Genomic DNA, 72089 nt, shown 5'->3' with positions numbered 1-72089 from the left:
AGTACATATAGATCTTAAAAATGGTTACAAAGAAAATAAAGATTGAAAATAGAAATAATGGTACCAAGTGACAGCTTAATCTTTAAAGAGCTCTTAAGTGTACACTTAAGACAAAGGACACATACAGGTACAATTTTTACCCCCTTCTGTGCCTCTTGACTCCAGCAGGTCAGGCCAGGGACGGTCCCTCAATTCCTCGGAAAGACGAATACGGATATGGAACCTTATGAGGTCAAACACCTAATCCGTCCAGCAGGTAGATGGCAGATCGACACTCAGAGTGTGTGTGCTTCTGGACCCATCTTTATACCCCTAGGGGCTCATATCCTCTTTCTTATCTAAGATGCCAAATTGTACTGGTCCGTTTTTGTGGTGCCAGTTCTTACAAGGGAGTTTCAAATAATTTACACTTGTAAGAGAGGGAGAACTAAATTAGGAGTACTGGACATTCTTTGCTGGGCGAGAGATTCCTGCGCCCCGGACGAGTGTGTGATCATATCAATATGGGTTTCAGTCAAAGGCACTCGGCAGCCTCTTGATCAGTGATTAGTTTGACCACCCTCTTATCTCTACTTACAGTTGTCCAGGGTCACTTGGTGAGCTGGCATATCTGGGCCTTCCTGTAATGGCTTTCAAAGATTATGATGATTTTTACTGCTCTGTGTGCCCTGTATGCTTCCAGGCAAGCAAAGATGGATGTTTCAGGGGGGTTCATGTCTGGCTACGGATGTTACAGTCCATGTCTGACCTAATGTAGTGCTTTTAACCCATCTTTACTTACAAGTAATGAATAAGTATAACCGTATTCTAGGGGATTTAAACTATTTCATAGAATCATAGAACATTAGAACTGGAAGGGACCTCAAGAGGTCATCGAGTCCAGTCCCCTGACCTTACAGCAGGACCCAGTACTGTCTAGACCATCCCTGATAGATGTCTATCTAACCTGCTCTTAAATATCTTCAGAGATGGAGATTCCACAACCTCCCTAGGCAACTTATTCCAAGCTACGTCTACACTCGTGGCTTCTTGCGCAAGTATGGCTGTTCTTGTGCAAGAATCTGCAGAGTGTCCACACTGCCCGCCCACTCTTGCGCAAGAGGATTTACAGTACGGCATGGTAAGAGAGGGCGTCTTGCGCAAGAGCTATGCTCTTTTTTAATAGGTGTAAGCCCTCCTGTGCAGGAGCTCTAGCACAAGAGGGCAGTGTGGATGCTGGGCAGAGTATTCTTGCGCAAGGAAGCCCTTTGGCTAAAATGGCCATCAGAGGTTTCTTGCGCAAGAGAGCGTCCACACTACCGTGGGCGCTCTTGCGCAAAAGCACAACTCGTACATGGCAGTGTGGACATTTTCTTGCGCGAGACGTCTTGCACAAGAACCCTTGCGCAAGATGTTCTTGCGCAAGAAGCTGCCAGTGTAGACATAGCCCCAGTGTTTAACCACCCTGACCGTTAGGAAGTTTTTCCTAATGTCCAACCTAAACCTCCCTTGCTGCAGTTTAAGCCCATTGCCTATCCTCAGAGGCTAAGGAGAACAATTTTTCTTCCTCCTCCTTGTGACGTCCTTCATGTCTGTGGGTGTTTGTCCTCTAGATAGTTAAACTATTTTTAAGGACAATAACTTGAACAAGAAGTGGTGCTAGTATAATAACATTTAGTAATCAAATATTAATGTGTTTCTAAATGTTTAGTGTGTTAAGTTGAATGATTTCTCTGCATGGGAAAAACAAACAACTTCTGTTCTGCAAAGGAAATGGCATTAAAAATCTACAGCTGGACATTTTGCAATAGTATCATAGACGTCTCTTTCCACCTAATTTTCTACCAGCTGAAAATTAATTCACAGTAAAATAACAAAGTTTTAGGCACATAACAAGAATCAGAGAAAATGGACTAGCAATGACAAGGAGTGTTATGCGTTCCAATTATGTAATTATCAGAGTTCAGAATGCACAAATTATATCTTGGGATGGTGTTTAACTTGCTTTACTAACCTTTCATTTATACAAAAGCTTCATTAATTATCACTGTGAGTGACAGTTTTCACTTTGGAAGACTATGTTTAACATCCCGCATTAAAATTCTAAAATCTTTCATCCTACACACACTATGTTCAATTAATTCACCTAAATTAAAAGGCCTTGTATCACGCGCCTGGCAAATTCCTCTTAACAAGTTATGGCAACTCAGTGTAGCACTGGATTTCCTTTTGTTTGCAGGTTATGCCCTTTGCTGGCTTCTAGGTGTTAAATGCTAATGCTGTGATTTCATATGAAAGGATTTCTTGTTAAGAAGTTATTTTTTCTTTTCCTTTCCAGAATACATTTTTCCTGTCTTTTGTTATTTTTTAAAGTTAATTTAAGGTGCCAGATTTGACAGCACAGAAGATAGAATTCTACTGTTTATCAACAGAGCAGCTAAAGAATGGTACAAGCTTTTCTCTCTGCTGACCTGCTAATGTGTACTAAATTAATTCTGAAGGAGGGATGGCATATAAGAATAAGTGGGGGCAGTTCAACTAATTTCTAATATTGGTCCTTCTATGGAGATTGCTAGGGTCCAATGCTGCTTTTAATAGAGCTGGTCAGGAATTTTCCTTGGAAAATGCCAGTTTGTCAGAAAAGAAAATTGGAAATGTATCTGTCTTAACACCGTTTTTGTTAGGAAGTTTTCTCAGTTCCCTAACTGAATTTTCAGCCAATGAGAGAAATCAGGTTCTTACATCCCTGTTGGCCTGATGGTAAGAAGACTCACCTGGGATGTAGAAGAGCTAGGATTAAGTCCTTGCTCCAGGCTTCCACATGCCAGATAAGTATACTAACCACTGGGATATACGGCATTCTGAGGGGTGGGTTTCTTTTGCTCTCCTGCCATGCCTACAGAGCCGAGGAGGTTGACATTTCAGAAAGGTCTCATTCCATTTCAATCTGGAACAAAAACACACATTGAAACCTTGATAGTTTACATGAAATAAATTTTATTTATTTGTTTGTTTTCTTAGCAGCCCTACCTTTAGCAAGATTAGTGAAGGAACAGCTGTATTTTCCATTTGTTTTATGCAGGGATTGATTTTTTCCTTGACGTTCCCGGGGTTTTTTTAATCTGTCAAATCACCTGATTGATAGAATTTCAGCTGCCTCTCCTTCCTCTTGTAGAGCTCTGAAGCTTATCAGAAGAGATGGTTCCTCCCCCATGCCCTCAAGGAACTCTTCTATCATTTGTCTTCTCCCGGCAGAACTCATGAGCACTGCAAAAGAGCAAGAGGCTCTGCCATCCTCCTCTCTCCACCTACCTCTTCCATAGAAAGCAATTAGATAAGCAGAATTCTCTAGACCGAGTAGGAGCAGAGCTCCTCCCACTCATCTGCTTCCATGGAATTTGGGAAATGTCTCCTGTGCAATTCTTGAGCTCTGCAAGGAGGAAGGAGAGGCAAGAAAGCTCTGTAAAGCCAGAATGTTTTGGAAGAGTTCAAACAGGAGCGCTATTTCAGATTTTGGTTTGGGGAGGTGCGACCTATGCATGCCATGATGTGGGGGGAGAGTGAGAGCATAAGGGAGCAAACTGAGGACAATGCTTCAGCAGTGTTACTGAGCATGCTCAGTACAAGCCAGGCACCAAATGGGAAGGGGAAGAACCAACCCCATCTGCCTCACCCTCTCTCTCTCACACACACACACACACACACACACACACATCATCATCTCTCTCCAATGGCTACCACGGTACTGACAAGCTCTACTTTTTTGGCAGACAACTTAACAGTTAGCTGACAGCAGCACTGTATCTAATTCCTATATAAAAGAAAGAAACTTAAATAAATATTAGAGTCACTCAGCTCTAACACTAAGGGTATGTCTACACTACAAAGTTAATTCAAACTAACAGACGTTAGTTCGAATTAACTTTGATAGGCGCTACACACGCGAACCGCTAGTTCGAACTTAATTCGAACAAGCGGAGCGCTTAATTCGAACTAGGTAAACCTCATTCTACGAGGACTAACACTTAGTTCGAATTAAGTAGTTCGAATTAAGGGCTGTGTAGCCACTTAATTCGAACTAGTGGGAGGCTAGCTCCCCAGCTTTCCCTGGTGGCCACTCTGGGCACCACCAGGGAAACTCTTCTGCCCCCCTCCCGGCCCCGGAGCCCTTAAAGGGGCACGGGCTGGCTATGGTGCCCATGCCAGGTGCAAGCCTGCCAGCACCCAGCCAGCAGACCCTGCACCTGGGACGGTTTGAGCCAGCCACCCGCTGCCACCCAGCCCTCCGCCTCTTCCTGGGACCAGGCTGGCGGCTCCCGGGAGCCTGCCTGGGTCCACAAGAGGCGGACGCCCGCCTGGTCTAGTGCAGACATTGTGGACCTCATCCACGACCTCCGCACTAGGCACAGGAAAGTGGCCATCTAGGGCAGGATAGCTGCCAGCCTGGCCACCCAGGAGCAGGTGTGCATGAAAATCAAGGTGGTCCAGTGAGACCCCCGACCCTGAGCCCTGAGCTTAGAATGGCCGTCCTGGGTCAGACCAAAGGTCCATCTAGCCCAGTAGCCTGTCTGCCGACAGCGGCCAACACTAGGTACCCTGGAGGGAATGGACCAAAGACAATGAGCAAGCCATTTGTCTCGTGCCATCCATCTCCAGCCTTCCACAAACAGAGGCCAGGGACACCGTTTCTACCCCCTGGCTAATAGCACTCCATGGACCCAGCCTCCATGACTTTATCTCACTTCTCTTTAAACTCTGTTCTAGTTGTAGCCTTCACAGCCTCCTGCAGCAAGGAGTTCCACAGGTTGACTCTTTGCTTTGTGAAGAACGACTTTATGTTACTAGTTCGAAGCCTGCTACCCATTCCTTTCCTTTGGTGTCCTCTAGTCCTTCTATTATGGGAAATAATGAAGAACTTTTCTTTATGCACCCTCTCCACACCACTCATGCTTTTATAGACCTTTATCATATCCCCCCTCATTCTCCTTTTTTCTAAGCTGAGAAGTCCCAGTCTCTTTAGCCTCTCTTCATATGGGACCTGTTCCCAACCCCTGATCATTTTAGTTGCCCTCCCCTCTACCACCTCCTTTTCCCAGTCTCCCTGAGTTTTGTTCAAAAAAGAGAGTTTCCTTTATTTTGTACATCAGGAAGGGGGGTTAGGGAGGGGTAAGTGGAAGGAGATGAGGGAGGAATGGGGTACAAGCCCCCGATTGGGAGGACTGGGGTGGCTCTGCGGGCTCCTCGGGGTGGAAGCTCTCCTGCAGCCCCCCGATTCACCCCCCCTCTCCGGATGGCAGCCTGTGGCAAGTGCAGCCGGGCTGATGGCCGAGTGCTGTGATGTGCCAAGTGTGGGCACTCAGGGCACTCCAAGCCAGGACTGCTTTGCTGTCCCTCATTGAGTTAGACGAGCAAGCAGGGAACACTGAGAACTGTCTGTCCGGGGTGGGGGTCGGGTCCCTTTAAGCACAGCCCTTGGCTAGCCTGAGACAGCAGCTCCACGCTCTAAGTCCTAATCTGATGCCCTGCCGGCACTGCTTCCGGCCATCCTTAACCTCGGTTCAGGGTCCACTCAATGTGGACATGCTAGTTTGAATTAGCAAAACGCTAATTTGAACTAGTTTTTAGGTCTAGATGCACTAGTTCGAATTAGCTTAGTTCGAATTAACTAATTTGAATTAAGTTAGTTCGAATTAGTGCTGTAGTGTAGACATACCCTAACATATTCTGACATCTTGTGGCAAGGCACTTAAGGGACACTGGTTAGCCTTCAAATTTTAATGCATATTCTTGCTTTGTTACTAACTCTGTGGAGAGAGACCGACCTTGTCAGGACTCCTGGGCTCTACCTCAGCTCTGGAAGGAGAGTGGGGTCTCGTGGGTTACCGCAGGGGCAGATACATTTCGACTCTATATAAGAACATCAGAATGACCATACTGGGTCAGACCAAACATCTTTCTAGCCCTGTATCCTGTCTACTGACAGTGACCAATACCAAGTACTTCAGAAGAAATAAACAGAAGAGACAATCATCAAATGATCCATCCTCTGTAGCCATTTACAGCTTCTGGAATGTAGCCATTGATGGACCTATCGTCCTTGAACTTACTTTGTTTTTATTCCAACCCTGTTATGGTTTGGGCCTTTCCACCATCTCTTGGCAAAGAATTTCACAAGTTGATTGCAAAACAAAAATAATACTTTAATTTGTTTATTTTAAATCTGTTGCCTATACATTTCATTGGGTCAGTTTCTTGTGTTAGGTTAGTGAAGGAATAAATAACATTTCCTTATTCTATTTTTCCATACCATTCATGATTTTCTAGATATCTAATATATCCCCCTACCCTTTAGTCATTTCTTTTCTAAACTGAGAAGTCCCAGTCTTGTTAATCTCTCCTCATATGGAAGCTGTTCCTTACCCTAGTCATTTCTATTGCCCTTTTTGTACCTTTTCCAAATGCAATATATCTTTTTTTAGACGGGGTGACCAAATCTGCATGCCGTTTTCAAGATATAGGCATACAATGACTTTATGTAGAGACACTGCACATTGAACAGATGTTTTCAGGGAACTATCCATAATGATTCCAAGATCTCTTTTTTGAGTGGTAACAACTATTTTGTATGTATAGCTGGGATTATATTTTTCCATGTGCATTACTTTGCACTTATCAACACTGAATTCCATCTGCCTTTGTGTTACCAAATCACCCAATTTTGTGAACTCCTTTTGTAACTCTTTGCAGTCAAATTTGGGTTAGTCCCTGTTCCCTACCTTTTCATTAGAAGCTTAACACAGTAATCCAAATGCAAAACCCAGCAGCACAACACTCATTCCTACTCTTTCCCCCCCTATCCTTTACGTGGTATATCCGGCAATATTTTCATGCTGATCTAATGAACCTTCAATTATTTGAATGCCCAGCCTTTTGTCATTCTTAATTACCTGCCTCTCTCTTTTTATAATAAACTCCCTGCCCCAAAGGTAAAGCTACAAGCAGCTAAACTCTGTGGCATTTAAGAACTACCTCTGGAGTCAAGGCATGCAGCTTTAAGTATACCTCAAGCATGAAACCCATGGGTTCCAATTTTGGGGGGGCTATTGCCCACCTACCACCCCATAAAAGGTACCCTGGACTTGAAAAGTCATGTTTGTGTTGGATGGATCCTCTCAACAGCCAATGATGACATAAAGGTTTTGTGCCTCTTCGTAACTCAGTCTTATGCCTGCTCCTGCCCAAGCAACACCTATTTAAGTGGCTTTAAAAAAGTAGAATGGCATCATCCTCTGTGGAGAGAAATTAGTTCACTCTTTAATTTGGTATTTGACCTACCAGGGCAATGATCTCCTTTGTTTTACAAGGGAGGAAATTCATTACATTTTATGAATTGCATTTTCTTAAATTATCAGTTAAAATTGCATTAAATTTTATAATTAACCTTCACAGACAATAACATGTCTTAGAGGGAAAAATCAAGGAGCTCTATTCTTTCGTTCTTCATTCTGTCTTGAAAGAAAGAAGGAATCTCTTCCTCGAAATTTGTCATTATGCTCACAATTGTAAGGCAGGATAATCTCTTGCTTCTATTTTTAACCATTTTGATACCAAAAACATTAATTGTTACTTTTGTGGAAGCTTCCTAAAGCCAAGGCTTTGGCTAAGTGACCTGACCATACAATCTGCTCCCTCTGCTTTGCTGTTCACTCTGTCATTGTACTGGGAATGGAATTTCTATATGCTTGGTATCCCGGCCATCTAATCCAGCACTGTACATGGGGAAAATGGACCTTGTACCTCGTGCACCCTGCTCCTGCAGGCAAGAAAAGCAGCCTTACATGCAGAAACATGTGGGGTCACTTTTTAAAGGACAGATATAGGAGAGTCAGGGCCTGATCTACAGACTGAATGGGAGTCTTCCCAGTGCCTTCGTTGGACTTTGAACGTATCTCACTGACTTTGAGTGACTGTAGTGGACCAAAGATTCCTAATTCCCCCTGAAGGTCCTGTATTCCCACCAACACCAGGAAAGACATAGGACATAACTAGATGGTGCACAAATAACAGCTGAACACATTTACCTTCAGTTGCTTGCCATCTGGACAGACACAGAGCCACTGTGGTTGCCAAGGATCCTTGAACTCCGTGTACCTTTGTGACTCCATACCACTCAGCCCCTTAGTTAAATGCTCCAGATAAACATGCCCCACTCACTGTAGCCTGCTGCCAAGAGCAGACTCCTGCTAGTCCGATTTCCCCAGACAAGCTGCTACTCCCAGCACATCTTCCCAGGTAACCTGCTGTTTGATCTCAATTTCCTAATCTGGGTTACATACTCTTCTCTGTAGGGTCTGCTTGAGGCAAACTCCTCACTTCTGAAATCCAGTCTCTGCTCCCTGCTCTTCCATTAATCATAGAATCATAGAATCATAGAATAATAGGACTGGAAGGGACCTCGAGAGGTCATCGAGTCCAGCCCCCCGCCCTCAAGGCAGGATCAAGCTCCGTCTACACCATCCCTGACAGATGTCTATCTAACCTGTTCTTAAATATCTCCAGAGAGGGAGATTCCACCACCTCCCTTGGCAATTTATTCCAATAAATCCAGTGGGTGACCACTGACAAATCATTGCATTCCTCTCTGCCTCAGTTTCACCATTTGTAAAATGAGAATAATATCAGAGGTATCTGAAATCATGAGGTCAGAACATACTACCTAGCAATTTCCAATTTGTCCAGCCTCTCTCGAGCCATTCCTACCTACAGCCCAGTCACTGTGTAGGAGTGTAAGCTTACTGCAATACTTGCCTCCTTTATAAAGCACTGTGAGGTCCATAGACAAAAAAATTCTACCTATATTATATTATATTTGTCCTAAGAATAGATAAGAAATACTTCTGTTAGAACAGGTACTGCAGGTGCAGCATGCCAATAAAATAATAGTAATAATAATGAATAATAATAGCTCTGATGGGAATGTTGATACTACTATGTATGCACTTGTCATAATGCATTTCAATAAATTGTTTGACAATAAGGATAAAACACGGATTTCTAAAAATTCTCACCCTTAGCCTAAGAGCTTGATTCTGAATAGTCAACATCTCATTTAGTCCTGCTTTTTAAAATGGGCAATTAAAACAACGATCCTACATTCCTAGCTGCTTTCCTAACTGCCATTGATGTTAAATATTTATGTTTCTCTATATCTTTGTGCCACGAATCATCCCAAATGCCCCTTTATTATGAGAACTTTGAAATGCTTTGTAAAAGCATTAAGAGCTTGGTGGTTGTGCCATATTTGTGTAAATCCTCTTCTTGTTATGTTTATAAAAACCACATGGGATCTTTTTCAGGGGATGAGGCAATACACCACATGGAGATTACAATGCAAAAATCAGTGTATGGCTTTAGATATACATACACAAATCAAATGAACACACAGAGTCCTGCTGACATTTTTATAGTTACCAGTCTGTAGCTTGGATCAATCTAATAGCTACTTAGATTGGCCCAAGTGGAGGAGCTGGGTTTTGTCAGTTGCGATCTGATGCTCTGAGGCTTTGCAGGCTGGAACCCAAAGAACCATGGAAAAACACGGTCCTTTATAGTGGTTCTTCTCCGTTCCAGTCTACGCATTTTGCACCATCATGTTTCAATCCGTTATTCCTTATTGAGTGTTTATCTCAAGATTGTTTTCATTGTCGTCCTTCATCAGCACCTTAAATAACTGAATCTGGGAGTTGCCACATTCTGGTTTTAGTGTGATGGTATCTCGACCTTGTGGAATGCTTGCCTTAGCTTCAGGATCATCAATCTGCTCTCATCACAGTGGGTGTATTCAAGTAATCTGCTGGTGTCTCTGAAATCCGGCTCCTCCCTAGTACATCTGGGCCTAGTGGTGGCCTTTATACTTACCTAGTTAGCAGATACATTCTTCATTCACACAGCAAAACAGAATTCAAAGCTTCTTTGTTATGCAGAAAAGGCACAGAAATTACACCAGGCAAACATCTATCCCCTATTTCACAGCATTTATCCTTATCCTAACAAAGATAACTTATCAATCACAAGGGCTATTCTGATCTTTCTCTGCCATAACATCAGGCACCGGCACAGGCAGTCTCTCTGGTGCATCTCTACCAGCTGCACTAGGCTGTTCCTCTCTGTTATCCAGAAAGGGAGGCTGGAAGGGTACAAGAAAAAGAATAACATATTATTAATTCACATTTGTGTATTATCTTCTAACTCTAAATTATGAATCACTAAAACACTACATTCTAATTCAAAACAACACAGTCAGTAATTAATGGGAATATACAAGGGAATCATGCACTGATAGCTAAGCCAGTGTTTAAAAAGCAACTTACTTGATTGTTCTTCCATCTCTCTGTCCCTCTCTCATATTTTCTCCCACATTGGACAACTATTACTTCAAAAATTCATTCCTGCTACTGGTTTGTATGGGGTATGAGGGGAGCTGCCTTCCAAATTGTCCATTTTTCATCTCCAGTCCTGTTGAAAAATCATTTAAAGGAAAGTTGTTTGAAATTTGTTATTCCCCTTGCCCTGAATCCTGAAAGAGCTGCCCATACCAATGACAATAATCAGAAGAATCGTGTTTTTCAATGGAGCTGCAATAAACTGTCCACCAAAGATTTAAGTCCTGGAGAGCAAACCCTGTAAGCTTTTGTCCCATTGATTGTCACTGCTGGAAAATGGCACTGGATGCACTTGAACTTTCTCAGAAGAGGGAAGAGAAGTGTGAGAACCTAAGCACAATTGGATGCCAGTGCCATTTAGGCTCCTTAACAGCCAAAGTCACATTTGAAACTAAGGTGTAGTCTCCTAGTCATTTAGGTTTGGGAGGGGATTGGTAAATTACTGTAGGCCTTACTTACATTTCAGCAGTTTATCTTGTTTTGAACCACAGAGAATGAAAACACTTTATGGTATTAAAAGTTACTGATATTAACAAACAAAAAGCACTTTGGTGAGAAATGTTCCCTTCATAGTAGATGCATCCCTGAGCAGGAAACTTACTAGCACTTCTAGAAAATTGCTATGCTTAATGGGATCTGTAGTTCTTTTTTTCCCTTTAACCCTCTGAAGCAAGGCATGTAGAAACCCAGCTATGCATGCAAGATTAATACATTGCAGCACCAAACAGAATCTACCTTATAACTCATCTCATAATAAAAGGCGGAAGGGTGCACAATCAAATTAAATGATTTCTCCATTTCCATATAGCAAGTGTTTGAATTATGGATCACAATTAAGTACTAATTGGCCATAATGTAAGCCACTTCCAAATGGACATGGTAAATATTGAAATAAATGAGCTGTTATTTTTCAGACCTGAATACTAGTCATTTAAAATGAAAAGCTAATTTCAGCCTGGGAAAGCAAGCTCTATATTTTAATCAAGTGTGACAGATCGAGAACAATAAATGGGCACTTTAGGTGAGGGGGCGTTTATTTCCCTGCAGTGAGTTTATTTGTGATAAGCTGTACTGCCCAATGCAAAATGAAATAAAATGGCAGCTTTGATCCAGTGTATACAGAGGTCTCTGCAGAAAGTCTGAATAAAGAGAGCAAGGTTTCTGCAACGTACAGTGATACTGCTTTTTAAGTAAAATAAACTACACTCCATTAGCAAAGGCTTTGTTGATCTTTTATATTATGCTCTTCTCCTGTTAAAGTGGTTTTTGTGTACTATAAAGTATTTAATTAAGAAAAGACTTAGCTAAGAATGATGAAGAGATGGGGTTTTACATCATGGTTGCACTTTGCTGTACATCTCTCCTGCAGGGCATGTTCAAAATCCAAATATTGGCGCAATATCAATAAATGATTTTATGAAGTTCTTTATTGCATCAATAAACTTCTCATTATGACCTTTCATTCAAGGTGCATCTTCAGTAAATGTAATTGTTTTCTTTAAAAGGGGGGATATATTTACAGTTCATGGGACAAGACACATATTTTTCTTATTTTTTAAGCGTTAAGCTGGAATTCCAATATTGTTTTTCCTATGCATGGAGCTAACGTCAGTTTAAAGGGAAGAAGAGGTAAAAACTGAAATTAAGCATTTGCAGGGATAAAGTAAGCTGAGATAGAGGTTTTCTACCAAATTAAACTTCTTGAATCAAGCATTGTATATAATTTATATATGTAATGTTCTGAAGAAATCTTATCTTCTCTGTCTCAGTCTTTATATCAATAATTTATACATTTTAATATTTCAGTACAGCCAGTAGGGCTGATGTTGTTTTGAACATTTTTTCTATGCCCAGCAACAAAATCAGCCTGAAACATATTTACTTTATTAAATTCAACATATTGGAGGGTTCTTCTGGTTGTACATAATATGAGAATGTGTTATATAAAATAAAAACATTTTCAGGCAGTAGTATCCCCAAATGAGACTTTCTGGCCAACTCTTCACAAGATTATACCTTACACAATAAACACCTAAGTATTTGAAGCTAGAAGAACAAAGTCCAGTAATGCATTAGTACACAGTATAGCTAATATAGCTATTCCTCACTGAATCTGTACATATTTTCCATACATTAATTCTGCATACATTAATTTACTATATTTACTATATTTATAATTTACATGGTGTTTACTATAGATTTTGATAATCTGAGTTTAGATTATATCTTCTGTGCACTGTTTTTATCCAATTTCTGATAAGCACTACTGAAAGGAGAGAAAATTTTGAACATGGTTCTCCTACCAATGAATCACATTGCTGAAGATGAAGTGCACATATATAGTGTAGCGCTCCCTCCCTCTCAGAAGGCAGACTATAAGTATCTGTCTGTAGGGGAAACTCCAGTCCTCTGACTGGGGCCAAGCCACCTGCACTCTTTAGCCTCCTCCCCCGCCCCCACACACATACCCAGCCTCCTGCCCTGACTCCTGCCTCCCCACATTTCGGCCCCTAGCCCACCACACCCTCTCCTATCCTCTGCCCTAAGCCACTCCACTTCCCAGCCTCCTGCCCTGACTCTGCTCTGACTGATGCAGTGAAAGAGGGCTAGGGTAGTCCTCTCTCCCAAGGGCAGCCTGCATACTGAACAACCCCTTTAGGCAATTTATTCTAGTGTTTAACCATGCTGACCGTCAGGAAGCTTTTCCTAATGTCCAACCTAAACCTCTCTTGCCGCAATTTAAGCCCATTGCTTCTTGTCCTGTCCATAGAGGCCAAGGAGAACAATTTTTCTCCCTCCTCCTTATAACACCCTTTTAGATACTTGTAGCTAGTAGACCTCCAATTCTCTATCAGAACTTATTTTTGATGGAAAATTGGGGGAGAAGGCTTAAAGTGTCTGCTGTTATCAAATATTTGTAAGTTTTTCATCAGAAAACAAAACCTGAATATTTTTGGTTGAAAACTGCATTTTTTTTAATTTTTAGCGGTTAAAGAAATTAATTTTCCTCCCAATTTTTGGCAAGAAATTTTCAGTTTTTAATTGCTGAAAACTCAAAACAAAATAAGTTTTTGTTTTCTTAATGAAAAGTCTAAATTTTCAGAGGAAAAAAAAACCCCTCATCTCAGCTACAGAGTTAATACCCCAGTAGGTGCCCATATATGCTGCGGGTTCCACCCTACATTCAAAAACATAACAAAAGGACAATGATAAACTTCTTTCTGTGAGGAAGAAGCCTTTTTCTGAAAGCGCTCTTTCAGAAAAAGGCATATGGGGATGGGGAAGAGGGAATTCTTTCGAAAGAAGAGGAAAGTGGAAAAAGCACAAGTGCCCTGGTGGACACTTCATCCATTGCAATCACAGCTGAAATGAGAAATAGCGTCCATTCAGTGTGGATGCTATCTTTCGAAAAAGAAGATCGCTTTTTCAATGCACTTTGGCAGTGTGAATATTCTCTTTCGGAAGAAGCTTTTTTGGAACATCTCTTCTGGAAAAGCTTCTTCTAAAAAAAGTCTGCAGTCTAAAAGTAGCCTAACTCTTTACAGAAACCATTGGTTGTAGCCAGTCCAGATTATTAATTTAATGCAGTGTTTCCCAAATGGTGTTCCACGGAACCCCAGGGTTCTGTGAAGTGAAAATAAGGGTTCCACAAGAAAATTCCATTACAATAACATTTTATGATTAAAAAAAATAATATTTAAGCATTTATGAATTTTATTGAAAACAATTTTCATTTGTGTTTGCCATGAAAAGTGTCCTTGTGTAATGCCAGCTTAGCCAGAGACTGGGGATGATGATGTCACTACTCAGCGGTGATGTCCATATATTAGACTGTTATTAGGGATTCTGCAAAATTCTTTTGAGTTTAAAAAGGTTCTGTGGCCAAATAAAATTGGGAAACACTGATTTAGTGCATTGAATAAAGACTGCCAGTTTGGGCTGTATATAATTTTCCAAAAACATGAGGTGTTTCTATAGCAGAGTTAATGAAATGCTTTGGGTGTTTTAAAACTTTTTCAGTGACTGTGCTTTGTTGCCAACAAATAGAGAGATGCATTGATTTTTCTGCACAACATCTAGTACAGTGACATTGTAATGCCAATTGAGGCTTCTAAATGCTATGACAATACAAATACCACAGTTAGTCAGGGTAAAATAGCTATATTCATTTTGTGATAGAGGACTGGGAACCAACACCTGAGCCAGCACACTGATCACTTAAATACCAATAAACTGTCCCTGGAGTATACCTGATTGCAGCAACCTAGATGATTAGAACAAGGATTCTTGGGAGGATTAAAGAGTTAATTAGACCTTTAACATAGAGGGTTAAAGAAGGCAAAGAAAGGAAGTGCTGGGGAGAGAGGCAGACTAGGAAAGCCAGAACCAGCAAGGATATCTGGCTGGAAAGAGCTCTTCTCTCTTCTTAGCAGGTGGATGCTATAAATGGTGAGTGTATGGTTTCATAAGTGGTGGGAAGATCAATGTAAATTAACTATCCAGTCATGCTTACCAACTGACAGTCTCTTAATAGTCTGTGCATACAGAACAGGGGGGGGGGAGAACCTCACAGTATCTGAATTCATATGAAGCACATAAGAAAAGTGTTCCCCCATTTAGTTCTCGACACCAGCAGCACAACATCCAGTAGATCTGGAGATTTTATGATTCATAGACTCCAGATCCATAGCTTTTCACTGCCTCTTCATCAATAAGGCCACCTATCAGCAGGAATGAAGTGCCCTTTGTGAGCAAAGATGCTTTTTATCACACACCTCAGAAGCCAGCACTCGACAGATGGAAGTTAAAAAAGAAACGTGTTGGCTGCCTGAGGCACATTTTAATTTGTCGTTCAGCTTGGTTTGTTTCACTTTAATGGTTCACTTCGCTGAACTTGTGACTAAAAATTAACACTGGAAAAAGTAAAACACTGGAAAAAGTAATATAAAAGTTTTAATCCAACGGGCCTCCTGAGCCAGCACACCACCATGTTACAGCAGCCAGCCACCAAGATTATGTGTTTCTTCTTGATAGCTCTTTGTGGGTGACTAGGAGCTGACAAACTTGTTTAAGTGTATAGCTACCTTTTTATGGGCAAGGGGCTAAGTTGTGGTTGTACTAGCTGCACTGCATAAGGGCCAACGTGACTACATTGCTGCAGAAGCAGAGCAGGGACTGAATCGTAAGCAGTTGCAGTTTGGTCTCTGCTTTCCCCTTGCTCCGTGGGAAAATGAAGATATATCGCTGCTGCAGAATGTTTCCCCTCTCCCCCATGCCATCTCACCTCTGCTTAGCCCATTTGTTTATTTGGTTGGAGTCCCAGCCTGGGTTCCACCTATTTTCCATGCTTCCTGCTCACTTGCAGAGGAGGGGTAAGAGCCATCTGGTTGTGGCTCTTCTTCCTCCCCAGCTGTCCTGTCCTGCTACCTGAACACTGAGGAATACAGGGGGCACTGAAGTCCCTTCCCAAGTATCCCAACCTGGGTCAGAATGTTTAAGAGAAGCAGATAATCAAGGGCCTGTCCAGGCCTGCAGATGGGGGGGAGAGCAGAGGGACAAAAGGGGTAGTTCAAGGGACCCGAGGCTCCATGTGCTCTAGCAATCTTTGAGGGCTGTGGGGGAGGGGGCGCACCAAGCTCTGAGTTTTGCAGAAAGAGCTGGCTGTCACTGTCATATGTGGGTCCTGCAGTTTAGTGGGCCTGGGGTGGAAGTTTCCATCCCTTCTGTAACAAGCTTAGCATAGCCTAGGACCCTGCAAGCCCAAAGAGCAGCTGAGCTTTATCAGCTCTAAGCTACGCTTTGAGCTGTGAAACTACTGAGCAGTAAACACGTTTGACCTTGGACTTAGCACATAAGTGTGATAAGAATGGCATTAAGCCAGGTACGTGCACACCCGATAAACAGCTAGGCTGTGTCGACACTGGCATGAATTTCCGGAAATGCTTAAAATGGAATACTATTTCGTTTTCAGTTTTTCCGGAAAAGGAGCGTCTACATTGGCAGGCTGCTTTTCCGGAAAAGCCCTTTTCCCGGAAAAGCGTCTGTGGCCAATGTAGACGCGCTTTTCCGGAAAAGAGCCCCGATCACTATTTTCGCGATCGGGGCTTTTTTCCGGAAAAGACTACTGGGCTGTCTACACTGGCCCTTTTCTGGAACAGTGTTCCGGAATAAGGACTTATGCCCAAGCAGGAGCAGAATAGTTTTTCCGGAATAGAGGCTGATTTTGTACAGTAGAGCATCGTTGCTTTTCCAGAAATTCAAGGGCCAGTGTAGACAGCTCACAGCTTATTCCGGAAAAGCGGCTGATTTTCTGGAATAAGTGGCCCAGTGTAGACACAGCCCCCAAGTACAAAACCTGCCAGGGGTCCCACCCCTTTGGGAGTTCCACCAGAGACCTTCTCCCTCAGAAGGTGCCCTGGGTCCCGCAGCTGGAGCCATGTCCACTGTGGCCTGGTGCGAGGTGACCAGAACGGAACTCCCCGCAGACCTGAAGGGGCATAAACATTTCCAAGTGACTGTTGCTCATTTATATGTATTGCTTTGCCTATGCTAATTATTTGGATTAGTTTGCAGTAGTTGTGTATTAAGCCTGTAATGGTAGTGATGTAGTGAGATTTGTGTTTTGTAGTAGCTGTGTAATCATTTGGCAGTATTAAGATGTTTTTGTAGTGAGATTAATAAAAGCAACTATCTATCCCTAATCGACACAGTCTTGAAGCAAATCCACAATCCTGTTAAGCACAATGCCCCTTTACTCGACAGTCCCCAGCCCTGTCTCTTCCTCCTGAGGCTCTTCCTCTTCTTCCTGAGGCTCCATTCCTTCCAGGAGCCCAGACGGCCCCTTCTGCACCTTGCCCTGGAGCCTGCAGAGGCTGTTGGCTCCCCCAGGCATGTCTGCATTTCAATCATGAGGTGACTGCAGCATGTGTAGACCTACCCAGTACCAGAGCAGTAAAGCTATGGCGTCAGCATGGACTAGTTGTCTGAATTACACAGTGATCTCGTACAGCCTGTTCTGAAGACCACACTGCTGTGGTTTCACTGCTCTAGTAATCAGAGCAAGCTAGTGTAAAGCTAGCTTGGCTATGTTGCCGTCAAACTCCTGATTGCAGTGTCTACATGCTCTAACAGCGAGCGCAAGAGAAAAAACAAAATTGAGAGAATGAATGAGAAAAGCAACAGAATTGAAATGAAATAAAACCTATTAGTATGGAATAAAGATAAGAGTTGGGGAATATATCTACCTCAGGCTGCCCTGTTTTTTGCATGCTGACTTATGTAGTGGTAATTCATTGCATGTTCCAAACTGGCCTCCAGTATTGTCATGTGCTAATCAAATAGCTGGGTATTCACCTGCAATATTCATCTGCTATACACCATTTTTTACTCAAAGTCAGAAGCCATGACTGCTAATTTGGTATAATGTCTGCTTCATGATAAGGAGATCTATGTGGATATGGAATAGTCTCCCAAAATAAATGATGGAAGCTCTGTCACCCTTGTATATATTTTTAAAATTGGTCTGAGCAAATTAGAAAAAATATATATTTTCTGGAACAAAGTTGTGCTATTAGAGAATACAATTAAGGATACATCTACACAGCAGGCTTCTTGCACAAGAAGCCTTTTGTGCAAGAGTTTTTGCTCAAAAACTTCTTGTGCAAGAGCATGTCCACACCTCAAAGCGTATCACAAAAGTGATGTACTTTTGTGCAAGAGATCATCCACACTGCATGGACGCTCTTGCGCAAGAAAACTCTGATGGCCATTCACAGAATGGCCATCAGAGCACTTGTGCGTCCACAATTGCCTTTTTGTGCAATAGCTATAGCACAAAAGGGAGTTATGCCTCGTAGAAGGAGGTTTACCTACACTGGCAAAAGCCCTCTGTTCTGCCATTTTACTGTGGATTTACTTGTGCAAAACCGCATTTGAGGTGTGGACGCTCCACAGGTTTTTGCGCAAAAACCTTGCAGTGTAGACGTAGCCTAAGTATTCCTGTAGGTTACTTCTATGATGTGATTTATGATTCACTTGTAAAGACAGATTGGTGCCATATTTGCATCAATCAAGAGTTATTTAATTCTCTTGTTTCCTATGCCCTGCTAATTTTGCCTGTGTGGAAAGAGAATATTTGCATGAGTATTCACACTGCAGAGGAGTTATTTTGAGAAATCTATGTGAGTCTGGAAGTCATTCAATTAAATAGCAAAAACAATAGCACGTGATGTAGAGTGACCAATCACAAAGAACAACTAGTGTATGCTTAAACTCATAGCCACCATGGCAAATTCATGGGCTGAAATATATTTGCAGAAATTCTTTATTAAATAATTCTGAAGAGTGAACAAAATAATATAAACCAAAGTCTGCTTGTGGATAATTTCTGAAAAGAAAAGGGGGCTACATTAACCCAATACATTATTCGTCCAGCTTTAGTCTCCACATTCTACTGCTCTATTTTAAGCTTTTTCTTCAATTCACTATGAAGCATAAACCTTACAGGTCTCTCTATTCTCTCTTTTTCCAGTTGGTGTCTAGTATGGCCGTTTTTTGGAAAAAAACTTCACTTACATCCACACTGCAATCGCATTCTTTCAAAAAACATTGAAAGAACAGAGGGATTTTTTCCGACATTGATAGACCTTTTTCTACAAGGAAGAAGCCTTTTTCTGAAAGAGCTCTTTTCGAAAAAAGGCGTGTGTGGACGGGGAAGAGGGAGTTCTTTCAAAAGAAGAGGAAAGAGGAAAAAGCACAAATGCCCTGGTGGCTGCTCCATCCAGAGAAATCACAGCTGAAATGCGAGATAGTGTCCATTCAGCCTTTCGAAAAGGCAGATCACTTTTTCAATGCCATTTGGCAGTGTTGTTCATAAGAAGTTTTTTCAGATGATCTCTTCCAGAAAACCTTCTTCCAAAAGAGGCCTGCAGTCTAGATGTAGCCTTACTGAGGTACGTTATAAATATATCTGTTATTATCCTTCTGCATATTGATTATATTAAGGGCCAATTATGTGTAGCCTGGGAAGAATTTTTAGTGAAATTTATGTGGGTAAGGCTCACTAGTCTGATCAGAGAGTCTAAGTTTGTCCTCCCCATCCCAGGTTACAGGCTGCGAGAACAGTACAGTTCCACCTCTGGAGGGTCAGGGTCCAGAACAACAGTCACACTTACAATCAGGATACCTAATTAAAACAAGTTTTATTATTATAGGTATTAAGGCAGCAATCACAACAAAGAATGCAGCCCTGAGTATATAGATTAACTGAATCTCCTCCGTGGATAACATTAACAAATCTGTGTTATAATTTGGATTTATCTAAGTATACAGATTTAATCAGCCAACAGGATTTCATACTCACAAAATTTTTCCAAAGGCCGAATGTGGAAAGACCAGCCTCCCTTTGCCTGAGAGACCGTGGTGTAGGTGGAGTATGGAAACCTTAGAAGCAAGACTTAGGGTATGTCTACACTAACTCCCTAGATCGATCTAGGGAGGCTAGTGAGGGCAACCGAAATTGCAAATGAAGCATGGGATTTAAATATCCTGCGCTTTATTTGCATGTTCCCGGCTGGTCGCCATTTTAGAAATTGACTAGCCCAAAGTAACTGCCCACATCTACATGCGGCAGTGAAACAGGGTTCCAAAATAAAGCCCTAAGTTGAATTAGCGGGTAAACCTCATTGCAGGAGGAATACCAGCTAGATCGATCTAGGGGGCTAGTGTAGACATACCCTTAGACAGAATAAATGAAGCAAGACAAAAATATAGAGCTTGTTCTCTGACCTCAAGAGAGAACTGTGGGCATTCCAGAGTGGGCTTTAGTGGCAGCAGCTACAGCAGCCCTGACTTCCTTAATTTCTAAGCCTTTATCCTCTTTCTGGTACCAGGATGTCCAGCCTCCTAACCAAAGTTGGACATTGCACCCTGAGATTTCTGTGGGTACCTGCAGCTGATTGGAGAAGATATCGGGGGGAGAGGGAAGGTCTATGAATATGTATAGGAGAACCACTTGACATCTCCTTGGACTGTTTCCCAAAACAAGGAAAAGGTAGGAAATCTTGTGCTTCAAGATACCAGGAAATCTGTTCTCTTGAGTTTTGCGGTGTTCTGCAGATTTGGACTTATCTATACTCACTCAATAGAATAACAGAATCACAAAACACTAGAACTGGAAAGGACCTCGAGAGATCATCAAGTGCAGTCCCCTGCCCTCGTGACAAGACCAAGCAAGGTCTATATCATCTCTGACAGATGTCTGTCTAACCTATTCTTGAATACCTACAGTGATGGAGATTCCACAACTCCCCTAGGCAATTTATTCTAGTGTTTAACTACCCTGAAAGTTAGCAAGTTTTTCCTAATGTTCAACCTAAACCTCCCTTGCTGCAGTTTAAGCTTGTCCTATCCTCAGAGAACAAGGAGAACAATTTTTCTCCCTTCTCCTTGTGATACCGTTTTAGATACCTGAAAACCACTATCATATCCTCTCTCTGTCTTCTCTTTTCCAGAGAACATTGAGTCATAGCCCATCTGTGTCCAAAGGCCAAACTGAAAGTTTCACCACAAAAGTCTTTCATAATTCTTACACAATACATATATCAAAAATAACAAGAAAAATTGAAAAACGATTTAACCCTATACTTTATCACAATGCTATTGCTAAAGTTAATTTATACAGGATAAATTAAGTCCTGTAGACCTAGCATTACTGGCATGCTATTAAAATATATCAAGAAAGAGATAGGATAGGAAAGATATACCTTAGCAGACTACCTCTGTATCACTACAATCAATGAAAGACTTGTTGCTATCAAAACTGTTCTCAGAACTGAGAAAGGGACAAACCATTCAGTTGGTCTGTGCTGTCACTTTATTTGCTTATGCTTAACTGGGAGGATATTTAGTTGCAGTCCCTCAGTTTCATAAGTCCTGCTTTCCTGAATTCATTTCCAAGACAGCATTCAAATAAGAATTCCTTGGTATATTTTGCATTCCTCCCCAAAATCAAAAATATTTGTGCAGCTTCCATTAGCACAGACTGTGTACTCTCTTGGGTCTTTCCAGTCTAATGCTGTTTCAAGCTATAGCTCATAGAAGTTCCTCAACTTCAAGCTTAGTTCTCATGCTTGGCTCGTGTCCTAGGACCAGCACCAGAATACCCTTTAAACATGAAGCTGTTTAGAACTCAATACAGCAGAAGAGTCTGTCTTGTCCCGGGGTCTCTCTTTCTGCCCCACGTCCCCCACAAACTGGATACAATTTTGTGGTGACCTTGAGGCTTTTTTTCGCCGCCTCCGTCTCCGAGAATATTTCCAAACCACCACTGAACATCAATCTGACCTACCAGATCCCCCCTACCAACACCAAAGGAAAAATAATTCTATGTGGACTCCCCCTGACGGTCGGAATTACAATCTGGATTTCTATATACACAGCTTCCGCAACAACGCACAGACTGACATTATTCGCAAACGACAACAAGCGACACACAATCTTAGCCGCGCTGAACACCATGCCATCCAGAGTCTCAAAAACAACCTGGACATTGTAATCAAACCAGCTGACAAAGGGGGTGCTGTGGTCATTATGAATAAGGCCGACTATAACCAGGAGGCAACCAGACAACTCTCGAACACCACATTTTACAAACCTCTCCCCTCTGATCCCACCTTGGACTACCAAAAGAAACTACACTGTCTCCTTAAAAGCCTCCCCACAGCTACTCGGGAACAAATCCTCACAGAATCACCTTCTGACCCCCGACCAGGATTGTTCTATCTACTTCCCAAGATCCATAAACCTGGGCACCCCGGACGTCCCATCATCTCTGGTGTTGGCACGCTCACTACTGGTCTATCCAGCTATGTAGACACTCTTCTCAAACCCTTCGTAACCAATACCCCCAGCTATCTCCGAGACACCACTGACTTCCTAAGGAAACTACAAAACATCGATAAGCTCCCCAATAATACCATCCTTGCCACCATGGATGTAGAAGCTCTATATACCAACATCCCACATGAAGACGGATTACAAGCAATTAGAAACACTATCCCAGAGGACACTACTGCCAACCTGATAGCAGACCTATGTAACTTTGTTCTCACCCACAATTATTTCCGGTTTGAGAACAACTTATACCTCCAGATCAGCGGCACAGCCATGGGTACACGCATGGCCCCACAGTATGCTAACATCTTTATGGCTGACCTAGAACAACGTTTCCTCAACTCCCGTCCCCTTTCACCCCTCCTCTACCTACGGTACATCGATGACATCTTTATGATCTGGACACATGGCCAAGAAACACTGGAGATATTCCACAGAGATTTCAACAACCTACACCCCACCATCAACCTCAGCCTGGACCATTCTACACGAGAGATCCACTTCCTGGACACCACCGTACAAATCAACAATGGAAAATTAGACACCACTCTCTACAGAAAACCCACTGACTCATACAGTTACCTACATGCATCCAGCTCCCATCCAGAACACACCACACGATCCATCGTCTATAGCCAAGCCCTTCGATACAACCGCATCTGCTCTAACCCCACTGACAGAGACCAGAAGCTTCAGGATCTCTACCAAGCATTTATAAATCTCAACTACCCACCCAGAGAAACAAAAAAGCAAATTGAAAGAGCCAGACGAATACCTAGAAACCATCTACTTCAAGACAGACCCAAGAAAACCAACAATAGAACACCACTTGTCATCACCTACAACCCCCAACTAAAACCTGTCCAACACATTATCAATAAACTACAGCCAATATTGGAACAGGATACCATACTCAAAGAGGCTCTGGGAGACAGACCCATAATCTCCTATAGACAACCACCTAACCTCAAGATGATTCTTACCAACAACCACAGGACATACCACACTAATACCAACCCTGGTACCTTCCCTTGCAACAAACCCCGTTGCCAGCTTTGTCCACATATTCATTCTGCTGATACCATTATTGGACCTAACCAAGTGAGTTATAAGATCAAGAACACATATTCCTGCGCATCCAGAAATATAATCTACGCTATCATGTGCCGAAAGTGTCCGTCTGCTATGTACATTGGACAAACATCTCAGACACTTCGCCAAAGGATTAATGCCCACAAAACAGATATCAGACAAGATCACAAAGAGAAAACAGTTTCTTGCCACTTTAACCAGAAAGGACACTCTCTAAATGACTTAGCCACCTGCATTCTGCTACAAAGACCTTTTACATCTGCACTTGAAAGGGAATCCTCTGAACTGTCATTCATGTTAAAATTCGACACTTACCACCAGGGACTTAACAAGACTTTGAACTTTCTCACCCATTACCAAGACAGTTTCCCCAATTATCACCTGTAATACCATTAACTCACAAACATCCCACTCTCCCTACCTTTAATATCAGCAATTCACAGACACTTACCTTCCTTCCTCCCCCTTCCCACCCCCCCGCATCCTCCTTCTGTTCTGCAATGTGATTTGTCCTTTTCATATTTGTTCATTTTTTTAATTGTATCCTTTGGTATATATGGTTGTGACTATTTTCTTCCACTATTTGATCTGAGGAAGTGGGTCTGACCCACGAAAGCTCATCATCTAATAAACCATCTTGTTAGTCTTTAAAGTGCTACATTGTCCTGCATTTTGCTTCAACTACCCCAGACTAACACGGCTACATCTCTATCACTATGTAAGGAAGAAACTCTGCAGTACCTGAAGAAACATCTCCCCTTCCTTCACTTTGGTAAGGCTACTACCTGCATCGATATAGATAAACAATCAAAATTCCCCATGATCCAGTTTCTGGCTTCCATAAGCAGGTTGAGCTTTCCTAGCTTTAGGCTAGTTTGTGCCTAAGGTACTGTTAAGCTTGTTAGATAAAGCAGAGGAGGGCTAATCAGCAGCTAAACCCACTGGCTGTATGTACGTTGAAAAAGATGTGGCGTGTTCTCCTGCCCTGCCTACTCAACTCCACTGATCGCTAAAGATGGGAAAAGGGAACAGAGCCATGGCCCACTCCTCCCTGCCTTCCTTAAGGCACATAGCAGTCAGTGAGTTGCTAAGAAGAAACACTAATGAAATTTCCACTAGACTCTGAAAAGGGGACAAAAAGCAGGGAAGTCCTTTGTACCTTCCTCCATTACTTGTGCACACTCACCATACTGAACACAACTTAGCCCTACACAATTATTTTCTGATTCACTGTCCCTGATAATCTGTAGCACAATAAAAATGCTGGACATTCAGCTCATTCATTGCCCTTAATTTTTCTCATGCTGTCTCTGTTGTACAGGCAAAAATATTTATATGCAGCTGAATTATCCAAAAAAAATATTGCCACCTCTCTCCCATCTTTTGCTTGATTTAAATATCTCTGAATCACTGGCACATTACATTTTCAGCAACAGCAACAAAAGTTATGGTACATTACCTTTCTTCTTGTCTTTCTTATTTGTAATACTTTATGTTAAATTAAGCATTCAAAATGTGCCCTATATATTGAGCCTGCAAACAATGACACACACCTCTTTACATTTGTATTTACTCTGTGCTAATTTAAGGATGTGTCACTTCAGTGTTAAGTCAAGCTTGGAATGCAGCAGTGACATGAATTTGGTGTTCTGTGAACCTAATCAAAACTTTAAAATGATCCCTCATGCATGGTCTTGACTTTCATGAAAAAGCTGTGGCTTTATACATATTGCAAAGAAACCTATGCCCCATGTGCATAAACAATACTTTCAAAAACACAACATATGCCTTTTTCTTTAGCATAAGGATAATTTACTTTGTGGAATTGCTCTAGCCAGTTGTGATTGATATATGAAACAAAACATCCCTGCTGATTGCATGGGGAGTACACACAGTGGTAGGCTGTCAGTGCTGTTTTCGGTTGTGATACTGTCTTTCAGACTTATCATAGGTCCACATAGGGAAGTAGAATCAGGAGCCTTTTTACCTCTGGGTTGCCAGTTCAAATCTAGCTTGGGCTGTTAGATGTTGGTTGGTAGGCCAATGGGTCTGCAGTTTGGCTTTGATTTTGCACAACTTTGTCAGATAGGTTATGTTTTTTGTAATAGCAAAATACAGGGTGATTTGTATCCAGTTCCCATATTACCTACAGTACCACAATTTGAGAGGGGGCACATGTTCAAAAAAAGATTGTTGGTTTTGGCAGAGGCTATAGGTTACAAGTAAGGAAATGAGCTGCTGGTTTTAGTCCAGCTTCTAATAGATAAATGTCCTCATCACAAAACTACCACCATACCTGAGCCAAGGATTCAACAGACAAAGAAGCTAAATTACCCTCACACCTGCATATGGTCCTTTCAGAATTGAGACGTGCTGTGGACTGAAGGAGACATTTGAAGGATAAATAGATGACTTTGCTCTCCATTTCTCAGTGGGGTACTTTCCATGACCACTAATTGCACAATTCTAAAAAGACAACATATAATGGGTAGGATCTTCTATGTTGTCATTCCATACTAGATGCTTGAGAAGTAAATACAATAAATGGACTCATATTTGCATATGCTCCTGGACAGTGGCACGTAATTGGGTATTCTGATGATTCCAGGAGATTTTGTTGCAAAATTCTTCATGAACCATCAAAAAGTTGGGAAGGAGGTGTCTCAAAACAGGGAAAAGAGTTTTCAAAAGAGAGCTTTCAGTCCTGTGAATATTCTAATTTGAAGAGTAAATACAGAATATGTAATGATGCAAAATAGGAGTTCCATGCTTGCTGGAAATTGACAGATTGTGAGAAAATAAGAATGGCCACATCAGGTCACACCAGCAATGGGCAACCTAGACTAATGAGTGGGCCATGCAAGGGATCCTCCTTCATCTCAGTGGGTTGTACAATTGTTATAACCAAGATGATCTCCTGGGATAATTGCACTAGTGTACCTTGGATTTGCCAGTGCACCGATTGAATGATAACAGCACTTTGGTTGGATGCAGTGGGAGCACACGGCTCTCACAGTCAATGAGATGCCTGCTGATTACACACAACGTTTCATGTGCCCCTGTCTTACGTGTGTGTCATTTTAGTAACACTGGTAGGAAAAAACCTATATAGATTGAAACCAGCAGAATCCAGCAACCATGAGCATGGGTTTAGTGAGTTGGCTTGGCTTCCCGCTCACCCTGAAGGGGAAATATTCCCACAGCTCCCCTGGTGGGTAGTGCCAGAGCAACCCAGGCCCACCCACAGGATACAGAAAGGTGGGGCCAGAAGTATAAAAGGAAGGGCTCAGACCTCAGTGGGAGCCCAGCAGCTGTGCTATCCAGACACTCCATCTGAGGTCCTAAGGAGGAAGGCCCAGTTGCCCCGCCTGAGGAGGGAGAACTGGCCAGGGCCACCAGGGCCATTTCTGGGCCCAGAAGACTGGGTTGGGTCACCTGGCATGTTGCCAGGCCTAGAAAACTGGCCAAGGCTGCCACAATCATTGCCAGGCCCTGAAGACTGGCCTGGATGGCCAGGGCTTCTGGTGGGCCCGCGAGACTGTGCTGTGCTGCCAGGACCACTATATGACCCAGACCCAGAGCCCATGGACACTCTGCCAGCACCATTATCCCTGGTGGACCCCAAGGAGCAGAGATTGACCTAGGTAGACCCCCCCCCCCCCCCCAGGGGAACTGGGTAGTGGCCAGGGATAGCTGACACAGAGTTGGCTGAAGAAATGGAGGTCTACTGGGTAGCACATTGCGGTCAGGATCCCCGTTGACTCAGTGGAAGCCTGAACTGCTACTGTTAGGGCCCTGGCTGGGACCCAGAGGAGCAGCTTGGCCTGACTCCCCCGTGCCACTCCTCACCTTGGGTGGCAGGTTCCTCTGTTGGGGTAAACCCCCTGCACTTGTTGGCTCTCCGTCAGCAAGGAGACCTGACCACCACTCAGGCCGCAGCCAGGTCTGAGCCCTAGAACTGATTGCCTGATTTGCCTGTTGCCCTACCCTGACCAAGGACGTGGCTGTATAAACTGTTCCTCAGCCTTCCACCAGGCCTGAGCCCTTAAACTGCTGAGATGCTTACACACTAGTTGCCTGTTTCCCTGCTCTGACCCAGGGTGTTGCTCTGTAATCTGCTGCTCAGCACACAGCCAGGCACGAGCCCCTACCTGTTTGTTTTCTGCCCTGACCAGTGCAAGTGCTGGGTCTCTGAACTGTCACTTGGTCTGACCCTAATTTGTACCTTGTTGTTTGTCCCACCCTGAGCAAGAGCTGGACCTGTGAACTGCAACTCAGCCTGCACATTGGTCTAGCCCTTGGGACTTTAATAACTTTGCACTGAGCAGGGCCTGGACTCTAGGGGTATGTCTAGACTACATGCCTCTGTCATCAGAGGCATGTAGTTTAGGCTACCCGGCATAGGAAAATGAAGCTGCAATTTAAATAATCAGCTGTTTGTCGGCAGATTGGGGCAGTCTAGACGTGCTGCGGTCAACAAGGAAGCCTTTATCAACCAGCGCAGGTACGTCTCGTGAAACCAGGTTTGCCTGCGCCAGTCAACAAAGGCTTCCTTGTCGACCGCAGCGCATCTAGACTGCTCTGATCTGCCTACAAACAGCGGATCATCAGCTGGTCGACAGAGCATGGCAGCCATTTTAATTTAAATGAAGCCGTGATTTAAATAATAATTCCCTATGCCGGGTAGCCTAATTTACAGGCCTCTGATGACAGAGGCATATAGTCTAGACATACCCTAGGACTACTGTGTAGTCAGTATTTGGCCCGAGCTCTTAGACTGTGGCAACGCTCGAGAGGCCTCGTAACTGGTTATTAAGCAGGGTAGTGAAGTAGCTTAGCCTCCCTCCAGCCAGAGACCACTACAATGGGCAATGGTAAACAAAATGTCTCACGGGCCACACACAGAACTCCGCTGGGCCACATTTGCCCACCAGTGGGTGAAACCAATGCCCCATCTAGCCCAGAGTCCTGTTTCTGATAGCGGCCAGCACCAGATGCTTGAAAAAGAATGAGCAGAACAGGGGTATCTCATCCAGTGCCAGCATTTGGCAATCAGAGGTTTAGAGACATCCAAAGCATGGGTCCCGGGATATTGGCCTATTGGATGTCTACACTGGAAGGTAGAGAACCAAGTTAATGGTCTTTCTGTGGAAGAGTGTTTTATTTCACTGAGCTGGATTGTGACCGTGTTGTGAGAAGTAGATTCTGTGTTCTCTTTTCCCAGGGTGTGTCTAGACTACAGGGCTTTTTTCGAAAATAGTGGCCTTTTTTCGAAAAAACTTCCCCTGTGTCTAGACTGTTGCTGCATTCTTTCAAAAATAAATCAAAAGAAAGTGGCAGTTTTTCAACCGCAGAAAACCTCATTTTATGAGGAAGAATGCCTTTTTTCGAAAGTGCTCTTTCGAAAAAAGGCGCTATGTAATGCAAACTGTGCTTTTTCTAAAGAGAGCATCCAGACGGCCTCAGTGCTCTCTTTTGAAAAAGCAACTTGCTTTTTCGAAAGTACTGGTTGTAGTCTAGATACTCTTTTTCAAAAGAGGCTTTTTCAAAAGTATCTTTCGAAAAAGCCTCTTTCGAAAGAGGCTGGCAGTTTAGACGTAGCCCTAATGAGATTCTTCTTCTTCCGCACACATACTCTGTGCACAGAACTGAGAAGTATTGCTTGTTAAGGATGCCAGGGAAGGAATCTAGTGATCCCAAAAATTCTATAGGGGTGCAGGGCTCAAACCAGTGGTGTTTGTTAGTTTTATAAGGGAGGCCGAGCTTTTGGAACCCAGCCTTGTTACTGCTGAAAACATCTGGCAGAAGGGTAACAGACACATTGGTCAAACTATGCTCCTAAGTAGAAATGTAATGAAAAGATTATAAAGTCCCCTAGGTCCCTGTAGTCATAACCACAACAATAATTATATTTGCATCTATAGCCTATGTTTGTTGTTAAACTATATTCAGTGTGTTCCCTTTCCAGCTGATCCTGGACCCTTCTAATTCTGCAATTGAAGCCTTTGGGGAAATGTCTGTGACACACAAGTACAGAATATTGCCTCTAAGTTGGGTTGTGTAGCCGATGACAGCTCAATAAAAGACAGCTCTGATGATTTTATTGGAGTGTGTAAGTTAAAGGAATTTAATTCACCTCAGTGACCAAATTTTAAAATCTGCATCATTGAAATTATATTTGCGATTCAGGGAAATAATTAAAAAAGATATTCTCCTCTCCTCATTCTATTTATGATTAACAAAATAAATGAAAATCCCAGCCTTTTATCTCACATCAAATGCTATTGTATTTCTCAGCTAAATTGAGCATTCATCTTTTGCAGATGGGGTTTTTGAAGCTTGTACATTCCTGTCTTACCCCCCCTCCTTTTTGAATACCGGTAAATTAAAAATGACTAGAAACTGGAAATGCTTTCATAAAATATTCTGAAATACACAGAAGAGAGAGAGAGAGAGAGAGAGAGAGAGAGAGAGAGAGAGAATACATGTTCTCTTCTCTTATATTAGCATCATGTTAAGCAATTATTTGTAATATTTTATACATATTCCACAAGTCTTTTTTCCAATCTGTTTTAAATAATTTCTTTTATAGTAGATACAATTACAAAATATTATTCAGCATCATTGTTCCTTTTCCCTCCTTCCATGGTTTTAGAAAACAACTTAACCAGCAAATAACTGATCTGACAGAATCCTTCATAAAGATCTCTAATCTATAAATTTAGACTCACTACATATTCATTAAACTAGTGTGCATATATTGCGGGAGGTCTAAATAAAGGAAAAGTGAGTAAGCTACTAAAATTTAAGGAAGGTCTGAAGTTTAAGTGTCTTAGCATGAGAATTAATGGAAAGATAGAAGTCTACGTTAGCATCTACACCTACGAATAGAGCCCTGTATGGATAGCATCCACATCCGGATCTGCAAATATGAACTGCAGATATCTGCATCCATATCTATGGATGCAGATATCTGTGGATATATCTGCAAATTTGCAGAGTTCTGGATACAAAATGTGTATTTGCATCCACATCCGTATCTGAAGAAGTGAGCCACAGATTCACTCCACATTTACCAATGCAGGTTACCCAGAGACATAAAGTAGGTATCTGTGGATTTGTAGGGCTCTACTTATGTACATTTATAATTGCCAGTACAAAAGAGAAGAAAATGTTATCCCACTGTCTCTCTATGACAAATCATTATGGGTCAAACCCTGTCCTTGATGCACATGCATGCAAAATTCTCCCATGAATTCAGTGGAGAGCTTGGCATACAAAATTAACAGCAGGACATGGTCTATAAGAACTTAGACAGGTGAGCAAGAAAAGGAGACATGACTCACTGGATATGCATGCCATTACCTGATGTAATCCACAGATCGGATTTTCGCAGCACTGATTGTTTGCAATCCTGATTTGGCATTCTTTTATTTTCTGACTGACAACCAAAATAAAACCAGCAAAATCATGCTTTTGGTACTTTGTACATGTCAGCTGTTTGACAGCAACATTTTCCTTGTAATTTAGCAACACTCACCTTTGAGAAATCAGCTGAAAGCATATTACAGTAATCCATCTTGTTCTAAAAAGCATGAATTAAATCTCTACAGACACCTGGTCAAGATAAGGGTAAATCTAAGCAATTCTCCAGTAACTTAGCTAGTACTAAAATGTGTGGTTTTGTTGCAGTGTATTACTGATTGTGACTAGAGAATAAAACTGGCAATAACAATGGCTGTGAGGTTACTAAACAAAAAGATCAGTTCTTTTTCCAAAAGCCAGACAATCTCTGCTCAGTCAAGTTCCCGATGAAAGATGTGGGAGATAACCTGAGTGAAAGTGGCGAGGAGTCCTGTGGCACCTCATAGACTAACTGAAGTGTTGGAGCATAAGCTTTCGTGGGCAAAGACCTACTTCGTCAGATGCATGTCATATGCATCTGACGATGTGGGTCTTTGCCCACGAAAGTTTATGTTCCAACACTTCAGTTTAGTCTATAAGGGTACGTCTAGACTACAGGCTTTTGTCGACAGAAGTTTTGTCGACAGATACTGTCGACAAAACTTCTGTCGACAAAGAGCGTCTACACTACATTCAGTTCTGTCGACAAAGCAAGCTGCTTTGTCGACATGGTAGTGTAGACGCAAAGGACAGTTTACATGCAATAACACCTTCTGTCGACAGAAACTCTGTCGACAGAAGATGTTATGCCTCGTAAAATGAGATTTACCAGCGTCGACAAAACTACTGAGTTCTGTCGACGTTATGTCGACAGAACTCAGCGGTAGTGTAGACGCAGGTATAGTTTTGTCGACAAAAGTCCACTTTTGTTGACAAAACTCTGTAGTCTAGACACACCCTAAGGTGCCACAGGACTCCTCGCCACTTTTGCAGATTCAGACTAACACGGCTATCCCTCTGATACTTGACAACCTGAGTGAAGACTACAGCTAAAGAGTCCCACATACTTTCCTCCACTCGATCCATACAGGGAAAGACATAATAGTCATTTCATAATAGTCAGTCACAACAGTGGAAATGTATTGGAGGACTTTCATTAATATCTCCTGGATCTGACCTTCTAGTGCTAGTGGCAAATCATCCCCTAGGAACACTGTTTGAAAGTTCACTTTCCAGGTGATGCTGACAAAGCCCTAGTCTGGTTACTTTCAAGGCATGATATAAGGCTCCTGTTTCCTCAGGCTTTTACCTGAGGGGAATGGTGACAAGGGCGCCATTTTGAGAGAGCGAGGGAGGCAGCAGCCATGCATACTGGGATGTGGCTTGCTTTTCTTCCCGTTTCCCTGACCATCAGTGAGCAAGGGGAAAGTACACAGATTTTGTGAATTACGTCTCTGCTCCTTTCCTTCACCAGCCAGGAGTGAGAGACACGCACACAAGCTGTGCGCTTTCCCCTCGCTCCTGGATAGTCTGGGGAACGGGAAGAAAAGCAAGCTGCGTCCTGGTACGCACAACTGCTGCCCCCCCCCCTGCTTTCCTGAAATGGTGCCCTTGAATGGTGGGATTTATTTTTGCAGAGCATCTTTTTGCAATTGCCACTGCATTTATATTTTCAACTCTCTATTGATAAAAAAGGGGTTTGACAGAATGATGTTATCATGTCACTCTGCGTCCTCCCTGCCTCTTTTCCCCCCTCCCCTTTCCGCAGTGCTTGATTGCTGTATGGGTCCTGGGGAGGCCCCAGAGCAGCCCTCCTCCATGGTGGGGGCCAAAGCTGCAAGCCATGTGGGAACCACGCAGCCTTTCCTCGACCCCCCCACTCCGGTGGGAGGGGTGGGGGAAGCTGCAAGCCACGCAGCCCTGGGAGCCATGCAGCCACTCCCTTCCCTGGTGCTGCGGGGGGCGGGGTTGAAGCGGAAGCCTGGAGCTGTACAGCCCTGGGAACCACACAGCCACTCCCCTTCCCCCTCTCCAGTGCTCTGCGAGAGGGGGGCAGAAGCAGTGAACCTCTTCCCTCCCCAGCCCTCTTCATACACACCCTTGACTGGAGGGAGAGCGGTGGCTGGGGGGGCAAGAAAGAGCCAGGGTGGGCTTCATGGGGGAAGAAGGGGTGAGAAAGGGCGGGGGGGGCAGAAAGAGCTGGAGGGTGGGAGTGGCCAGAAAGAGCCAGTGAGGATGGGGAGGATCAGAAAGAACGAGGGGGAAACTGGGGTGGCCAGGAGAGCAGAAAGAGCTGGGGCGGGCCCTCCCTGGTGGCTGGGGGGGCTTCCCCTTCCCTTCTTCCTGGTGCTTGGGGGGGGAGAGCCCTGTGGCCTTCGCCCTACCTGGTACTCCGGGGGGAGGGGCAGGAGCTGCGCAGCCTCCCCTTTCCCCTGTACTGGGGGGGAGGAAGCAGCATGGCCTCCCCCCTCTCCAGTGTTCGGGGGGGAGACCTCTATGGCGTCCTCCCTCCCCGCTCCGCTGTGCTTCAGGGGGGTGAGTGGGAGCCGCATAGCCTCCCCATTCTCTGGTGCTCCAGGCACGGGGGAGTGGGCAGAGCTGTGCCGCCTCCCTCCTCTCTGATCTTCTGGGCAGTGGGGGATGGACCTGCACAGCCTTTCCCTTCCCCTTCCCCTCCCATCAGGGGAAGGGTGGGAGCTGCATGGCCTCCCCCTCCTGCCTCCTGGTGCTCTGAGTGGGGGGGGGGCGGGGTTGGTGAGCGTAGCAAGCAGGGGCGCAGCCCCCTAGTAGATTTATAATAATCATAAGGGACTATAATAATAATCTAGTCTAACTTCCTGCAAAAGGTGGCTATAACTTCCCTAAATTAATTTCTGTTTGAAAAATGGTTAGAAAAATATCCAGTCTGATTTTAAAAAATTCCAGTGATCAAGAATCCACTTCAGCCCCTGGTAAATTGTTTTACTGTTTAATGAACCTCACAGTTAAACATTTGTTCCTCATTTTAGTCTAAATGTGTCTAGCTTCACTTTCCAGACATTGGCTCTTGTTATGTTTTTGTCTTCTATATTTTGAAGTGCCTTCTTTTATCAAATTTCCTCTTCCCCATGTGGAGACTTACAAACTGTGATCAAGTACACCTGTTAATTTACTCTTTGATAAATCAGATTAAGCTCCTTGGGGAAAATGTGATATTGTCAAGGGAGAACGTGGAATTACTTGATGAATTTTAAAGCATGTATTAATTCAATTTACCATACTGTTGTCTTGTTACTTCTTTTCCCAAGGGATAAATTGCCATGATTGCAGAAAAGTTCTGTCATGGAGAAAAGACAGAAATCGTAAAGGAACAAATGTCCAAAACAAGAAAGTAGGAAAATCTGTGCTCTCATGGTTTATCGAAACTTTTCCTATAAATCCTGCCAATAAAAGAGATAGTTTGGAATCTTGTCTCAGGGTAAAGTGCAGGTTCCACCAAACTGATTGATATTTTGATTTTTTTCGTGGAAAAATCAGTATGAAATATTTCAGATCAAGATAACCCAAACTGCGGACATTTTCTGTTTCACAAATTTTAAAAAAACATTTTGTAGGGGACTTCACCATTCATATGTTTCTACTTGAGCTGCTGTGTTCCTCATGGGAGTTGTAGCTCAGGTGCCTTATGTCTTCTGTCTTCTCCATGTGTCCAACTATGGACCTTAGGACGCGTCTACACTGCAGGATTTTTTCAGAAAAACGGCTGTTTTTCAAAAAAAACCTTCACTTATATCCACACTGCTACTGCATTCTTTTGAAAGAAAATCAGAAGAACAGAAGGGTTTTTCCAACATTGGTAAACCTCATTCTATGAGAAAAAACACCTTTTCTGAAAGAGCTCTTTTAGAAAAAGGCGTGTGTGGAAGAAGGAGGTTTTTTTTTAAAGAAGAGGAAAGAGGAAAAAGCACAAGGTGCCCTGGTGGCCACTCCATCCATAGTAATCACAGCTTAAATGTGAGATAGCATCCATTCAGTGTGGATGCTTTCTTTCAAAAAAAGATCACTTTTTCGATGTGCTTTTGCTGTGTGGATGCTCTCTTTCAAAAGAAGTTTTTTTGGAAAATCTCTTATGAAAAAGCTTCTTTCGAAAGATTCAGTCTAGACATACCCACAGTCTCCCCTCTGAATTGATTCACTATAATATAGAAGTCACGTGTCATATTTTTTATTTAAAAATGTTGAAAGTCTCAAAATGAAATGTTTGTAAATGATTTTTTTCAGAAATTTCCATTTTGCTGAAAACTACGATATTTTGGCTTTTGTTCCAATTTGGAACAATATCAGAACTTTCCATCAGATGGAAATTCTAATTTCTGGCAGCTCTGTATGCATAAGAACAGCCATATTGAGTCATACCAAAGTTCCATCTAGTCCAATATCCTGTCTTCCAACAGTAGCCAATGCCAGGTGCCCCAGAGGAAATGAACATAACATAGATCATTATCAAGTGATCCATCCCCTGTTGCCCATTCCCAGCTTCTGGCACACAGAGATTAGGGACACCATTCCTGCCTATCCTGGCTAATAGCCATTGATGGACCTAATCTCCATGAATTTATCTAGTTCTTTTCTGAACCCTGTTAAAGTCCTGATCCTCACAACATCCTCTCTCAAGTTCCTCAGGTTGACTGAATTGTTTGAAGAAACCTGCTGCCTATTAATTTCATTTGGTGACTGTGATGGGGCAGCGCCCGCGCCCCGCACGAGCCCAGTGCCATCCCAGGCGTGTTGAAGCAGCGGTCCCACGCTGGCTCTGGCCCTGCGCGGCTTGCTCCGCCACATGCAGGGGAGGGCCCCAGGTTGCAGGCAGGAGGGGACTGTCCGAGCATCCCCAGCCCCGGTGGGGCAGGGAAGCTGCAGAGCCGGCGAACCACCGCGGCACGGGGTGGCGCAGGCGCACCCTCGGAGGGGGCGGAGCAAGCAAAGAGGGGGGACGTCAGGAGGAGCCGGGGAGGTCCTTGCCCCCGACGCACGAGACGTAGCGGAAGCGGGACGCTTAAATGAAGCGCCGTCACCAGCGACGGGAGGAGACCAAGGTACAGAGAGCCCAGGAGGGCTGACCGGCACAGAGGCACAGACCCTGAGGAGCAGAGAGTGGCGGAGCCGGAGGGAGACAACCGCCAGGAGGCCTGGCGGAGGCATCATGAGCCATCCGTAAGGAGGCCCCCGGACAAGGCCGTCACAGCGACTTGGCGGGGGAGGTAGGAAGCAACCCAGGGCAGGGTATTGGAGGGTTGGTGTGTTGAGAGGTGGAGCTTTCCCCCCACCAACCGGAACTGGGGTGCTGAGCCCCAGTCCTTAGGGCCCTGGGTTGGGGCTCGGAGTGAAGGCGGGCCCGAGCCCCCCACCTCTCCTTGCCAACCCGGCACCACACAGGAGTGGGCAACTTTAAACGGACCAACCCTGTTGGACTTGGCGGGGGGGGGGGTTGATAGGGAGCATGGTAGATGGGGTTTTTGGGGCACAGGATGGGTAGCCCCCGGGGAGGCATTGGCCTCGCACCCCTCAACAGTGACCCTTAGTTCTTATGTTATGGGAACTAGTAAATAACTTTTCCTTAGTTAATTTCACCATGCCAGTCATGATTTTATAAACTGCTATCATATCCCCTGCTAGTTTCCTCCTTTCTAAGATGAAAAATTCTAGTTTTATTAATCTCTCCCCCTAATTATTTTTGATGTTCTATTCTGAACTTTTCCCAATGTCATGATATCTTTTTGAGGTGATGTAACCACATCTGCACACAGTATTCAATATGTGGGTGTACTATGCATTCATATAGAGGCCCTTTTCTGAACTTTTTCCAATGCCATGATGGCTTTTTTGATGGATGCTGGGAAAAATCTGTCTACCATGCATGCATGCGTGCACACACACATCTGATTGGAATTTACATCAACAACCACACAATGCAGAATAAATACTTAGACCATGCATCTTTGATGGTGAAGATACACAACTGGTCTAGAATAAACTGTAATTGTAGTCCTTTGGAAATGGTACAGAAAGGAATGAATTATATGAAGTTCCTGGGAGCATGAGATCAGGTGAAAAATACTTTTTCCTTCAAAGGAAATATCAAGACCTTGAAATACTGAGCATGGATTATAGATTTGTTGGACAGACTTTCCAGCAGATAAGTAAAGCTCAAACTCTACAGGTTGGTTAAATTTACCAGATGTTTTCCTGGTAGGGCAGAGCATGAAAAACAATTGCTTTTGAAGTGCACTCACAGCCCTTAATCTTCAGCAAGGAAAAGCTTTGCTTCGGAAGTCCTCCATTAAGTAAATTACTTAATTCACCATGTGCTGTTTAACAGTGATGTCATTTAGAACTGTGATTTACTCAGTCCTCTCTCTCTCTCAAAAAAAGATGGAGGAATCAACCCCACTCCAAGCCAATAGAAAGGTTACCCAGTGGGATCTAGATTAGGTCATAATAAGGATCTGATGTAATTCCCCCTCCCAATCCCGTCCTTTCTGCTTTTAAATTTAAACACTCCATTTATTTCTCATTTTAAAAATGGGAATAGATTACCTACAATATTTAGACCCTTGCTTTACAATGTAATGTAATGGTACCGTGTTAGCAGGCTTTTGCCAGATGTAATCAGGATTTGTTAACCACACTGTAAAAGACAAATAAGATTAATATATGCAGAGTGATTCATTTCATAGCAATCGTTAATTAAGAGAAAAGTCTGAACTTTAGTGGTTTTAAGTAACAGCTGCCTTGTTCTGTATGGGGTAAAAGATGTGATGGCTCCAGGAAAAAAATACACATATAGGGCTTATATGCATAAATTATATATGAATATAAATGGAAATGGCGGAGATGCTCAATGACTTCTTTGTTTCGGTCTTCACCGAGAAGTCTGGAGGTGTGCCTAACGTAGTGAATACAAGCAGAGAGAGGGTAAGTTTAGAAGATAGGATACACAAAGAACAAGTTAAAAATCACTTAGGAAAGTTAGATGTCAGCAAGTCACCAGGTCCTGATGAAATGCATCCCAGGATACTCAAGGAGCTGATAGAGGAGGTATCTGAGCCTTTAGCTATGATCTTTGAAAAATCATGGCAGACAGGGGAGATTCCAGAAGACAGGAAAAGGGCAAATATTGTGCCCATCTATAAAAAGGGGAATAAGAACAACCCAGGAAACTACAGACCGGTCAGTTTAACGTCTGTCCCAGGGAAGATAATGGAGCAGGTAATTAAGGAAATCATATGCAAACACTTGGAAGGTAATAAAGTGACAGGGAATAGCCAGCATGGGTTTGTGAAGAACAAGTCATGCCAAACTAATCTGATAGTTTTCTTTGATAAGATAACGAGCCTTGTGGATAAGGGAGAAGCGGTGGATGTCATATACCTAGACTTTAGTAAGGCATTTGATATGGTCTCGCATGATATTCTTATTGATAAACTAGGCAAATATAACTTAGATAGGGCCACGATAAGGTGGGTGCATAATTGGCTGGATAACCGTAGTCAGAGAGTTGTTGTTAACGGTTCTAAATCCTGCTGGAAAGGGATAACAAGTGGAGGTCCTCAAGGGTCTGTTTTGGGACCCGTACTGTTCAATATCTTCATCAATGATGTAGATATTGGGATAGAGAGTACGCTTATTAAGTTTGCAGATGATACCAAACTGGGTGGGGTTGCGACTTCTTTGGAGGGTAGGGACATAATTCAAAATGACCTTAACAAGTTAGAGAAATGGTCAGAGGTAAACAGGATGAGGTTTAATAAAGAGAAATGCAAAGTGCTCCACTTAGGAAGGAACAATCAGTTCCATACATACAAGATGGGAAGCGACTGTCTAGGAAGGAGCATGGCGGAAAGGGATCTAGGGGTCATAGTGGACCACAAGTTGAATATGAGTCAACAGTGTGATGCTGTTGCAAAAAAAAGCAAATATGATTCTAGGTTGTATCAACAGGTGTGTCGTAAGCAAAACTCGTGAAGTCATTCTGCCGCTCTACTCTGCACTAGTTAGGCCTCAGCTGGAGTACTGTGTCCAATTCTGGGCGCCACATTTCAAGAAAGATGTGGAGAAATTGGAAAGGGTGCAGAGAAGAGTGACAAGAATGATTAAAGGTTTAGAGAACATGACCTATGAAGCCAGGCTTCATGAACTGGGCTTGTTTAGTTTGGAAAAAAGAAGATTAAGGGGGGACATGATAGCGGCTTTCAAATATCTAAAAGGGTGTCACAAGGAGGAAGGAGAAAATTTGTTCCTCTTGGTTTCTGAGGACAGGACAAGGAGTAATGGGCTTAAAGTGCAGCAGGGGAGGTTTAGATTGGACATTAGGAAAAAATTCCTAACTGTCAGGGTGGTCAAATATTGGAATAAATTGCCAAGGGAGGTGGTGGAATCTCCCTCTCTGGAGATATTTAAGAACAGGTTAGATAGACATCTGTCAGGGATGGTGTAGACGGAGCTTGGTCCTGCCTTGAGGGTGGGGGGCTGGACTCGATGACCTCTTGAGGTCCCTTCCAGTCCTATTATTCTATGATTCTATGATTAGCCTGAGGGAAGCTGGGTTTGAATCCAGCATGCCTTAACCTAACATGGCTTAACTGTTCATGTGTATGCTGCTGACAAATGTTAGCACTTCATTATAACGCTTTGATCTAGATCTCTTTGAACCAGGACTAGATCAAAGCATATTAGCTGACTGTTAATATGCATTAGTAGGGTGAACATGAGGAGTTAGATCATAACTGCCTAGACTCACACCCCAGCTTTCCACAAAGTACATCTTCATGTACATAAGTCTTAAAGGTGGAGAAGAGACAACGAGGAAGTTATGAGTGACATAGGAACTATACCAGAGCTTTTTCTTGGACTCTATTAAGAAATATTCACAAGTAGGGCTGGGTAGGAAACACTTGTAAAATCCCATGAGAGTTTTCAAAATTTTAAACAACTTGCAATCAGATAGCCCTGGTTTACATTAGGATTTTATTTCAAAATCCTCCCTCCATCTCCCCAACCCAGGTCCAATTTATAAGTGGAGCCTTCCGCACTACCAAGGCCATTATTTTGAAATAATGGGCTTCAGAATTCAAACTCTGTACTCCTGCTTTTTATCAGGAGTAATGGTAATTCTGAAATAGTTATTTTGAAGTAATGGTAATGTGGACACTCCAGTGCCACTATTTCAAAATAATTACTCCCCAAAGTAATTTGAAGTAATTACTCCTCAGGGGCAGCCCGTGACCATAGGCAGACTCGGCAGTCACCTAGGGCACCGCCGGCCAAGGGCACCCGATGATGATGTCATGGGACACCCAGGTGCCCAATGATTACGTCACAGCCATTGACAGCTGTGCAGGCAGGGGCGCCGATCGCACCTTCCACTTGGGGTGCCCAGGCACCCCATGATTATGTCACGGCCATTGACAGCCTCGGGCCACTCCTGTTACTCCTCAGTGCTCTAAATCTAAGGTAGCACATTCACATTAACAGAGCCTGCCTCCGACTAATTTCGATACGTCCCCGTAGTGAGGACATGCTAATTTGAATTTGTTAAATCGGGAGTTCTGAAGTCAAATTTAGTAATTTTGAAATAGTTTCCTAATGTAGACATGGCCATAGGGAGAACATGTAGAATCTTGAAAACTTTTGCAAACTGACCAACTTTGAAACAACATGCAGTTTGAATCAGTCTAAATGTTTCATTTCAGTCATTTTGAAGCATTCATATTTATTTTGACCTTTTATTTAAAAATCTATTTTAGTATAAATTGTATCTACATTAAAAATAAATTTGAACCAAAAAAAACCCCAAACTTTTTTCTTTTAGAAAATATCAAAATTTTGAGAATTCTGAAATGTTTCAATTATTTTTTTTTGCAAGTCAGGAAATTCATGAAAATAAACCCTTTTTATACAAACACTTTGGGGTTTTGACAAATTAGCATGTTTGGTGAAAAAGCTTTCAAACTGAAAAATTCTGGTCTATCTCTAATCACTACACTTAGGCATGAACTGCTCAATTTTGAACACACTCAGTCTTTAAATTACTCTGGTCAGTATCCAGATCCAAATTTGGGGTGCAACTGTGAAGCTCTTCTGCATCTGATAAGCATTCATTCACCAGGGTAGTCCCACTGATTCATGCAGCAAAGTGCTCGCTGAAACATGTAAAAGATCCATAATCCATCACTTTGTGGATCTGATCAATGGTCCCTCTAATCTTTTCCATCCAGTTGCAGATTTTTTCCATCTGTGTGCAGAATAAATTCTGTTATGTGCATTGAGCATGTGAGGATGTGCACCACCAGAAGAAACACATGCTTCTGGCTGTGGGTGCTCTGCTAATCAGCTGGGTGGCATTTGAATCTCTCCTGTGCAGCCTCACAAGTGCTAAGCTTACAGGGAACACTGGTTCTGACCCATCTCTCCAGCCTGAACTGAAAAAAAGAGAAAACCTGTGACTTTCATAGGGTGTTGCTGGATTCGTTCAAACCAGAAAAAATTCAAATTTAGATCACGCAAATCTATAGGAGCAAGACCCAAGTTCACATAGACACCTCTGCTAACTAACTCTGCCAAAGCAATTTTTATAATGCTTATTTCGGTTTCCATTTTAAAGCATGGTAAAATAATGAAACTTTATCTTCCTGTCTGGCCACAACTCAGTCCCATGCCATTTGGTATCTCCTCCAAATAACTGAAATTCCTCATTACTTTACTAGTAAACAGAGGGGCCTAGAAATGGTTGCTCAGGATGAAGTACAGAAATCCAATCACACTCTTCCAGATAATGCAGGGGATAAGAGAGAGCTGTGAATGCCACAAAGTCCATGGTTATTTATTATTTCCATTTATATTTCATAACTTCCTTTTGACCAAACTCTGCTTTTGCTATTCAGGGCACGAGGGTTAGTTTTTATATTTGTGTGTGTGTGTTTATTTGATTTTTAGTCCTGTATTCCTCTACTAAAGATAGAAACAAACTTTCTGTACTGAATAACTTCCTACAGGAATAGCAAGGGTCACATATGCGGAACAATCTGCAGGGATCACACACAACTAGTTGATCTGACTCAGAAATGCAGTAGCCTGACATCTTTTCACCCTTCCACAGCTGATTAAAACAAATCTCTGAGTAGGTCATTCTAGTGAGCCAGGGTAGTGGGAGTATTTACTGTGCAGCTTTGTCTACCTGGGAATTATTTAACACAAATTGGTCTCATTTCATAGGTGATGAAATAATTTGACTTAAACCTCCCTTGATTTTACAGCTATCACTGTACAAATAGGATTGTTTCAAGAACAGTCTCAGTTTGAGAGGGTAGTTTGCTGGATAATGAATTATTTGATTTGTGGCAAGCTCAGAGGCTGTAAAAATTCTTCCAGATTGCCAACCTCAAGTGCTATAGAAGTTTTAAAGACAACAGAGATTATGTAGTGAATCACTGGAAGATGATATTGTTTGAATGGCTTGCAAGCTTAACAGAAAGGGGAAATTCTTGGTGAACTTAAGCACAAAAAGGGAGCTTACAAAAAGTGGAAACTTGGACAGATGACTAGGGAGGGGTATAAATGTACAGCTCGAGAATGCGGGGGAGCTATCAGGAAGGCGAAAGCGCAATTGGAATTGCAACTCACAAAGGATGTGAAGGATAACAAGAAAGGTTTCTACAGGCATGTTAGCAAGAAGAAGGTGATCAGAGAGGGTGTGGGGCCCCTACTGGATGAGGGTGGTAACCGAGTGACAGATGATGTGGGGAAAGCTGAAGTACTAAATGCTTTCTTTGCCTCTGTCTTCACAGACAAGGTTAGCTCCCAGACTAATGCGCTGAGTGACACAATATGGGACGAAGGTGGACAGCCCTTGGTGGGGAAAGAACAGGTTAGGAACTATTTAGAAAAGCTAAACATACATAAATCCATGGATCCAGACTTAATACATCTGAGGGTACTGAGGGAGTTGGCAGATGTCATTGAGGAGCCTTTGGCCATTATCTTTGAAAAGTCGTGGAGATCGGGAGAGATCCCGGATGACTGGAAAAAGGCAAATGTAGTGCTCATCTTTAAGAAAGGGAAGAAGGACGATCCAGGGAACTATAGGCTAGTCAAAGAGCTTGCGAACAGGTGAGTGCTAACAGGGAGTTTTGAGAGGGAGTTCTCCAGGTGAAGGAGAAGCAGATACAGGACTCTTGAGGGAAGTGTGTTTTGTTATTGGGGCTTTCTTACTGTGTGCTGAACTTGTGTTTGTTTGGTGTGTGGTGGTGGGTTTTTTGTTTGTTTGTTTGTTTTTCCTGGATGACTGGAAAAAGGCAAATGTAGTGCCCATCTTCAAAAAAGGGAAGAAGGATGATCCAGGGAACTATAGGCTGGTCAGTCTGACCTCAGTCTCTGGAAAAATCATGGAAGGGACCCTCAAGGAATCCATTTTGAGGCACTTGAAAGAGGGGAAGGTGATCAAGAATAGTCAACATGGATTCATGAAGGGCAAGTCGTGCCTGACCAATCTGATTAGCTTCTATGATGAGGTAACTGGCTCTGTGGATATGGGGAAGTCAGTGGATGTGATATACCTTGACTTTAGCAAGGCTTTTGATACAGTCTCCCATAATATTCTTGCCAGCAAGTTAAGGGATGTGGATTGGATAAATGGACGGTAAAATGGATAGAAAGCTGTCTGGAAGGTCAATCCTAGCGGGTAGTGATCAACAGCTCGATGTCAGGATGACACTCAGTTTCTAGCAGTGTGCCCCAAGGTTTAGCTCTGGGACCAGTTATGTTCAACATCTTTATTAATGACCTAAACGAGGGGATGGATTGCACCCTCAGCAAGTTTGCAGATGACACTAAGCTAGGGGGAGAGATAGATACTCTGGAGGGCAGGGATAGAGTCCAGAGTGATTTAGACAAATTAGAGGATTGGGCCACAAGAGATCTGATGAGGTTCAACAAGGACAAGTGTAGAGTCCTGCACGTGGGACAGAAGAATCCCAAGCACTGTTACAGGCTGGGGACAGAATGGCTAAGTAGCAGTTTGTAGAAAAGGACCTGGGGATTACAGTGGATGAGAAACTGGACATGAGTCAACAGTGTGCCCTTGTAGCCAGAAGGCTAATGGCATATTAGGTTGCATTAAGAAGAGCATTGCCAGTCGATCCAGAGATATGATTATTCCTCTTTACTCAGCTCTGGTGAGGCCACATCTGGAGTATTGTGTCCAGTTCTGGACCCCCAATTACAGGAAGGACGTGGATGCATTGGGGAGGGTCCAGCGAAGGGCAACCAAAATGATTAAGGGGCTAGAGCATATGACCTATGAGGAGAGGCTGAGGGAGTTGGGTCTATTTAGTCTGCAGAAGAGAAGAGTGAGGGGGGATTTGATAGCAGCCTTCAACTTCCTGAAGGGCGGTTCCAAAGAGGCTGGAGAAAGACTGTTCACAGTAGTGATGGATGGCAGAACAAGGAACAATGGTCTCAAGTTGCGGTGGGAAATGTCCAGGTTGGATATTAGGAAAAACTATTTCAGTAGGAGGGTGGTGAAGCTCTAGAATGGGTTACCTAGGAAAATAGTAGAGACTCCATCCCTAGAGGTGTTTAAGTCTTGGCTTAACAAAGCCCTGGCTAGGTTGATTTAATTGGGATTGGTCCTGCTTTGGGAAGGGGGCTGGACTTGATGGCCTTCTAAGGTCTCTTCCAGCTCTATGATTCTATTAAAGGGAAAAGGCAAAGTGGCTTTAAAAAAAGAAAGAAAAAACTGCCAATGCAGGTGCATTAATGGAGACAGAATATAAAGATAACTTAAAAAACAAGACAAATTAATTCTCTGAGAATAATCAAAGCAACTAACTTTTCTTAGTAGCTTAAAGGTAATAATACATTTAATATCATACTTTTGTACAAAGCTAACATAGAAGATTCTGCAGAATGCTAAACGCAAATATAGTTTAAATACTGTAGCAATCCTAAGATGAAAATGATCTTGTATGGAAGCATTTCATTCTTTATCGCTTACTATTACATGAGTCAGAATTTAGATACAATCTCATCTGGAATTTTCTGCCTTTGTGAAAACTAGTTGAGTTTGCCTTTTGGAAAATCAGAGGGAATAATCACATAATAGAAGGGCTTGATGGGACCTCAAGAGGTCATCTAAATCATCTGCCCATGCTGGGGCAAGATTAAGTATACCTAGACAATACCTGCCAGGTGTTTGCCTAACTTGTTCTTAAAAACTTCCATGGACCTCCTCAACTTCCTCAACCTCCCTATCAGCTATCATAATTCTATCATTAAGCTCATTTCTACTAATTTTATGAGTGATGGATCAGTCACTGAATTAGAGTCAATTGATAAAATCCCATTGAAATCTCCCATTAATTTCAGAAGGGCTAAGATACTATTTTATGAAATAACTAGATGATTTACCCAGTGTTGCTCAGGTCCTTAACCCAAATACATTTTGTTTTCTTTCATTTAAATCATTGCTCTGGGGTAGGGTGGGGGGTCAGAAGTTCAGTATACAGGCTGCCCTGGGAAGAGAGGACAACCCTATCATCTCTCACCACAGCAGATTGGAGTCAGGTAAGAAGCACCACTGTAGCTGCAGTGTTCACAGCAAGGGGAGGGATGCATGTTCCCTGGCTAGGGAACAAACAAACACACAGATAAACTTTCTGAAATAAATAGTAGATAGCTGTCCTTTTCTCCACCTATGCCCCTTGCTGGCCAAATGAAATTATAGTGATCTTAGTCCCCATCTCTGGCTTCTTGCTGCCCACCTGTGGTGATTTTAAAGTATAACAGTCTCTCTTACCATACTCTTCCCTTTCTGTTTTATGAGAAACAATCTGATTTAACACATGTCCCATTTTCTTGGTACAGCCAATACTTGACCCTGCTTTAAGTTATGATTAAAGAAAGCTTCATACCAAATTTGGTGGTCCTAGCTCTTAACCGTTTAGGAGTTCTTGAACAAATGGACTCACAGATGGATGAACAGGCACACAGACAGACAAAGTTTATAAAATATATAATAGACAACTCTTTTGAAACACCTTTTACTTCTCCCTCTGCTGCTCATTCCCATCCTACATACACACAAAATCACTCTATTGTGTGTAAAAGTAATAATAACAACTTCAGGAAAGAGATTACAAAGAGAAAACATGTCCACATTTGTAAAGAACAGATAAAGTGAGATGAGATTAGATATTGTCTAATTCATTTCATTCTAATAGCTTTGCATAATCTATGCTCTGCATTGGTACCGTACATTTTTTAATGTGTATTGTTGCTTTTTAGAAATTTAATAACACCTTTACAGTAGCCCATAAAATACACTGCAGCAGGAAGATCTTTAAGTAAAAAATCTTATCCCTGATTTTGACTCTATTGAGTGACAAACTTGTCAGAAAAGCTAGGTTAAGAGAACTCTTTTCGTGAGTTTCCTCCCTTAACTAATTGATCAATTGTGTGGGCATTGTGGTTTATTAGGGGAGTGATTGATAATCTCTAGACAGAGATTACTGACTTCTGTAAATGTATTCAATTTGTGTGCTCCAGGGATTTCATTGAAAGGAGTTCAGTATAATACCAGTGGAGATCTACATGTCCAACTCATTTTCCACAGTCAATTCCAGGAGAAATATTGTGCATAATGAAATGCAAGCAAACAGTTATAAATCTGAGGGCAAAAAGCAACAACATTACATTGTTTCAATTGGGACGGAAATGTTCACCATAAATGTTCTTGGAAATAATGCATTGATTCATTGCTGCAATGTATTGGTCCACACAATTAAATTTGTGCATTGCACAGACATGAAATATACCACGTATTTACAGGATTACATAGCTATTTGTCAAACAAGAGAAAAGAAAAGGTCCAATTTCAAAGCAGACCCACAAAATCTCTAAGATTTGTTCATTCATAAAATCACTCAGAAAACTGTCATGCTCCTGTAATTCTCAGTAAAGGCAGTCTAGCTGAACAAATTTGACTAATCCAGAGTCTGGCCATGTACAGAAAAATGCTTCAAGACATTCATTTTTATAAAGCCTTTCTATCATGACCACAATGACTAGCAATCCTAGGGGGAAAGAGTCATGCCCTAAATAAAACTGCATGATCAGGGAAGAGAGAACAGAAGAAAGTATGAAATCCTGACTCCACTTAAATCAATGGGAGTTTTGCTATTGACTTCAGTAGGGCCAGGATCCCATCCACAATGCCTAGCTAGAGCTGAGAAGGGCAGCAGCTTAGATATTATGGTACTGGTATTATGAACACAGAAACCCTAGATAGATTAAAACAGTGTTTACCAGTAGGGTCAGCTCTTACTTCACTTGCTTACCCCATTGACCTCAACAGAATTCCTCACATATGTAAGGGGGACCAGAACTATTTCTGGTACACATTCAAAGTATCATCAGGAAAGAGGAAAGTGAAGATTGGCACGTTTTAAAGGGTAAAAACACAGAAATGTGGCATGACTTGTCCAAGATCAGCTAGAAGACCAGTTGCAGAACCAAGAAAGGAAACCAGTTCTCCTGTCGTCCAGTCAAAGGCTACTTGATTTTGGTGAATAGTTCCACTGAAGTCTATCCTTGTGGGAGTGAAGGTAACAGTACTTAACCACAGCATGGGGCGGGGGAAGGTATATGTTCAAACAATTGAACCAATGCTTCTGAGCAGTTTAATCATAGGAATGAGATGTTCCCAAATTAATTACAAGAAATATATTACTGCATCTCTAATACCTTTTATCTTAGAATTTAAAGGTGCTCACAGTTCCCTCAGAGGAAGAGACAATGGTCACTATCATAATTGTTTCTCGCAGTGGGACGGAGAGATTACAATTATGGATCTGCCCACCCCCACCCAAATACCTAATATTTCTCCAAATGCAATACACCGTCCGTATTGCATATTGGAGAAAGCAATGATATTGCATCTATCTTGATGAATGCTCACTTCTTAATGCCCACTTTTTTAGGTAATAGTTCCCCCATTATTTTACTGATGGAACAACTGAGGCACAGAGCCATTAAATGACTTCTGCAAGGACACACTGCAATCTGCTGTAACTGTTCTGACCCCTTGTCTCCTGCTATAACTAGTAAGTGACAAGTAGCAAACAAAGGAAATATTTCTAAAAGAACCATTCAATAACTTATCTTACATAGGAGGGTGAATAATGATGGCTCTTAGACCACTGCCTTTAAATCACAATGCTTACTTTCTTGCAGGCTGTTTCTATGACAAGAGGCTTTGATCACCTAGTCCTAAGGAAATCCCTTGGGGGGAGGAGGGATTGCCTTGAGAATCCCCTTGCAGAACCCTCCCTAATTTCTGTGTTGGTGTGAGGTTGGGATCCTGTGAGCAGGATTCAGCCAGCGTTTCTTGTAAGCTGTGCACTTGGGCAGATACCCAAGAGCGATACAAATACTGCCCAGCTGATTAGCAGCACTCCCACAGCTAGCAGCAGCTGGCAGCATGTGTTTTCTACTGGTGGTGCACACATGCACATGCCTCAGTGTACATAACAAAATTTATTCTGCACATGAATGGAAAAAATTAGCAGGAACATTGTTCACTACCCCTCAGAAAAAACTGCAATGCCTACCCACAAACCTGATGCATTCTGGTCTCCAGCAGCAGTCTATCCCGTTCCCTTGCAAAATAGTGCAATTAGAACTATGCTAACAAGGATTTCTCCTGTACCCCAAAGTGGCAGCTCCATGGGAGAGAGAACATATCTTCTGCTTAACCCTTTAGGATCCAGGAGGTGTGTAAAATGTGTTTTCCCACTATTGACTCCTTCCACTCAGTTGACCTGAATCCACAGGGAAATCTCATTGCTGTGGATGTGCGTCTACACTACAGCACTAATTAGAACTAACTTAATTCGAATTAGTTAATTCGAACTAAGCTAATTCCAACTAGTGCATCTAGACCTAAAAAGTAATGCGAATTAGCATTTTGCTAATTCGAAATAGCATGTCCACACTGAGTGGACCCTGAACCGAAGTTAAGGCTGGCCAGAACCAGTGCCAGCAGGGCAGCAGGTTAGGACTTAGAGTGTGGAGCTGCTGCCTCAGGCTAGCCGAGGGCTGTGCTTAATGGGACCCAACCCCCACACCGGACAGACAGTTCTCAGGGTTCCCCACTTGCTTGTCTACCTCGATGAGGGACAGCTAAGCAGTCCTGTCTTGGAGTGCCCTGAGTGCCCACACTCAGCACATCACAGCACTTGGCCATTAGCCCGGCTGCACTTGCCGCAGGCTGCCATCCAGGGGGATCAATTGGGGGGCTGTCAGTATCCAGGAGACCCTGCAGGAGAGCTTCCACCCTGAGGAGCCCGCAGAGCCACCCCAGTCCTCCTCATCGGGGGCTCGTGCCCCATTCCTCCCTCACCTCCTTCCACTTACCCCTCCTTAGCCCCTCTTACTGATGTAAAAAATAAAGGGCACGTGTGTTCAAAAACAGAAACTCTCTTTATTTAACAAAACTGAGGGTGCGTGGGGGGATTAACCTCTGGAGAGACTGGGAAAAGGAGGTGGGAGAGCGGAAGAGAGAGGGTGGGAGAGGGGAGGGGCAAACCTGGGAGGAGGGAGCTGGAAGGGGGAAGCCGGGGGAAGAAGGAGATGGGGAAGTATAAAACTATGGTACGCCCACATCTTCAATACTGTGTACAGATGTGATCTCCTCATCCCCGAAAAGATATGTTGGCCTTGGAAAGGGTTCCGAAAAGGGCAACTAAAATGATCAGGGGTTTGGAACAGGTCCCATGTGAGGAAAGGCTAAAGTGACTGGGACTTTTCAGTTGGGAAAAGAAGAGACTGAGGGGAGATATGATAGAGGTATATAAAATTATGAGTGGTATGGAGAGGGTGCATAAAGAAAAGTTCTTCATTAGTTCCCATAATAGAAGGACTAGAGGATACCAAATGAAATGAATAGGTAGCAGGCTTCAAACTAATAAGCGAAAGTTCTTCACAAAACAAATAGTCAACCTGTGGAACTCCTTGCCACAGGAGGCTGTGAAAGCTAGAACTATAACAGAGTTTAAAGAGAAGTTAGATGAAATCATGGAGGTTAGGTCCATGGAGTGCTATTAGCCAAGGGGTAGGAACGGTGTGCCTGGCCTCTGTTTGTGGAAGGCTGGAGAAGGATGGCACGAGACAAATGGCTTGGTTGTTGTTTTCGGTCCATCCCCTCCAGGGTAACTGGTGTTGGCCACTGTCAGAAGACAGGCTACTGGACTAAATGGACCTTTGGTCTGACCCAGTACTGCAATTCTTATGTTCTTATGTTCTAAGCTCAGGGTCGGGGGGCTCACTGGACCACCTTGATTTTCATGCAAACCTGCCCCTGAGTTTGCATGTGGCCTTTGGTGGCCAGGCTGGCTGCTATCCTGCCCTAGACGGCCACTTTACTGTGCCTAGTGCGGAGGTCGTGGACGTTGGAGGCCTCCCCCAAACCTGGATGAGGTCCACGATCTCCGCACTAGACCAGGCGGGTGCCTGCCTCTTGCGGGCCCTGGGCAGGCTCCTGGGAGCCGCCAGCTTGGTCCCAGGAAGAGGCAGAGGGCTGAGTGGCAGCAGGTGGCTGGCTCGTGCCATGCCAGGTGCAGGATCTGCTGGCTGGGTGCTGGCAGGCTTGTACCTGGCATGGGCACCGTAGCCAGAATGTGCCCCTTTAAGGGCTCCAGGGCCGGGTGGGGGGCAGAATAGTTTCCCTGGTTGTGCCCAGAGTGGCCACCAGGGCAAGCTGGGGAGGGCTAGCCTCCCACTTGTTCGAATTAAGTGGCTACATAGCCCTTAATTCGAACTAGGCATTAGTCCTCATAGAATGAGGTTTACCTAGTTCGAATTAAGCGCTCCGGCTGTTAGTTCGAATTCACTTTGTAGTGTAGACATACCCTCAGTGAGGTTCATGTGGGAGGTGAGTCAGGGCTGAGTCAGGATGATCTCTTTAAAATTTATTAAAGTTCTTATGCACTTGATATTTGATTGCTGCTGTCAGTCAACCTGTGCTGTATCTGATAAATAAACTTATCACTTTCCTCCCCCATTAAGCACAATCCCATAGAGTGCACTTCGTGCTAAATAATTGAATAGTATTGATCTTAAAATTGAGTTACTAGATGAAGAGCATTTCCGGTAAATTTTCAAAATAAAAATCTCTGTGTTCCTGACTATGACTATTGCACGAACCCACTGATAGGTTCAATAGTCTGAGCTTGGCAGAGTTTAAAAGTCATCCAAGAAAACAAGTGTGTGTGTCTGTTATACAATTGCAAGTACATTTTAGCTGTTCTTATTTGAAGCCACACATTCACTTTCACCTTCCTCTCCTGTCTACTCCAGTGATGTATGCATTATTGTAACCATAAAGACTTGCCTTAACCATGAAAATTCAAGTTCAGTTATGGTTCATATTTTATGAAAATGTGTTTTCCATTGACTTCCAGAGAAACAGCCAATTCAGATCTTAAAAGCTTGATGCTGGCAGCATTCATTTCTGTGTGTTCTTACAGACATATCAGATAGTCTACTTATATTACACTTTTACTTTCTCCAAATATCATACATTCAGTAATAGATTTTTTCTAATATGTGTGATGGCAGCATAGAATAGATCAAGCACAGGATGACGTGGATTTCTTTGGCTAATTGGAGAAGTTGAATATTTAAGTTAATTCCTTCTGCCTATAGTGTAGTAAAGTTATCTGAATGCTGGTGACATCACAGAAGAGGGAACTTTCAGAAGCTTCTAGAAATGGTCATGTTGAATGGTATCAAACACTGTAGAGTAGTAAATGAAACGCATAGTCTGTGGGTAATGAAATATGGGTGCTAGAGGAAATACGTTGTGGATTTGTGATTTCTAAGATTTCTTTGTTCATGATGAACTCTTTCCAACAATGCTCAGAATCTTGTAGGTCCTTATTTCCGAAGGCATCCAATTTTCTGTCTTACATTTTGTAGTTCTCCAGTTCTTCTACCACTGAGATTATGTAGCCTGGTTCCATTTCTATAGCCAGTGAATGCATTATAAGGCTACGTGGTTAGCCTTGTGCTCTAGCCACCCTTTCTAGTTTAGGGTTGGAATTGACAGCCACATCATGGTGCAGTAGTCGGCATTGCCAAATTATCCTACTAAGAACCAGGGCTGAATCCCCAGAAATGCTGAGCACCTTGGCCCTGATCCTTCTCTCTTCTCATCCCAAAGCATCTTTACAGACATGGGGAGCAGCACAGAGTTGACATTCATTGCAGTCTATGGTTTGTTCCTCCATTGAGCCCAGCCTGGTCATGTCTCTGCATGCTATGTCCTACCACGTAGTCAGTGGTCAACTTTTATGTCTAGCTCACCACCGTTTTACCTGAATGGTTTTCTTGGATTTGCACCAAGATGCTGAGCACTTACAAGACTGAAGTTTTAGTCATCTGTATTTTTATTGTAAACTAGCAAGGCTACGCCTCCTCACAGTTTGGTTTGTTCTAGACTTTTCTGAGCAAAAGAAAATGAGGGGGTGGTTCTTAGGGGACCCCAACCATCAAGTAGAGCTGTAAACAGACTGGGCTGTGGCCTATAACCAGGTAGAGTGGTAGCAATCTATTCACCCTTCCTTTAAACAGGGCTTAGGTAGGGATGAGCGCCAAACCTAGCCTGTGGGTGTCAGGAAGGGGTGCCTGAGGAGTGCAGGGCCTTAGCCTAAGGAGGAGGAGTACTGCCACACCAGGGATGGGTGACAAGGGGGACATGGACCTGCCCAACTCCACTAGCCCAGGTCCCAAATAGCAGAGGAGTGGTCTGCCATTGGGTCAGCCAGGATTTGCTTGAAATATGCTGACTTTGTCTCAGGCCCACTCTTAAGCAGACTATTGTCTGGTTTCCCTGTGCCACTTCTTATTTTTCCCCTCAGTGTACCTACCTGTAGCCCGGAGTTGTCCTCAGCCTTCATGGGATATACAGCTAAGGGTAGTGGTAGCAGCTCCTCCTTTGGTAGTTGCAGGTCCTCTCTGGAGGCTCATGCAGGCCCTCAGGACAGCTGCAGTTTTTGACATTCTGCTCCAGCAATAGGAAAATGCGTCTATCTCCCTCAACAGCTCCCTCCAAACTGAGCTGCTGGGAAGGGCTTTTTAAATTTACCCTTCTTGTCCACCTCTCTGCTTCTGGCATGTGCAGCATGGACCTCCAGGCCTCAACCACCAGGTGGCTTGCAGCTTTCTCTCCTCTTCCACCTCTGAGAGAGGACATGCCTCTTTTCTCTGCATTTCCTCTGCAGAGGACCTCCAAAGGTGGTATCACTTCCTCTACAAATGATAGTGTTTGAATGGAGATAAATTCACAAGAATAAACTCACAAAACACAGCAAAGGAAAGGCTTGAAACAAAAAGACTCCAAATGAAATAAATTACTTTACAAAAAATGATTCTACTTTCTTAGAAATTATGCAGTGAAAAATAAAAATTATCTCAATGTTTAGATCTAGAGACATAATAGTGGGGAAAAACATTGCATTCAAATGTTACAGTAGTAACCCTGATTGCACCTTCTTCAAGGTTACAGACAAAGTGAAATTACTACACTATAAAGCTGTCACAAGGGTGCAGCTTTTCTAACTGTTTCGAAGTATCTGCTGCTAAGCTTGAAAAGACAGCCTCATTGCTAGCTTGGGAAAGCATTACAAAAGATTATTAGGAGGCAAACCTTATAAAAAGCACCTCTCAATTCATTTTGATTTAGAAATGTTTTACAGATTGAAATCTATTAAATGTGAAAATAAAATTTTCCCACATCAATCATCGTCAATAGAAAGAGCCACAAACCTGGGGAAATAACCTGTAATGAAATCAGCTTCTTACAGACTTTTGAGGTCTGTATTCCAGAGCAATTTAGCTTTTATGCTTTCATAGTTTCCTATTTGACTTTTATTGTCAAATGGTTTAGCTATTGATTAAGAAAGAAAGAGTCTGGCTGTACTTTTAAACCATTGCTGTTACTGTTAATCTTAGTGTAACTTACAAATATAGGCACTCAATAACTGTCTAACTAGAGGATTTTAGCACCATCTGGGAAATGCACATCACCAGGGATGATCCTGGAACAGGTTTTATATTAATTTAAGACTGGATTTATGCATCTTCAGAAGGTACATAAGCACATGTCTAGAGCATGTGAGTAGTCCCATCAGTTTAGTCAGATGGGTTTAGGTACCTTGCTGAATTAAGGCCCTAAACTAGGTACCTAATTATGGTAATTGCATGTACACATTGGTCTATTAATCATACATATATAATTGTGTCAATGCTACTTATCTGAAGTCCCATTATCTCCATGCAGAAGGAAAAGATGGGCACAGAAATGTGTGAATTATGTAGAACTCACACTCATTTGAGAAAAAAAAGATTCAGCACTATAAGCAATAGTGTGCAGGCCAGTCTTACATAGGCCAGCTTAACAGGGCTTCTAGCTGGTTGGGAAAAGAGATTCACAGTTGTATAATATGCAACTCCACAGAATGGTGATGGTATAACATCTAATAAGCCCTTGTTTTCTATTGCCTAGTGTGCCCTGCATCCATGCTAAGGCAAGTCTTTGGAGGTAAACACTTGGTTGTGCACAAGTTGAAGCTGCTGGTGGCTGATTCCAGACATTTATTATGTGCAACTTCTGAAAGACTTGACATGAAATAGGGACTTTCCCCCTTTCTGTAAGACCAACACTCTCCTGCTTTGAGCGCAAGCTCATGCACTTCTGTACTCTCCTCTCTAAACACAAAGGATTTATAAAGAAATGAGGGTAATCTTCACATTTCCTCAATCAGAAGCACCTCAGCACAAAGGAGGGAATCATGCCACTAACTTTTTCTGTGGTTTGTCGTGGCACAGGATTTGGCTATAAGATGAAGAACAGGGTTTGCTTTAAGGCAACTGTTTGTAACTCTGCTTTTTTCTCACCTTATTTATTTCTGTTAAGTCCTCTATTTGTTCTTTAGTCTCAGGTCACAGTTTCTAATCATAGCATTTACAGATTTAAAATATCACTGGCACTAACTACTATTGTTTAAATAAATAGTGAAAGGAGTGATCAAGGAAATGATGGACTAATAGCTCTGGCTGAATCAATGCTCAGTGTGGACAGTCTCCCACAATCCCCCTTATACACTGTTGTTCTGATCTGCACAGCCCACTAATAGTTCATTTCAGGGAGTCTCTTGACCACATATTGTCAAATCAAGCCAAAGCATGTTGAGTTTTTGTGATGTGGTCAACCCTGAATGACCCAGACTCAATTTCCCTCCCAGACCTTAAACAATTTCTGAACCCAACTCTCCCATATGGCAGTTCAGTGCATTAACTAATTGAACCACGTCCATCTCTTTGTGCCGAATTCCTTAATTTGATTTCTCAGAGGAAGGGCAAAAGTATGTTTTTATTAGCTAGGGTTTTGAACTAGCCTATTTCTTTTACCATGTCTGCTTAACCAAGAGGAAATTTATGATCTGAGCCCCTCTGCTATTTCAATTATTCAGTTAGAAAAAAGAAAGCAAAACTAAAGATAAGAGAGTTGAAAGTCAGAGGTGTGGAGCAAATAAATTGATGGTGACAGAGAGTGAGAAGGGAAAGAAATGTCTATTATGAAATGGAATTTTGGATCCATATGATTTCTATTTATTGGCAGCAGTTTTTCTGTAGACCTTCTTTGCATGCATATCTACTTCTCTCTAGAGGTCTCGCTAAGGGACATAGTAGGGCAGATTATCAGTGTGCACACTGGCTTGTGATTTATGAATCAAATAACAGTGCCTGCAGTCTAGAAACGAAATATACCACAGTGAGCACACACCTCCCTTTAACCCTGAAGCAGCAGTTTCTTTATACCCATGAAGGTGTAATTATATATGATTATATTTATCTACATTAAAAAGGAAGGGGATATAATAGCCTCTCCAATTATTCTGCTGATGAGCTGGCACAAGTCTTTTATGTAGTACAGGATAGCTGAAAATCCAGGCTTTCAGCTAATAATATTAATTCTCTGACACAAAATGTACAATAGTGCCCTTATTTCTGAAGGAAATGATAAAAGTTCATTAGTAGCAGCATGTAGTACTCCCCTAAGAGCCTGCATTTCTTTGAAGCTGAAGAACTAGTATTCAAAGTATGCTGAGGGGCAAGATGCAGGGGAAAGTGGTTCATGATCTTTGTGGGAGGTCCAAGGTGTGACTCCTTCTCCATGAGCATGGTATTGGAAGGAAAATTTTCAGTGCTGTGGTGTTTCTAGGAATGGTAACAACTAAGATTGCATTATCAACTGATTGCTGAACTGCTGATCTCAGAACAACAGCAGATTCAGAGGTATGCAATTCTCTCTGAATGCTCTGTGATGCAAGTTCTCCACAGGTCAAGATGCCTCCAAGAAAGCTCATGATAGCAACTACATTTTTTGTTAGACTCTAACGTGCTGCAGGACCATTCATTGTTTTTAAAGTTTTTTCAGAATGAAAGAGAAGTGAACAACACTCCTCGGAAATAAGTGTATATAAAACCGCATGACATGACTAAAACACCACAGGAAACAGAATGATTAATTTGCAATGAACAATTTATTCAGCAGATGTAGCACTTTTTTTCCTGCTTGCTAATTGTGCATAAAGAGATCCACTTTTGTGAGTCGATTCACTATTCAAATTGTTCCGTTAATATTTCAGGTGTTCCATTGGTTCCAGAGGGTTTCCGATCATGGTTTCAAATTTAAATACATGCTCAAGCATTTGGTGAATCAAGGTTAGTGAGAATATAAATAATAATAGGTTTTTATTCCTTTCTTTTTAAAACAATCTGCTGTTAGTGAATTTTGTTAGATTAAAAATACCCACCAAATCTTCATTTTCCTTTAAACTGTAGGCTAGGTTACATGATGGAGTGAATGTGGAACATTAGCAAGGATCTCCTTCAGATGAAATTACAATATGCTGGCTGTCTTTGCACTGAAATGTATGACATACTTCAAACTTTTATATTAATATGTGTGTGTGTGTGTGGTTTTTATATATATATATATATATATGGAGACAGAGAAAGAGAGAGAGAGAGAGAGAGAACTAAGCTTGTCTGGTTTTAGCCCGAGGAATGCATCTCTATTATCTCCTCAAAAACAATAACTAGAATCTCGGCTTATATACATTGGCTTAGCTTGATTTACTCCAGTTGAGAATATGGCCCTATAGCAGTATAGTTTGGTTTTGTTCCTATAGCCCTCTCTATCTTTGTATCAGTATTTTCAATAAAGTATTAAATATACATTATGTCTAACGAGGATAAATCTAACAAACATCAAACACCAGAGTATTCCCTTGCAGGATGTATTTGCCTTAAGTCAAATAATGCCTGATGTTGACATCAGTTAAATACTGTAGCATCAGGGGTATAAAAAAGAATAAGTAGAGATGAAGTTGTCTAAAACAGGGGTTCCTTTTCTTCCTGAGTCTCCCCACCACAAGATGATGATAAAGCTCCACACCCCATCTGTGCCATAACAACTTTTTCTCTGTATATAAAAGCCAGGGACAGCATTAGAGGCAAACAGGGGAATTTCCTAGGGCCTCATGCCACAGCAAGCCCATGAAGTTAAGTTGCTCAAGCTTGGTCTTTATCCCCAGATGACAGGGCTCAGAGCCCCAGGCTGAATGAGTCTCCCTGAATGAGGGACTTGCCTAGCAAGGAGACTGGGACTGAGATGAGAAGCCTCATGAATAGACTGGGAGTGGGCAGGCCAGGAGAATGAGACAGGTGAGGTGGGGATGTGACAGGCTGAAGGCAATGAGACAAGACTAAGTTTGGGAGGGAATAAGCAGGAGAGTCTGTGCAGTGCACACCCTCCTCCGAACCCTGGAATCAAATCCAGGATCCCTGAGACTCTTTCCTATGCTGTCAGCAAATATCTGTGAATCCCACAAGTGAAGTACTTTAAAGACTAACAAGATGGTTTATTAGGTGATGAGCTTTCGTGGGCCAGACCCACTTCCTCAGATCAAATAGTGGAAGAAAATTGACATGACCATATATACCAAAGGATACAATCAATCAAAAAAAATGGACACATATGAAAAGGACAAATCAAATTTCAGAACAGAATGGGGATAAGGGGATGATAATTATCACCTCTAATATCATTAGCTCACAAACATTTCCCCCCACACACATCCCCCTTCTGTTCTGAAATTTGATTTGTCCTTTTCATATGTGTTCATTTTTTTGATCGTATCCCTTGGTATATATGGTCATGCCAATTTTCTTCCGCTATTTGATCTGAGGAAGTGGGTCTGGCCCACGAAAGCTCATCAGCTAATAAACCATCTTGTTAGTCTTTAAAGTGCTACATAGTCCTGTTTTTTGTTTCAGCTACACCACACTAACATGGCTACATTTCTATCACTATTCCACAAGTGAAGTGTGTGTCTCATCCCCCTATAATGCTGCTCTGCATAGCAAATGACAATTTACTAAGGTTGTATCCAGAGTGACTGTTGCTCTGTCAGTCCCAGAATATTAGTGAGGCAGGGTGGATGAGGTAAGCTTTTTTATTGGACCCACGTCTGCGAGTGACATGCTTTGGTGCCACACAGAGCTCTTCTTCAGATCTAGGAAGGGTGCTTGAAATGTCAGAGGAAAATGCAAGGGGGGAAGGATTGTTTAGCATAAGTAGCTACCTTAAATGATTCCATACAATATGTGATAACTAAATTGTGCTAAACAATTTGTTTCACTTTACATTTTTATATGATGCTGGAAGTATCTTTCCCAGACCCAGAACTCTCTGTGTGGCTTGAAAGCTTCCTTCTTTCACCAACAAAAGTTGGATGGAGAAAAGATATTGCCTCGCTGACCTTATCTCACTAACTATTGTTATCCGTTACTCCATTTTTCATACCTTACTCCATTTTTCAACCTGTACATAGGTTGAAACTCTCTAGTCCAACACTCTCTGGTCTAGCAATAGTCATGATCCGACATGATTTTAGTTAGCCAGATGCCCAGTTATCATGGGTGTGGCCAAGTTTTCCGCTGTCCCATAAAGTTTGTTTACAGCCACCAGTCCTGGCTCTCAGTGTTCTGTGCTGATATTTAGCTGTAGTTTACCCCAAGCATGTTTTTTATGCTTAATCTACTTATTTCCTTGTGCCAATATAGTAAAATTGTGTAACACTAATACTTTGTTATGAAGAGAGCTGATCAGTCTGGGCTAGGCATAGGCTTATATAGATTGTATCAGCACAGTCATACATTATTAAGTAGCATTGAAACCATTGGTCAATTTTTTCGCCTCTGTGAAATAAAAATAAAGAGATCCACTCACTACAACATTGACCTCCCATGGTTTGGCAAATTCTCTGGTTCAACACCAATCAGGTCCCAAGGTTGCCAGACTAGAGAGGTTCAACGTCTAGTGGATATAAATTTTCCAACTCTACTGATGGTCCATGTGGGTATTAATCTGATGCCACATGATTAAAATTATATTTCTTCAGTTTGTTTTTTTTAAACCGTAGGAAGTTACACCCAAAAATATGTTAACAGAACATTATTAAGGTTGCAAAGACACACCCTCAAAAGTCAGGATGTCAGAATTAAGGTTGCTGGGATAACTCCAATTGTGCCCCCTTATGTATACTCATTCTGATAATCTTTAATTACATAATCACATACGATTTTTCCAGTTTTCTATTTTAGCTTATATTTGCACTGTAATTGTTATTTTTCTGCCTAGAGTCACCCCTTGAAATAGGGAGCTTGTTGTGCTAGGTGCAGTAAGAACACATAGTAAAAACTGCCCTGACACCCTGAAGAGTGTACAGTCTTATCTTATTTTTCAGATGGAGAAAGTATACTCATCTTATTTTGCAGATGGAGAACTGAGGCACATGGAAATGAAATAACTTGCCCAGGCTCATTCAGGAAATCCAGGGCACATCCAGGAGTAAAACCCTAGATTTCTTGAGTAGAGTTGTGTGAATAATGGATTTTACAGTTAGCTGTCAATGTTAAACAATATTTTCTTTAAAAAAATCATTTTGGCTTGAATTAATTTTTTTTTTAGAAAATGGTGATTCAAAAAATTGAAAAAAATTATTTACAATCAAAAGAAACATTTGTTTGACTCAAATGAAAGTTTTTTTGATTTTAGATCATTTAAAAATATTTTTACTTTTTAAAATTAAAATTAAGGAAAATTTTGCATGAACAATCCATTAAAAATCCAAACATTTTATTTTAAAAATGTGAAATCAAAACATTTCCAATTTCTGAAAATTCTTTAACCCTTTCTTTATTGAACAATTCAATGGTAATCACATACATTTGCAAAATATTTTGGAGATACCAAATCTGCAATTTTACTGAAAAAAGTTTCAGATTAAAACTTTAGCTCTGTTCGACTACTGAATTCAGCAACAAGACTTTCCCTTCTGTGTAAAATGTAAAATGTTTTTAAAAAACATTATAAATAATTGCAAGATGTCTAGAGATGGAATAAAGATTCATGGTTCTTTGTGGATACCACCAAATGTGGGAATGCATGGAAACCCCAACATTCATAATAGAAACCTTTATGATGGTGTGTTCCACCTTGTTTTGTGTTACCATTGCAAGTAAATACAGATGGAGATTAGCGCTTTTAAGAATGACTTTCAAACATAGCATCTGTCAGACACACTGAGAATTATAGTTAATCATTTTTTCGAGATATTCCAGGGCACTTCCCATTCCATCTCTTCTCAGTCTCTGTAGATATGACCTGATATAGAACTGAGTGCTCCTTTGGCTTTAGCTCCTTTACTTTGCATAAAACATGAACTCTGCAGCATGGAGTTATAAGTTTAATCTTCTCTTTCTATTTCTAAAATAAGGTTACCTTCAAAAGTGTGACGTCTCTTCTCACTCTGAGCAACACTAGGCAGAGGGCATTTCACACACACACCTCTACTGAGGCCTTTGTTGTGTTCATGTGCATTGAAAACACCTGTGGGAGAAGATTCCACTAGACTCTTAAATAGAGTGTTTGTGGTTAATCAGTTTTGTTCTCCAAGACATTGCAGGTGTCTTTGAGAAAGGGCAGAATTACAGGAACATAAAAGGCAGTGTGGCTTAGTTATAGGGCTTGAAATGCTGGGGAAACCTGGGTTCTCTCCCAGGATTAACCTATGGTGAGACATTGGGCAACTCACTTCATTTCTTCAAGCTATTTTCCTTCCAGTTCTTTGTGTGTCTTGACTATTACTAGATGTTAAGCTGATAGGAACAATCCCTGACTCTGGATATGCATTAGTAGAGTTCCTAGCATAAGTGGGTCTCAGATCTCAGATGGATTTATCGTAATACAAACAATAACAGAAATGAAGCAATTTACACAAAAATATTACAAAGAAAGGCATCACACCCAAAGGCTTTGTTTTCCATACCTGAAGCTGAATAAGACTGCACAAAAAACAAAAGAAGTATATGGCTGGTCTAACAAAAATGTGGTTCTTAATTCCCATAGAAACAGAAGTTAAAGTATTTTGAAACTTTGCAGTAGCTAAACTTTTTCTTTGTTTTAGAAATCAATTCTACTTTTGCTTGTTTTATTTTCTTTTTTCTATCAAACCCCATATTCCTCACTCTAAAACACTGTGCTCTTCACATCACTCAGAGATAGTCATGTGCCTTGGAAAATAATTTCCAATAAGCCGTTCCCTCTCCTGCCACATCTGATTTATTTTTTATGCTTTATTTCAGTGAGTTTTTTGGGCAGTGACCGTTTTACTACCTTTATGCTACTATTATTGAATTTCAATACTGCAGTGTATTTCACAACCACCAGAATGGTTCAAAGATGAAGTGGAAATAGTTCAAGGATTTTTCAGTTATGTATTATGAGGATTAGAAGAGTCAGGGAAAAAGGAATAAAGGCTGTCAAGTTCCAGGTTTCTTTCCAAGCAAAACTTCTTGGGGTGGGGGAGGGGAGGGAGGAAGGATTACACTTCAGCTTAAAGTGAAAATGGCAAAATGCAATATAGAGGTGAAAATCAGCTGTTAACTTTAAAAAATGACTTTGGGTTTTCCCAGATAGAGATTTTGGAACTGGATCACAAACCATAACACTGACAAGAAGGGAAGAAGGTGACTGTTTAGGGACTTGAGGATACAGTGCTGGGTCTTCTTAATGAGATCTCAATTTTGACGGTGGGACTTTGGAATATGGTGATATTTAAAAACTGTGTGTACTGCTCTCAGTGATAACTTGTCTATGTTAACAGAGCGCCCCTCCTCCAATATGCTTTTATACATTGTTTGAGCTTTTCTATCACACATCTCAGAATGAACTGCAACATCAGCTCAGATTCCTGATATACTGAGGCTCTCCTTGAAGCAATATTATATTGTATTAATCAAATATGAATGTTTATTTTATTTCTTTCAATTTACAAAACGCAAAGCAGCCCCCCTTTCTGCGGTTGTATAGAGCACGTCTGTAGTGCATTAGCGTATTCCTTTAAAATAGAAATGTAAATAAATCAGAAGCCACAAAAACAATGTGTCATTTTTCCTTTGTTCTCTCTAACAGCAGGTTGTGTGAAGCTAAGTCCCAGCCATGCAAGTATGGAAGCATAAGTGTAATCTTGAATGTGTGAGCAGTCCCAAGGAAGACAATGGGAATATTCATTTTCTGAAAGGTAAGCCTGTGTTAATGGGCTTCACTGAGACATTAGTGCTTGTAGTAGGCAGGTGTCACTGGTGAGGAGTACTGACAGGTCTCCTGATCCTTCTGGGATGATAACCATTCAGCTGTGTGCACATGCTCTTCTATCTGTTGTGTTGGCTTGTGCAAATAGCCATCACAGCAGACTCCAAGAGAGCGCCCAAAGGCCACAAAATCAGATAAGGATTGAAGGAACCAGGCCCAGTTTGTAGTAAATGAAGCACAGCAATAGCTTCTCCAGATCAGAGCTCTACAGGAAGGCTAAGAATTTGTGCCCCTGACGATGAATGCAACTCAGTCAGTGACGTGGGATCCATCACTGCCCCCTAGGTCAGACAAAGACAACTCTTTGGGGTACACTTTTATACACAGGTACAAACAAGTTACACATCACTCCTGATGTATCAGGTTGCCACCCTCTGATGTTACCTAAATCCACCCATTGCCTTGTAAATTTGGTTTGATCACTATCATGCTGTCAGTTTAGACCCTATCCTGAACCTGAGTCCATATGTTCCTGTTATCTGTTATCTGGGGGGTGTTGGTATCAAAATATTTCTTTCTGAGGTGTTCAGTGATGACCCCTCTGGAAAGTGTTTATGGCCTATGCCTAGTACCTTTTAGGTATGAGTGTTTCTGTAATATTAGCCCAGTTCTTGCCAAGTTCTATGAACAGGGCCTCCCTGTTGCTCACAGCTTAATTCTGCTTTATATTAGCAAAGTCTTGAGCATTGCTGTCTGGGCTTCATACCCTGCCAGTGTTTCAGGACGTCATCTTATTATAACTGACTGGCAGACTCTCAAACTACAGGCAGTCCCCGGGTTACGTACAAGATAGGGACTGTAGGTTTGTTCTTAAGTTGAATTTGTATGTAAGTCGGAACTGGTACATATTGTAGGGGAAACTCTAGCCAAACATTTCTCCAGAGCTCAGTTTTATTCTCCCACACCTCACTTCCCTCAGTCCTTTCTTCTCAAGCTGAGGTGTCTGCTGAGAAAAGCCGCTCCGCGTCTCCCTGGTCTGCTGGGGGAGGGGGGCCGCTAGCTTCACGTCTCCCTGGTCTGCTGGGGGGGGAGCAACTAGTGTGGGGTTGCCTTACCCCATTTGTAAGTAGGGATCCGATGTAAGTCGGATCCATGTAACCCGGGGACTGCCTGTAAATAGACAACTGACAGTTGGGGTAAAACTCTCTCCCCTGCCATTTGAAGGCCTGAACATCCTTGCAGAGTCACGCTATACTGAGCCTCAATGGTCATTCTTTTGAGCTCATTCAGATCCAGGCCTTGCTGCTGAAATTACCAATGCAACAGCTAAGTGGGCTGGTGTATTTTATGTTTTGGAAACTCGCCCATTGTGAACTGAAATGAGGCCACCGAACTCCTTTCCTGTAGAACATCAAGAAGATGCCAGATAGTAGCAACTTTCCATCACATCTGAGCTCTCCAGACTCAGAAGAAAGACCTAATGGCTCTCAGTACCATATTATGGGTGCAAAAGGAACACAGCAACTGTTGCACTCTTTCCAAAGCAGCCAGCCTTCTCTCCTCTCCCACTTGATGTCAACTCTGCTGGCCAGTAGAAGGGCCACCTTCCTACCCATCTATGCACTACTTGGAGAAGTTAGCACAAATAGATCAGGGTACAAGGTCACTGACTGTGGCCCAGCTATGGACAGTGGTACAAGTGGGGAGTGGTACCCTTGGGTATGTCTACACTAGCCCCCTAGTTCAAACTAGGGTGGCTAATGTAGGCATTCAAACTTGCAAATGAAGCCCGGGCTTCATATTTAAATCCCGGGCTTCGTTTGCAAGTTCGAATGCCTACATTAGCCACCCTAGTTCGAACTAGGGGGCTAGTGTAGACATACCCCTTGAGCCATTTGTCATCCTTGGAAGTCTCACACCATGCCTGGGCATAATCTTGCCCTCACCATATAGCACATCTTGCAGAACTATGACCCCAATTCAGAAAGCACTTATATCTGTGAATCCCTTGAAGGGAGCATTTAAGTTGCATTGGTTCCAACGGGAATACTCACTTGCTTACAGCTAAGTACTTTGCTAAATAGCTATATAAATTAGCAACATGGGAGCTTTACTTTTTTTTCTTTTCAATATATGTCCCATCATATTGAGTTTCCGGGCAATGTTCACAGCCTGAATGCATGCAACATATTGATGTTTGTTTGCAACTGCACAAAGCAGATGTTTTAAAAAGTGGGTTTAATTATTTGTTTTAATTTTCAGAACAAGCAATAACTGGATTAAAAATAAAAGGCTGCACTCTTCCCTTACTTACACTAATGTAAGTCTGATGTATTTCCACTGTACAGTACGTCCAATATGAAAAGACAATACAGGATTTGAATTCTTAAAACACAAAATACTTCTGTTGAATTCTCAGAGCTATGAGACTTATTATCTTTATGGTGTTAGCCAGTGTCTGGGATAATGAGTGGTCTGTGAGCAATATCACACCCGAGTCTTTAACTGCCAGGACAAAGTCCCTTCGCAGCAGGCAGCCAAGGAGGCTGACGGGCACCCCAAGAGTCTGCCCCATGGAGGCGGCACGACTCAACGCTCAGCTCTTACTGTATTTACCCCTGACCGTGGCAAGATAGCCAAACTGGCTATGGTTCTTTTGATTGTGTTCGGTTCTGTTACAGCAACAGGAGGAGACAGGTTAAAGCTTAAACAGTTACTACTTTATTATTACAAGGCAAACTTAGCTGTTAAATGCTACTGCTGTGTTACAGATAACACAGCCACTACAAAGACAAGACAGAAAAATACAATAAAAGTCACTTAAAGGTACCATGGAACCCTTTTGGTTCTCTGAGCTCTTATTGAAAGCGCATAAAAAAGACACCTGGCCGGTATATTCTCACCCCTGCGATCCTTACTCCGGCGAAGCCAGTGTTTCTCTCAATCCCAATGGGAAGCAGTCGATACGAGACAAAGGCGTCCCTAAAGTCTCGGGGGTCCAGGACCACCTGACCAGAAGGTATGTGATTGGATCTCCAATTAGAGCGGGGCACAGGCCCCCAGTTTATACCCCTGTGGTCATGTAGATGCTTCTCTTGTCATTAAAATCCAATTAACTCGGAACGTCTTTGTGACACCCATTCCCACAGGGGGTCCAAAGCTTAATTTGCACCTGTGAGGTGGAGGTAACTAAATCATTAGGGCCGGACATTCTTTTTCTGATGGGGCGGCAGATTCCTCTTCTGGGACAGTGTGTTGGCATATCAATTACTGGTACCAGCCAAGGGCAGCCTGAGGCCCCGATCGTCTGCTGGCCCAATTGCCGCTGTTGTCTGGTTCCTGTCTAGCATCCAGGGCCATAGTTATTCCAGCACAGGGAGGAGATGGGGGGGCAGTCTGTCTGGCTACATATGGTCACTAAATGATCATAAGACATTGGAATCAGCAGTTTGGAAGATAAAACCTACTGTATATAGTTTTTTTCCAAGTGGTAAATACTGACATGATGGTAATTTATCCATCAGATAAAGACTGTCTTGGGTAAGTGCTAAAGGTCTCAAAGTAAAGAAGGATTTGACTGAAATAGGTGCCTTGCTCCCAATGGTATCGTTATGAAAATGAAACATATTTTAAGTCTCTTGGGCTGAATGGAAGCCAGGTGCCATTAAGAAAGGGGGGGGGAGGGAATAGCAGGCATAGAGTTTTGTTGTTGTTCACATTAGAGTTCTTTTCACCAGTGAAATAAAGACTGATGGTGCTCATCAAAACACATTATCTCAGCGCCAGCATTCTAGCAGGGCTGCTCACTGCTTGAGTGCAAACTGACCTCCCATTGGAATGGGGATCATATAGTGATGTGACATCTTCTGGCTGCTACCATTCTCCAGCTCTTTATGTTCCAAAGCAGCATCAACTAGGCAAACTCCCAAGTTCTAAAGTCTGCATGCAGTATGAATAAATCCATGGAGAACACAGGGAGAGGGGATCAGGAGGGAAACTTTCCAAGAAGGAATGTCATAGGCAAACAAAAGACTGGATAAGGTTTTTATCAAACTTGTGACTGTGCTACTCACTTTGCTATTATGTTAATTATCATACAATCTTGGAACTATATAAACAGGTTGGAAATGGTATGGGATCAGGCTCTCTTAGGCTATGTCTACACTGTTACACGATTTCGGGATACTGGAGGTATTCTGAAATAGCTATTCTGCATCTTTTGAATGTGCCTGTTATTTTGAAATATAACAGGCTTGCTATTCTGTCATCTGTATAATCCTCATTCCATGAGGAGTAAGAGATGTTTTGGAATAGTGATTTAGTTTGAAATAAATGCTGTGTAGACAGTGCCAAATTTCAAAATAAGCTGTTTCAAAATTGACTCATGCTACGCAATTTACATAATTCAAATTGTTTAGCGCATTTCGAGCTACGGGTGTAGTGTAGACGCATCCTTAGTGGATTTTCTAATATTTAATTCCTGCTGTCAGCTAGATTGGTCTAATGATTCCACAAGTGTATTGGCAGCACTTTTTATCTCCAAGAACAACTAGAATACAGACATTAAAAAATGCACAAACTGGAAACATTGGAGAGGTAAATGAACCAAATATAACTCCAAAGTTATTTGATGGCTGGAGAGGAGGAAGAGGGTTTAATTGACTCCCTTCCCCCTATGAAAAATATATGAATGTTAATTCTTTCTTAGTTTCTTGACTGTGTTTATGCTAACAGCCATTTTGAAGAGAAAATACCAATTCACCCCCAACCTACAGTTTTAGCAGATTAATAAAAGCTGTTTTAAAGCTATCTGGGCACCATTCACTCCACAATAACTTCACGAACCACAACATCTTATTGCAGTCTAGATATTTAAATTATTTAGTATTATGCAGATTTATTTTCTCAAGTTTTAATATCAAGTTAGGGTTCCAAGATTTTTCCCTACGAAGAGAATTATACATGCTGACTACTTACAAATTAAGTTCTTTTATTACAGAATGTGATTTAATAAAATACTATTACTTTCCTAATTGAGTTTACCCTTGACTTGGCTGAATGTCTTCATTGTAATAAACTCAAGGATCTGGAACACCAACATTGAAGGACAAATCCTGCTCTTACTAATGAGGCAACAAAAGGGAATTGCTATCATGTCCAGTCCAGCCTTGATGAATTCAAACTCATGGAGAGATGCATAATGACCACATGCCAGAACACAATTTTATGGAGGCTCCTATTCATATCATTGCAAACTGGGTGCATTTGGGAGTGAGGAAATGTATCGTCCCATCAAGAGAGGCAACCCTGACCAAAACCATGAGGCAACATAGCTCTTCTGCCTCAGTCCTGTAGTGGGAGCCATGGGAGGGAGAGCAAGGATCTTTAACCACTTATGCACCCTTCTAGATAGGTCCCACACTAGCATAGTTACTGGGCTCTGTGCTAGGATAAAGATGTGAGTGCATGCTGCCATGTCCTCCAAAATGATGATTTTAGAGCTGTGGTATATTTTTCAAAAATATGGCACATTCTTGGGAACAAATTTTTTAAAAAATGACATGCATAAAATTGCACACTCAAGAGCACATGCCAACTGGCTAATTGTGAACTGGCCTAATTAGTTATTTGTGTTCACCATCATGGAGTATATGTCTGTTGTTGTAAGTGCTCCTACAAGATGTATATTGTACTGTGCGTGCATTATATGAAAATGTACTCCTGTGGCTATAATGTGTATATATTGCTTTCCAAGTCTGAACTAATCATCACAGAGACAAATTGGAATCACTTTAAGGAGTCTTTCAAAGTGGCCATAAAGTTAAATTAAATAGTTTAACTGTAGAGAGGCAATAAAGTTAGGTCTGACCCTTTTGAAAAGGTGGTTGAAGGCAGGCATTCCAGTCATAGAATGGCTGCAACTCCTTTTCCCTATGAAGTGAAGAGAGATCACCTCAGATTAATTATGGACACTAGAATCCAGTTAAGGGCAGCCTTTTGCAACCTTTAAAACCTCTTCAAGTGGGAGAGGCGAAACAAGCTGAGGAAGGACTGAAGGTAGCAAAGGGGAAAGAGTCTTCCAAGGTAAACAGCTGTTTTCTCTCTATAATGAAAATCTTGGGGTTACTTCTGTTTGGGAAGAGGGCCTCAGTTCCTAGTGTAGCTGGATTGAGTGTGTGTTTGTGGGTGGAGAGGAGGGGTGCCTGGTAGCCAGCATTAGAAAAGGCACATCCGTGGCAATTAGGCAATGTACTTTTTGTTTGTTTAAAGAAACCTCTGGACCCTACACTAAATATTGCAAATAAACCAACATTAAGGATAAAACCCCAGGGCTGTGTCCAGGCTCAGGGGTTATTTTCGAAAAAAATAGCCTTTTTTCGAAAAAACTTCACCTGTGTCTAGAATGCAGCCACGTTCTTTCGAAATTAAATCGAAAGAACATGGCTTTTCTTTCGACGACGGTAAACCTCATTGCACGAGGAAGAATGCCTTTTTTCGAAAGTGCTCTTTCGAAAAAAGGCATTCTTGAATGCAAACGGGTTTTTCGAAAGAGAGCATCCAGACTGCCTGGGTGCTCTCTTTCGAAAAAGCAGCTTGCTTTATTGAAAGTTCCGCTTGCAGTCTAGACGCTCTTTTTCGAAAGAGGCTTGCAGTCTAGACATAGCCCAGGAGCAGGGCTGATTTACTCCAGGCCAGCCAATTCCAGAGGGAGAAATGCTTGACCCTGAAATGTGTTTTAGGGTGACCAAGTGTCTTGTTTTCAACCAGAACACCTAGTCAAGAAGGAATCCTGGTGGCTCACATCCGCACTACTGACCAGGCCATAGACTGTCCAGTTGCTGGTGCTTGTCACACAAGATTGAAAGATTTTTTTAAAAAATGTGTTTATTAAGACTTTCATTTCCAATGGAAGAGGGGCAGTAGAGCAAGCTTTCTGCCATACCTCTGCCACTGAATCCTGCTCCTATAGCCCATTCAGTCCTTCATCAAACATCTGTGATTACCAAGAATGACAGCAAATGTAGCCCAGTCCTCACCTACAGCCAATCGCCTAACCTGAAATAAATTATTTCCAGCAACCATGCATCACACCTCAAACATACTCACCCAGGAACCCACTACTGCAATAAAACCCAGTGCCAACTCTGTCCACACATCTACACAAACAACACCATCACAGGACCTAACCACCTAAGCCATATCAGAGACTCATACAACTGCACATTCACTAATGTAATCTATGCCATCAAGTGACAGGAATGCTCTTCTGCCATGAATATTGGCCAAACTGGACAGTCTCTACAACAAAGGATTAATGGACACAAAACAGATATTCGAAATGGTAACATGCAGAAGCCTGTTGGGGAACATTTTAACTTGCCCACGCATTCATTAATGGATTTAAAGATAACTATTCTCTTAGGGTATGTCTACACTACAGCGTTAACTCGAGTTAACTTAATTGGACATAGTTAATTCAAATTAAGCTAATTCGAAATAATGCATCTATACACAAAAACTATTTCGAAATAGCATTTTGCTATTTCGAAATACCACGTCCACACTGAGTGGACCCTGAACCAAAGTTAAGGCTGGCCGTATCCAGTGCCAGCAGGGCATCAGGTTAGGATCGGGGCTGTGTCTACACTGGCGCGATCTCACCCAAAAGCATCCGCTCTTGCGCAAAAACTTGCTGCCTGTCTACACTGGCCGCATGTTCTTGCGCAAGTAAACTGACATTCTCATGTATAAATCAGGGCTTCTTGCACGAGAACTCTGACGCTCCCGCTCAGGAATAAGCCCTCTTGTATAAGATCTCTTCCAAAAGAGGCCAGTGTAGACAGGCAACATTAATTTCTTGCACAAGAAAGCCCTATGGTTAAAATGGCCATCAGAGCTTTCTTGCACGAGAGAGCGTCTCTACACTGTCATAGATGCTCTTGCGCAAAAGCACATCTCTTGCGCAAAACCACATGACAGTGTAGATGCTCTCTTCCGGAAGAGTTTTTGCAGAAGAACTCTTCTGCAAAAGAGTTTTTGCATGAGAACACGCCAGTGTAGATGTAGCCTTAGTGCTGCCTGAGGCTAACTGAGCTCCGCGCTGAAAGGGACCCTACCCCTACCCCTACCATGGACAGACAGTTCTCAGGGTTCCCTGCTTGCTTGTCTACTTCGATGAGGGACAGCAAAGCATTCCTGTCTTGGGGTGCCCTGAGTGCCTGCACTCGGGACACTACAGCACTCGGCCACATGGAACCAGAGCTGCCCCTGGGCACACCGGTGTGTCTCGTGAGGTCGTTGCCATGAGCCCAGCTGCACTTGCTGCAGGCTGCCATCTGGGGGGTCCATCAGGGGGCTGTCAGGATCCAGGAAGCCCTGAAGGAGAGCGTCCACCCCGAGAACTCCAAGGAGCCACCCTGGTCCTCCCCACCGGTGGTTTGTGCTCCATTCCTCCCTCACATCCTTCCACTTACCCCTCCCTAGCCCCCCTTCCTGATGTCAAATAAAAGACACATTTTTTCAGAAACATGAACTTTCTTTAACAAAACAGGGGAGGGGGAATGAAACTCTGGGGAGACTGGGGAAAGGAGGCGGGAGAGGGGAGGGGAAAGGATGGGAGATGAGAGGGGGAAAACTGGGAGGAGGGAGCTGGAAGGGGGAAGCAAGGGGAGTAAAAAAGAGGGGAAGCTCAGAGCTCAGAGGTGGGGGTCTCGGCGAGCCACATGTCTCCCAGAACAGTGGGTGTGGGGGCCTCGGCGTCCCCAGGGAGATGGGGAGGAGGGTGTGGAGATTGAGGAGGAGGGAGAGGTAGGAGGGGGAGAAGAAGTGGGAGGAGGAACAGTAGCTAGGAGGGCAGCAGGCGCTGGAGCAGCACAAGGCAGCACACTCTGCACCAGGGTCTGCAGATGGGTACAGATGGCACAACCCTGGGAAAGCAGCTCCCTCTGGAACTCCCATTCTTCCTGTGCCCCCTGCTCCATGGTGTGGGTCAGGGCTCGCAGGGCCCCCAGCTGCTGCTCTCGGTACCCATGCCATGTTGCGGTCATCCTGTGGAGCCCTCGGATGCGGGAACATGTTCCAGGTGGGGTGGTGCGCCCTGCATGTGCATCCGGTGCAGCTGTGGAGAAAGAAGAGAAGTGGTCAGTTCTCCCTGGGGACATAGTGGGTGAAGCCCAGCCCCCTCTGAGAGGTGAGGATGACCGTGCCCTGAACCATGCTTGCATAGAGGCCATGGTCAGAATGTCCGGCTATCCCCAAGAGTGGGAGCTGCCCCAAGACCGCACCGATGCTCCTGTGCATTGGTTGTCTGGCCGGCACTGGCTACCCAGCTCATCCAGGGGCCACTGGGTCAGGGGTAGAGACTGCTGGCAGGCCTGGCTCTGGCACGTGTAGTTTGGCCAGAGTCTACCCCTTTAAGGGCTCCGGGGCTGAGGGAGAGGAGAGGAGTTTTCCTGGTTTGGCCTAGAGTGGCCACCAGGGGAAACTAGGAAGGGCTGGAGGCCAGCTAATTCAAATTAAGT

At 42.7% G+C, this 72089-nt stretch overlaps 1 long non-coding RNA gene across 1 annotated transcript; it reads left to right on the top strand.

The window, feature by feature from the left end:
* Positions 1-35826: 35826 nt before the first annotated feature.
* On the top strand, positions 35827-66133 carry LOC112546876 (uncharacterized). Its single transcript, XR_003090589.3, has 4 exons — positions 35827-36049; positions 56555-56630; positions 62449-62557; positions 64831-66133. It is a non-coding gene; the product is annotated as an uncharacterized LOC112546876 (long non-coding RNA).
* Positions 66134-72089: the final 5956 nt, after the last annotated feature.

The sequence above is a fragment of the Pelodiscus sinensis genome, chromosome 17 (assembly GCF_052426305.1).
Source record: "Pelodiscus sinensis isolate ZL-2025 chromosome 17, ASM5242630v1, whole genome shotgun sequence".
Taxonomy (NCBI): Eukaryota; Metazoa; Chordata; order Testudines; family Trionychidae; genus Pelodiscus; species Pelodiscus sinensis.
Note: the sequence above shows the minus strand (reverse complement) of the source record. Positions and strands in the feature narration are given on the sequence as shown.